Source organism: Pteropus alecto, unplaced genomic scaffold (assembly GCF_000325575.1).
Source record: "Pteropus alecto unplaced genomic scaffold, ASM32557v1 scaffold7, whole genome shotgun sequence".
NCBI classification, from domain to species: domain Eukaryota; kingdom Metazoa; phylum Chordata; class Mammalia; order Chiroptera; family Pteropodidae; genus Pteropus; species Pteropus alecto.
In genome coordinates, this window is record NW_006494614.1 from 37,521,903 (window position 1) to 37,593,991 (window position 72,089).

General features: G+C 35.7%; 3 protein-coding genes, 1 long non-coding RNA gene and 2 pseudogenes across 4 annotated transcripts in view; 2 read left to right on the forward strand and 4 right to left on the reverse strand.

Annotated features, from left to right (window-relative positions):
• Positions 1–14,078, reverse strand: part of CD2AP (CD2 associated protein) — a 106,937-nt gene extending 92,859 nt beyond the window's left edge. The window contains exon 1 of the mRNA XM_006926471.3: positions 13,946–14,078. Coding sequence (XP_006926533.1) covers positions 13,946–13,949 — 4 coding nt within the window. The 5' untranslated portion in view covers positions 13,950–14,078. The remainder of the gene's footprint in view (positions 1–13,945) is intronic.
• LOC112474604 (proline-rich receptor-like protein kinase PERK2) overlaps positions 1–14,369 on the forward strand; it is a 22,544-nt gene extending 8,175 nt beyond the window's left edge. Inside the window, exon 2 of the mRNA XM_025042812.1 lies at positions 13,946–14,369. Coding sequence (XP_024898580.1) covers positions 13,946–14,369 — 424 coding nt within the window. The remainder of the gene's footprint in view (positions 1–13,945) is intronic.
• Positions 14,370–32,356: 17,987 nt separating this feature from the next.
• LOC102893564 lies at positions 32,357–32,862 on the reverse strand (annotated as a pseudogene).
• Positions 32,863–38,634: 5,772 nt separating this feature from the next.
• Positions 38,635–39,499, reverse strand: LOC102893807 (annotated as a pseudogene).
• Positions 39,500–52,284: 12,785 nt separating this feature from the next.
• On the forward strand, positions 52,285–56,243 carry LOC112474595. Its single transcript, XR_003044456.1, has 2 exons — positions 52,285–52,411; positions 56,014–56,243. It is a non-coding gene; the product is annotated as an uncharacterized LOC112474595 (long non-coding RNA).
• A 3,896-nt stretch (positions 56,244–60,139) lies between these two features.
• ATP5ME (ATP synthase membrane subunit e) lies at positions 60,140–60,355 on the reverse strand. The gene has a single exon (XM_006926472.1). The coding sequence runs from the start codon at positions 60,353–60,355 to the stop codon at positions 60,140–60,142; it is 216 nt and encodes a 71-aa protein (XP_006926534.1).
• Positions 60,356–72,089: the final 11,734 nt, after the last annotated feature.

The following is a 72,089-nucleotide window of genomic DNA, read 5'->3' on the forward strand; positions in this document are numbered from 1 at the left end:
ATATAACATATCTGTAATTCAAATGACAGAAAAGGAAAGAGGAGGAAACAGTGGAAGAAATAAGTAATAATGCTAGAAATTCTTCAAAATTAGTAACATACACCAAAGTACATATGAAGGGAGCTCAGAGAACACGAAACAGGATAATTGTGGAAAAGTCCACACCTAAGCAAACCATATTCAAACTGCCAAAATCCAAAGACAGAGAAAATCTTGAAAGGAGCCATAAGATAAAAACACCTTGTCTACAGAGGAACAAAGATAAGAATTCCATCAGGCTTCTTTCTCTTCGGAAACACTTAAACAAGAAAAGTACACTATTTAAAGCATTGAAAGAAAAAAACTACCACTTAGAATTCTATATCCAGTGAAATTATCCTTCAAAAATGGAAAAGAAATATTTTTCTCAAACAAAACCAAGAATTCATTGCCAGACTTTCCTCAAAAGAAATGTTAATATAGTGCTTCAAAAGAACTCAAATCTACATAGAGGAAGTGTGATGGCAAAGAAATAAGTGAAGGTGAAACAAAATCTTTTATTTTTTATTCTTAACTGATTTACAAGATAACTGTTTAAAATAATAATAGTAACCATGTATTGGGTGATTACAGCATTCAGACAGGTAAATGAATTACAGCAATGTCATAAAAGCAAAAGGAGGAACTGGGAACATACTCTATGGTACCTATATTACACATGAAGTGGTTCAGTGTTATTTAAAGGTGAACTTAGTTATAAATGTGTATTAAAATTCCTAGCACAGCTACTACAATAATTTAAGTATAATTGATATGCGAAGAAGACATGAAATGGAATCATATAAAATGTTCAACTGAAACCAGAGAAAACATAAAAATAAGGGGGAAATCAATAGAACCCAAATTGGTCATTTGAAAAGATCAATAAAATTGATAAATCTCTAGAAAAATAATCAAGAACTAAAAAAATTAGAAGATCCAAATTACCAATATCAGGAATAAAAGAGGGGATATAACTAGAGACTTTACATTCATTAAAAAAATTATAATAGGGGAAAACTACAAATAAGATACATGTATAGAAAAACCTCAGAGTTTTGGTAGTTCAGTAGTTTCAGATAATGCGAATAAACTATTTTTAAAATTCAATATGTAGTTACAAACTTTTCAGGGGGAAAAAAAAAATCTCAAGGCCCAGATGGTTTTCCTGGTATATTCTACCAAATATTTAAAGAAGAAATCTGCCAATTCTACACCATAAGATACTACTACTACATATCTATTAGAACGGCTAAAATAAAAAAAATTCTAACAAGGATGTGAATCAGTTGCAACTCACAAAAAGAGTTTGGCAGTTTCATATAAAGTTAAACGTATAAGACCCAGCAATCCTACTTCTAGATATATATATATATATATACTCTGGAGAAGTAAAGTTTACATTCACATAAAAGCCTATACACAACTGTCCCACTAAAAAGCTCTTAGCATGAGGTCTTAACCTCAAGCTTTGTCCCAGAACACATAAGCGTTAGGGCTAAATTAGTAACTCGGTTTCTCTCAGGATACCTAGATTTATAACATATAAATTCAGAACTAATTTACATTATTAGGTCAATGGTTCACAACCAGAATGATTTTGTCCCACAGAGGATACTTGGCAATATTAGTGCAATGGTTCTCAACCAACAAAATTTTGCCCCACAGGGCACACTTGGCAATGTCTGGAGACATTTTTGCTTGCTACAGCTTGAGAAATGCTACTGGCATCTAGTGGTTAGAGGCTAAGAATGCTACTAAGCATCCATCAATGCAATGCACAAGACAGCCTCCCCACAACAAATAATCTGGACCAAATGTCAACACAATATTGCCAAGGTTGAAAAAGACTGTATAAGGGAAACATGCGATATATCTATTTTCATCTCACACCAAATCCCATAATTCTAGTTGAGTAAAAAAGAACTCTTAACACAGAAGCAACGAAGGAAGGAGGGAGGGAGGCAGGAAAGGAGGGAGGGAAGGAAATAAAAGTGAGTATCGAAACTGTGGAAAGAGGAGAAATTTCTAAACTTAAGGCAAACAAAGCAATCGAAATTTCAAAGCAAACAAGGTAGAAACTGGAAATAAATATTTGCAGCAAACACGGCAAAGAATTAAAAGCATATTTAAGAACCAAAGAGAAAAATATAAAAATCTAGATTGACAAACAAGTAAAATAAAGTGATTTAAAATGAAGTATGTTCACTCTAAGAACTTTATTCTCACTTTAAAAATAAAGAAGAAACATTTTTACTTAACAACTTGACTTCACGTGCGGGGTATTGGTGGAATATTTTTTAAAGAGTCTTCTGGTTGTTAAGCGTATTTGTAAAAACACTTATAATTAAGAAAGTAGTGATATTTTAAAAGAATATCTGAAAATCAACCTTAAAAATCTTAAAATCCAGAAAATTCTTAAAAGGTTATGCACAAAAATATTGATGGCAATATTATAAAAATTTTCCGACTGTTCTGCCTTAATAAACATGTATTCTTTTAATAATGAAAAATCACTTCATTAAAAAATTATATAAACAATTTACACAAATTTCAAATAGGTTTGAGTTATATGGGCATTCACTATGGAATGTTTACTTTGGTTTCTGTCAATACAAAATATCACAATGGCATTTAGCTGGATCTGTCAAATCAAACTTATTCAATATAATGCCACTGGTTATATCATACCATTGAGCATTAACCTTTGTCTATTATAGCAAAGGACAAAATACAGAAAGTTATACAAAAATTAACAAAAACAAACTTCACTATAAATTCGAAACAATTATAAGCTTTACTGTCAAAGAAGCAGTAATATGATAAAAACACTTTAATGGTTACATTCCTTATTTTCTACTAAAAAAAGAAAGAAAAATTATTTTTACTTTTGTTTCTAGGATTAAATGTTTATTTTTTACCATAACGCAAAAAATCTTTATTAGAAACTTCATTATTTCTAGGACTACCTTTACCATAAATGGAGAAATGCCATTAACCGATGACCTTTCATTATTTAAGTCCCCTAAAGTTCCCCAGATCCATTAGTCAAAATACTAATAAAAAGGCCAGTATCATCGCTTAAGTCTTTTTTATATTACAATTTCTGTCATTTATTTCCTCCAGTTTGTTTAAATATAGAACTGATAAGCAGCATTTGAGAGATAAGTCAAATCCAATCATTCTTAAGATATAAACAAAACCCACTCCTCTTTTTTTGTATTTCATATAGAGTGCATGTTTGCATAGTACTGTACACTCTTAACACATATTCGAAAAGAATAAAACGTGGTATAAGGAAATTTTTATAGTATTACATTCCTTTTAACATCACTAAATCAGACCAACATGTGATAGATACCCAAAAAAAAACCTTAATCAAAGTTTGAAAAACAAAAAGATTTAATCTCAGACTACTTAATTAGTCCCAAACAAAAAAATTACCATGCACGTGTGATTAATGGCACCTCCCAAAATAAATCCTAAAAACAATACACAAAATCCATCTAAAGAGCATGAAGTTGAAAAATTCAACTGAATATTCTTCATGCATATTTTTATTCCCTCTATTAACTTTGAAAAAAACACTAGAAATTAATTTTAAGTACATTTCAACCCAGATTAAAAATACATAATATTTGTCATAGTTTATAGAAATCAGCAAAAAAATCCTGATACCTACGTAAAAGACAAATGTGTAACAATTAAAATTTAAGTCTTTTAAGAGAAAATAGTTACCCAAATACATGAGCAATGTGTAATACCATCCACCATTTTAGATGATAAATATTTAAATTTCTTTATTTTTAAACCACATTAAGATAGTTATTTCAAATCATATTTCTTGCTCTTTTTAGCTCAACATTCTCCCCTTTCTCAAAGTGTTTTAAGAAATAATGAAAAGGACACGCTTTGAAATCGGACCAATGCAATTTTGATCCTGCCTTCTTGACATCCTGTCTCTGATCTTGCGTAACAATCTAACTTCGATTTCTGATCCTGAAGACTGGAAACAATGATGTTTTACCCCAGAATGCTCTTGTGGGGATTAAGTGCTCAATAAAATGCCTAGCATTTAAGTATTCTTTGAATGTTAATAAACTGCAAAACATCGACTAATAAGAAATTTTAAGCTTACGAAAAATGGGAAGTTGCTATAAAAGACAATTTCACTCGCTTTCTAAGTAGACTTTTATAAACATAACGGAGTTAACTCCAAGAACCTCTAAGAATAATCGGAATAATGAAAAAATCTGAATCATTTGAATTTCTGCATGTTTCCTTGCACCCACCAAAAATGCATAAATACAAAAAGCAATAACTTAAATTCTTAGAATGAAATGTGTTAAATTCAAATTACAAAAAAACAAAATTTATCTGGCTAGGTAGGGTTAAGAGCAAGGGACTATGTTTTACTCATCTTTGTATTCCCAAGCCCCATCACAGTGCCTGACATGTAGTATGTACGCAAGAGCTATTTGTAGCATTAAAAAGATGGTGTATTGTAAATTCTTATTTCAACACAAGTATAATCATACTCAATCTCATTCAGCAAATATTTGAGTGACTGCTACTGAAAGCACTTGTTCTAGGCACTCGGATACATCTAAGGGGAAAAAAGAGCTTTCTGCACTCCTGGAGTTTATATTCTAAAAAGATGAAACAAATAAACGATAAACAGGAAATAAGGAAATTACACAGTAAGTTACAATGTGGACAGAATGGATTAAAAAAAAAAGGTAGAGCAGGATAAGAGAATCATGAATGCCTATTATCTGTTACTCAAATGACACCTCTCAGAGGAAGAGTTAGAAATTAATTCCACATTTTACAGTAGTTAAGAGTGTAAGCACTGAAACAGAATTGCCTGGATTCAGTACTAATTACTATTTCCGTGCTTGTTTCCTAATCCGTAAAATAAGAAAAATTACAGTACCCAAAAATGTGTAATTTGCTGTGAGAATGAGGTAACATCTGTGAAGTGCTTGAAACAATGCCTTAGACAAAAGTACTACCTAGTAAATACTGGCTAAATATTAACACCTATACAATACTGTACTGCAATCTCCCTAATAATTAAGCAAATGGAGTGCAAGGATATTGCTCACCTTTTTATTTTGAATGCTTCTGTCTGTGCTGACTGATGTGTCCAAAGATCTCAAGAAACATCTGCCAAATTTAAGCCAAAGTATTTACTAACAAAATAGAATTGTAATTACTATTTTTCTGGGAAAAAACAATTAGTGTGGAATATGACTGATTAAAAAGAAGTAGAAATGTTAGAATGTGAGAAAGAAATCACATCATAGCTATTTAACAGTCCTTCAGAATTTTTTTCAGATCACAGAGCTCACTGAAAAGCCAATAAAAGACATAGACCCTTCGGCCAGAAAAATTCCATCACAAAGGTCTGTGCAAAATTTTACATTTAAAATTTACAGGTTTCTGAAATGTTTCCCCATGTCATTTCTGAGAACTTATCAGATCCCCAATAATTATGTGTTTTCCTTTTCAGTTTTTGACCAACAACATTCATCTATTGTGAAATACTACTCTTAATCTTACGTATCTCAAAAGGTAAGCACTATAAACTGAAAGAACAGCTCTATTATTACTAAAGCCAAATTATACCTTCAAGTAACAATCCAAATGTCATTCAAAAGCTTCAAATCTAATACAATAGTAGGCCAAGTGCCAAAATCCACATTTTATTTAGAAAACAGAATGAAATAAACTTCAGAGCTATTATATGCAATCCACTAAATTGAACATTTTTTCCATGAGAAAATGTACTTAAGTTTTTAATTATAATAAATCATGACTAAATATCTAATGCAGAATTAATCAAATAAGATCAAAAACAGTTTATCATTAACAAACCCTAAAACAGTACAATTCCTTATAAAAATTTGCAGTTGCATAACACTTTTAAAATAATTTCATAAAGTTAAATTAGATTCAAAACAAACCTAATAAGGTTTATATTCTAAAACTGTACTGTCCAGCTGGTAACCACCAGCCGCAGATGTCTACTAAGCACCTGAATTGTACCTAGTCCAAACTGAGATGTTATATAAACATAAAATACACACCAAATTCAAAAACAGAAAAACAATGTAAACTATCACAATAACTTTTTATATTGAACATATGTTGAAATAATGTATTTTTAACCCAACAAAGCCAACAAATTAAGTTTAATTTCCCATTCTTTTATTTTTTTAACATAGCTTACTAGAAAATTTTAAATTTACATGTAACTGATCAATTCACTATGTTTCAAAGAACATATGCATATCTGCCTCTAAGTACCCACTAAGATGGTATAACTTTACAGTTTAACAAATATTGTTCCATTATTTAAAACAAACTTTTAAGCAAATTAAACCTTTATGCCTAAATTTGTCTAACATGATAAACTAGAGACTCATAAAGAAATGTTTCTCATCTGCAAAACAGGTAACATCAACGTAACATACATAGGGAAGGCAATCAGCAGGCCCATCTGACAAGCTTAATATCCCAGATTAGTGAGTCTCTATTAAAGGGACTTAAGAGCCTCAATGAGTCATACAGAAAGGATTAAAGAGTTTATTTCTAAAATGAAAGTTAGAACTCATCCACCGACTTGAAATAGGAGCTCCATTAGGCAACATTCTGTTGGTCTGGTTTAGGTGGACATATTTCAATATATTTACATTTTGTATTATTCATTAGGCTGGCATCCTCTCCCCAATTACTCCAAATTAAGGTACTATTGAATAACAGACTTAGTGGACACATAGCAGGCTCCCTAGTTTCTGCTAGTCATTAAGGGTGTTAAATTTTTTAAATAGAATAAGTGATGTGGTCTCTGGCATTAATGAGCTCAGGGCAAGTAAGGTCAATATAGATGAAATGAATAACAAGAGTTTTTATTTAGGCTTTAAACTGAGGTTCTAATATAAACTAAATTGGGCTTTATAGAATATAAGAAATTTAGGATATTTTTGTGAGAAAGGGGTTATCTTGAAATTTAAAATAAAGCTTTCACATTTCCACTTAACATTCATTCAGAAAATTCTGAACTCTCAACAGATTTATTTTCATCATTTAAGGTAATTTTTTAAACTGATTCATAAAACATATTTGATAAGAATGATCTAATCAGGAGGTAAGTAAAATCGGAGTCTTTATTTTATATAGCGTGCACAGATGCACGTGTGCAAGCATATGTGCATGTGCATGTGCACGCGCACACACACACACACGCACTCCAAAACAGGCGAAATACTCATCAGAGTGCAACCTGCTGCAGCAGAGCAGTAATTTTAATGGAAGTCTAATACAAAAACTTTGATACTAGCAAATCACATTTCTAAATAAAAATTAAAAAACATAAAGACTATATACATTTGAATGACCAACTTTAAATGTCTCCTTAAAACATTACTCTATTTTAATCAAGACTATAAATGGTCTCAATTTTAAAAATATATGAACTTATATATCTATAATCCAAAACAATTTTGCACCTGATTATTACAATAACCATGATAAATACTCTAGGAATAACACTGTTAATAGTTAATAAAGGCTGTCTAGATGTTGGGTAAAGTTTTGGCCTCCTCAGTACTGGGGCACTGATAGATACTAAGAAGGTTAAAACAGCTTTAATATTTCAGGTAAAAGGATCTTAAAGACATCAGTCCAACTGAAAGTGTGCTTCACTCTAGACTCGGTGCCAGGAGTAGGAAAAAAATATCCTGGCTACTGTCAAGTACTCCCTATGTCACTGGTCAAACTAACGAGAGATGAATAAATCCTTCCAATGTAGAAATCTATATCCTGATCTTCTTTATGCTTCCCCTAGCACATTTTAACATTTCTGATGTTCCCATATATCCTTTTAATGTATTACATTTCCTCTCTTGTTTGAATTTCTAATTATTCACAAGTCTTATTCTTATTACAACACTGTAAACCATCCCAACACATTCATGACACTCATCAACAACTGGAGGGAGGGAGAGGCAGGAGTATTTATATCATAGTTTCCAGGAGTTGTGGAAAATTTTTTAAAAATCCAGATGATTCAATATCCACCCCCCCACACCTTATCCCCACCCCCACTGCCAATACTGCTGTAAACTACATGCAGCACCAAAACTTGTATTTGTCCTAATTCCTCTAGTTCCTAGCACCGCATCAATCACATTGCTCATATTAAAGCAAATTCTTCTTGATTAATAATCTCTCATCTAAAGCTCCTTTCCTTGATGTGACTTTGTGACAGAACCTTTCTCTTAAGTGTTCATGGTAACTGTTACTGTTACCATATTTGAAATATTTTTTTACTAGAAAACTCCTAGTGATTACATGCCATAGTCACTGTCTTTTAATTACCTTGACACTAAATCATTAAAAAGAAACTGAACTAAGTGGCACTAAAATAGGCATTGGAATTTAGGATCCCATGTTTGTCATCTCTGCCTTGCAAATTATTTGAGCAACAAAATGGAGTCATGAAGAGAAGTTTAACAAAGTATACAAAATTTGAAAGATTATGAAATTCAAGTGTACTGGAAAGGACCGATATAGCATAAATAGGTCCAGGAAAGAAAGAGCCCGTAGCACTGCCTTATCTGACTCTAAATCAACATCTTAGGCTAGATGTAAATTTAGAACAATGAATTTTTAAAAAAAGAGTTTTGTCTTAGAGTAAAAGCTCTTTTAAGAGCAAACAACTAGTAAATATGCTTTCAGTTGAATTAGACAGTACAATATCCAGGCACTTGAGACCTTCAGAAACTAACAAACAAAATCCAAAACAAAACTAAAAGGAAGTAATGTCAAATTTAATGCAAAGGAGAGAACATTTAAGAGCCCAGAAAGAAAATGCCTACCTCACTTCGGACTAAAAACCAAGATTATGACTGAAAAAGTATTACATATAGCACAGTCTCAGGTCAGAGAAGCCCTATTAAGATTATGAAGAAAATCCTATCTGCTTAACAGTGGTAATAAATGACTGTGAACTTGTCTGAATATCTAACTTAAATCTAAAAGAAAGCTATGGAGAGTGAGATGGGAGATGGAAGAAGTGTGAGGGAAGACTGAAAAGGACAAGCAAGCACACTACACTAAAAAAAGAAAAGAAAAGAAAGAGAAAAAAAGAAAACGAAATAAAACAAAACAAAAGTTTTTCTAATATCTGCCTAACACCACTTCAGTGAAACCAAGAGGCCAACAATTAGTAGTACTTTCAAGATTCTTATGCCTTACCTGGCCATTTATTATTATGTTGGCAGTTATGAATACTGAACACTCAAGGATTGTATGCTTGTTTCTGAAACTGACGGATATGCTGAAACTTTGTAATTTGCTCTGCACTGAGTCTAAAAAGAGAGGACTCAGGTGAAAGAGATCACAGCAAAGAAAAATCAGACACATTAAATCCCTGAGGCCAAGTAAACAAAGGGAGTGCTAGACTGTGACCAGAGAATATCCTCAAGTATTTAGATAGAGGATCCCATTTCGCCCCAGTTATCCAGGACCATTTATATCACATTTATAGACCCATCTACTAATGTAGATAACTAATATGGTCCCAAGACAAAAAAAAAAAATACACATAAGATCTATAGCGCTGGAGTTCGGCATCATGTCAATTTACTGCTTGGCTCATCTCAAACAATTCCAATAACCAAGCTGATCCTGGAAACAAATGTGTCTACCTTTTCTATTTCATAAGAAACCTGGACCCTGTCTGGTTTTGCTTTCCTGTAGCTATGTCTTCAAGGCCTACAACCAAATCCCATTTCTTCCTCTTTCCCCCAAGATGCCAATCTGAACCTCTACCTAGTGCCTACTACCAACCACCATCCCAACTCCCACACCAAGTTGGCCTGCTCCAACTATCTGTCTACACTGCCTTCTACTATACAAATCTCTCATGCTGACGGGCTGACCGTAGGCATATATGGACGAACCACTATCTAGATTTCCAAGACCGGTTTCTGGCCTCTCCCCAATTTAGAAAGACATATATCTTGCTTGAGGTCAATCTGCCTAGTAGTTGGATACCAAATCCTACAACTAAGCAAGTCACAGTTCAATCGTAATGATCACCCAATTTACCTAAATTTCAATGACATATTAGGTTTTATTCACTCTTTCTTTTCTGAACACAAACTGAAACTCTTCAGATCTCTCACACCGTGCCTTACCAGTTCACCTAGGAAGCAGACCTGCAGTTTCCTATTTTCACCCAAATCAAGAATCACTGCATCTCTTTCTTTGCCTATCTTCAAGCCCTTGACAAGACACCATTTACTTCTATGCACTGAAAAATTAAACATTTATGATACTTAAAATACATTTAATAGAATAGTCCATGATTGAGGAGGGGAGGAAAAAATACCATAAATTTGGATTATATATCAAAAAATTGGAGGTATTTTTGATTGGCAATATGGAATGAACCAAACGCACTTCATATATTATAACTTTTATATTAAATGCCTTATAATTTAGGTCATCTTATTAATGTGCCATTTTATTTTGCAAAACCCTCATTTAGAGAAATACATGGCAAATTTTAGGCTAGTTTCTATAGGAAAATATAAAATATCATGAATGTGAATTTTCACATTGTGATTTTATTGAATTAGAAATATTCGAAATTTGATACTTAGAAAAATCTGACTATGAGTACTTACTAAATAATAAAAATGATCATTAGATTTGCTAGAGACCCAACTTCAAAACAAGTTTCCTAATATTCCTCTTTTATGCTCATAGTTTAATTGAAGTAAATCCTAAGACTGAAAGGTAAACCATTAATGGGCAATTTCCACTTGCCACTACTTATCTGTATGAATCAAGATTTTCTCCAAACGATGCAACGAAGTAAAATAAAGAAATAAATCACTCAAATATATAATTGCATATATCATTTCTAAACCGATTGCATATTTTTCTCCATTAAAACTACCTCATAGTTTAAACATGCTGACTTGTTACATATGTGATCTTATAAAAAATAATTTAAACTAAAAAGTTCATAACCTTATCTAAAATAAAAATTCAGTCCTTAAAATTCACTTACTTTTTCAAAAATAAAAGTTCACATGTAGTGACATTTTGTACCATTTGTTTTCTCTTATTCCACTACAAAATGAAGATCTGTACTTTCCAAGAAAAATAACTATTGCCTCTCTCTCTAAAGCTCTCTCCAAATTCTTTCACACATAATGCCTCAAAGTTCCTCAATGTATTTATAATGTAGAAACTAAAAACAGTGCTTTAGTTTAACATAAAATACATATAAGTCTCTAATAGTACCCATCCTACCAATAATAAACTTTCTCCATAGTATATACTCAAAAATGAAAGTATCTTCCTACATAATTGTTGTAGGGATACAACAAGTAAAATTCAATTTCTGCATTAATAAAAAACCACCTCATCCCACTGATCCTTTAAATACAATATGCTGCTTCTAATCAAGGTCAAAACCTGAGAATTGCTTTTTCAAGTTGGTTCAAGAATTATAAAAATGAAAATAACAGCAACCAGCACTGGAACTATTCTAAGCATTTTACAAGTATTAGCTCATTCAATCTTCCTAACAACCTATGAAGTTGATATTTTTAATCACATTCATAGATTAAAAAACTGAAGCAGAGATTAAGTAACTTAGTCACAACAGCTAGTAGGTGGAAGAGCCAGGATTTGACCTTAAGCTGTCCCAGTCCAGAGCCCACACTCTTAATTCTTTACCCGTACCACCTAAATGTAGGACCCATCACTTCACAGATATCCAAATTATTTCAAAACAAAAAATTAAAGGTTTTTTCATTTTGTGACAAACCAGGAAAAATATCATGTAAATATTTTAAGCTGTTATCTTAAATCATAAGAAATAAAGACTGTTGATAACAAAACCAAGCAAATTAGATTTATATTAAAGAGGAAATTCCCTTTAAATCATTTTGATAATTTTAATATGAAAGATTACATAACCAGTAAATTTAAAGTATACATTCATATGGAAATGTATGACAAATATCTTTCAAAAATTAACTACAAATGCACCTAAGTAACCAACCTTCAAAACACACTGTGGGCAGTCAAGGTGAGAGTATGCAAACAACATACTTTACCAAGATAATCTGGCAACTCACCTAACCAGAACTCAGCAAGAAGTCACTAAGAAAAGCCCCTTGGACAATTAAAATAGTTAATCCAATGTTCAAGTATTGATACTCATTTACTTTTCTCAAGAGGATCTCACACAGTAAGGAAGAGTACGTATTTTTCACTTGTAAGAACTACAAATATGAAACTTCAAAATGCAAAGGAATCTCATCAACAGTCCAATTAACAGATCCTCAAGGCATCAAAGTACCTGACTTCACAAATTATGACTGTAGGTCATCAAGAGGTTTAATTATATTTTGCATCCTATTCAAGACAGAAAAGAATTGCATATTTAATTTTAGTATGATTTTCATCCAAAGCAGTTTAAGTGGTTTTATAATTTGATGCTTAAAGGAATAAACTCTCAATCACCCAGTAAGCTCAACTAATCAATTAGAAAGTAATTCATGTGACAGTTCCAAATACCAAAGGTTTGGGTTCAAGAGCACTTAGTGTACAAAAGTTATCTGAAAGCAAGACGGAGATGGGGGAACAGAAACATAAAAAGCCTAAGACATCACAGAAGAGCAAGGCGAGTGTCTATAAACACTACGCTTAAAGCATTCCCCGCAAAACAATGTGTGGGCAGAAAGTGCCACATCAGCAGTATTCTGTATCTGTCCGGCTTCTAAATCATTTGTTAGTTTCATAAATTATTAATTTTGGTTAATAGTTTGTTGATATAAAGCAGTACCAACTCACAGCTGCAAAAAAGTGATAGTATCCTCCTAATTTATTCTACAAAACCAAAATTAAGATTACTCCCACAGAACATGCTTATGCCTTACGGTGACGCAAATTTATGCTTTAAGGTGGCACACTTTTTTTTTAAGCAGCTCACTTTTAAATTGCTTTTAATTTTCCAAGGATTAAGGGAGATAGTGCCTACCCCACACCGCACTTTGTTATCAAAAGAATTGTTACACTACTCCTCAAAACTCCCTTTCAAACCAGGCTGCGCCACATTCTGCTTTCTCTAGCTCCAAGCAAAGCTTTAAAATACTAAATAACATATAAAGCTTTGTACTTTTCCCTCCTCTAGCAAGGAAGTCTAACTCCAAACAGGAAACTGCTTCTCAAAGGGTTCAACACAGAAATTCTATCAAACCCAAACCCAGTCCTCAGTTAAGAGATTTAATATTTAAATGCCAACATATTTGCACAGGTAGAAACGGAGAAAATACTCAAGCTTCCCTGGCATTGAGGCATCCCTTGCAAGTTTTAGCAGGGCGAAGGAGGGGGAGGGAATTGCCTTGTCTAACAAACAAACAAGGAAAAACGAAAAAAAAAAAAAATTAAGCCAATCTATACAAAGCCTCGTAGAAGATAAAGAAGTTGAAAGTGCTACTTTTATCAAGTTTTTCAATCACCCTCCCCCATGGGGGAGGGAAGAAGAGGCTGGGGAAGAGAGGGAAACTCCAGGCTGAGTTCAGCTGGACAGTGGGCGAGGAGAGGTGACTGGGTACCCCTATCCCCCATCTCCTCACCTTTCCCAAGAGCAGAAAAAGACGCGGGGAGGGGAGCGCGAGAGGAAGCACCCGCAAACCCTCCGACTAATTTTTCCGCCAAAAGAGCAAGGTGGAAGGCAGAACAAGGAGGGGCGGACGGGAGGGTTCGGTGTTGCCGGCAGCGGCAGACGCGCGTCTCCGCGCGCGTCTCTTCCCCGCGGAGACCGAGAAGGGGAACCGCCTTCCCGAAAGGGAGGGTCGGCCGGGCGATGGGAAGCGCCCCCCGAGTCTCTTACCCATGCTGGGGACGCCGGCAGGGAGAAGCCCAGCGCCGCTGCTCCTCCTCCAGCTGCTCGCGCGGCCGCTCTCGCGGCAGGAGGCCGGCCCTCCGCTCCGCTCTTGCCCCTCCAGAGCTCAGGCGGGACGAGGAGGCGCCTCCATCCGCCCGCGGCGCTCCCTGGACAGTCTCGTCAGCGCGGCCGTGAGGAAGAGGCGGCGGCTACTCGCGCTAGTTCTCCGCCGGAGCCGCGACAGCGGGAGGGCTCTCCCCCGCCCGTCCAGATGGCGGCTTTCCCACTCTCGGTCGCACCCGCAGGGGGGTGGGACTTGCCGGTTCGTCTTGGCCGCTGGCTCCCACCCCGAGCGCCGGCCGAGCCTCGGAGCCCGCCCCTCGCCTCTCCTTCACTGCCTGCCGTTCTAGAACGCGACCCCAAAGACTAAGGTGGAAACCGGGACCGAAGCGAGGAAGGTGTCGGAGATGGGCCGGGTGGAGGCAAATCTCGCGAGAATCCCTTGTTCTCCCTGCCCCGCCCCCGCCGCTTCCCGGCTCACCACCCGGCCCCCGGCTGGTGCCAGGTGCGGTGACGTCATGGCCGGGGGTTCGCCTGTCGCCGGCGTCCAGGTGCGGCGAGCGGAAGAGAGAAGAATCCGGAGGAGTAGCAGTTAGTCCTCCGCCGTGAGTTCGGAACAGCTGAAACGGAAGTTTTGTGTGGTTTGTCGCCTTAGATGGATACAAAGAGTTTTCGCTGATAGGAAAAGTGAGCCTGGGTTGCCCCACTTTCCGAGGCGGCGATGTGGTGTTGCTTTCTGCAGAGGGGGACCTAAAAGAAAAGAGGCAGCGAGAGAGAGTGAGCCCTCTTGCTTTCCACCTTCGGAGGCCCAGCTGCTAACCGAATCCCAAAGTTTACCCTGCAAAGTTCCTTACGAATCAGAAGCATGTCTTCGTCGGGGAAAAAAAAAAAAAAAAAAAAACCTTAGGCACAAAATCTATTTTACAGAAATAAATTATTGGTTTCATTTAGTCTGTCAGTTTAAGACAATTTTTAAATCCCTTTTCTCTTTTGGGAATACAATTTGTTACATAATGGGAAGTGGGGGGGGGGGATATTCATGATTTGAAATTCCAGGCATTTTTTTAGCTTCAATATGAAGAAGGGTCTAAGGTTATTGTAATCAAACAGCCTTTTCTTAGAGTTAGAAACAAGTATAATTAATTCAGCCAGCTTTTGTCCCCGCTTATTTACACCCAGTTTCCACAGAGGTGTGTGAGAGCAACATTTGTTAATGCCAGCTACTGTACCTAGTGCTTTTTAAAGAAATTATGTCTTTTAATTCTAACAATTATCCAATACTAAAACCGCCTTGCCCTTTGGAACCGGGCAGACCTAGATTTCTGAAACAGCACAGCATTACTTTTTGTGGTACCTTGGTTAAATTAACTAACCTCAGTGGACTTCAGTTTCTTGAGTCTGTTGAAAAAAACCTTTACAGTGCAAAGCAGTGTCTGACACATTGTAACAGCCTCGTAAATATCCACTCCCACTGTCTCCTATATAGGCCTGTTTTAGCCATCTTTTAATCCTTTTATTATTTTTTTGAAAGGTTGTATAAGGTGCCTTTATAACAATTCAGTCACAGTCAGAAGCCATAAAGGAGAAAAGAAAAATATGGAATATGTACACCTAAACAAGATGTGGCTGTGTTGTATTGTAACTATAGAACACATTTTGCCTTTTTCAATCAAAAAATACTGAGTATTATGTTTATTGTCCGCTACCAAACAAACCAAAAAAAAAAAAGGTGATGTACAGCCCACATCCTCAAAGATTTTGCATTCTAACTAGGAGGTGAGACATTAACACATAGTTTATTAACAGTATGAGTTAATGAGGGTCAAATGCCTGAGAATTTGAAGGAAATAAATTACTGTGGGCAAGGCAAGATTCAGGAAGAAGGTATAAATTGAACACAAACTTGGAGGAAAGCAATAATTTCAGCCTGGTGGAGTCCTAGAAGTAAAGAGTGGAGGTGGATATGCAAACAATATTCCTGAGCCTTAAATCTGTGTGGCTCCAGCAGCATGTAAGAAAGTAAACCATTTAAGATTTAAAGAATGAGGCTGGTGGGAAGCAAAAGACAATTCATGAAAGGAGACAATAATATAATATGTTGGAAGAGAACTAAATTCCTAGGTCTCTAGGATCCTAGACATTTCAAGAAGAAAGTCCAATGAGTAGAACTGAGGAGAGATTTAAGGAAAACAAACACAAAAAAGGAAAAAAGACCACTGGACTTGACAATAAGGTTACCTTTGAAAGTACAATTTCAGAATATATAATATGTAACCATATATATTCAGAATATAACAGAAAAGATAAAAGTTAAGGTTTTTAGTGACTAAATGAGTGATAAGGGGTGGAGGCCACAAGCTGATAAGTTGGCCACATTTTCTTAATCAGAAATCAGGTCACATGATCTGACAAGGTAAAACATTTAAAATCAGTTCCATCCTAGAAATCCTGAAGTCTGTATTATTTTCATAATAAATAATGTATTTTAGAAGTTTGAAAAAAAATAAGCAAAATCACTCTGCAAATTCAGAGAGCAATATCCTGTTGATGTAATGCTGAGATATTGGATCATAATAGAAATTGGAAGGATCAGGGAATAGGACCCATAAGAAAGCTTGAGAAAACTAAAGTAAAGCTAAGAAGTGATCACAATCCTGGAGTTAATGCTCTCTTCTAAAGGTAAAGCCAAAAGAAATCTCAATAGCAGAATGAACTCTAGAAATTTATTTTTTAAACTTACAAAAAAAAGTATGTAAAACTATGTTCCAAACTTTCAAGTATTAAGCAAATTTATTAAATATTCTATAGAGCTCTTCTCATCTTGTAACTCTTACTTCCCCAATAAGAACTTCAAAGTACGACACTCTATTTTATACAATTTTATATTTATATATACTTTATTCAGCTCAAAACATTGATTTCCTCAGCAGTAGCTATTAGTCGGAGGATAGAAAATATGGTGAGAAGATAATATCACACTTTTCAGATATTTAAATTTAACCTCAAATTCCTTTCAGCTAAAAAAAATTCTTTTTTTTTTTTTGCCTTTATTTCCTTTGTTATCTTTTAATGAATTAGGGTTTTTTTCTGTGCATCTGTCTTCACCCTTTGCATTCCCAGGCAAATGGACTAATACCACACTGACCACTCCTTTTTTTTCTGCTGAAAACTGAATGTGTTGATGTGGTATCGAAGAGAACATTACGATCTCTGTGAGAATGACACAGTTTGAGACCAACCTAATTCATACTAAACTGCCATCATTTCTTCTTAATGTTTTCTTAGGAATTTACAAAAGATATGTATATTGAAAAAATCCTCTACCTTCTTCTGGTAAAAACTATTCTAACCAGGAAGATTATTCTGAAGAAAACTCAATTGTGTTATTTTAAAAACACTCATTTAGCTCAAATCTTAACTAAAGAATTAGTTAATTCTTTTCTGCTTCTTTATTCTTGGTTCCACAGTAGTAGATTTCCTGGTCGTTCTCCTTATTGTTATCTTGTTTTGGCTTAGCTAGTTTACAGTATACATAAGCACAAATTACATCAATGTATAATTTGAATTTTAAAATTCACTCTTTAGAAAAGAATTGCAGGAAATAATAATCTCAGACACAATGCCCATACTGTGAGGTCATTAGAGCTGGAAAATTGCCCTGCTCATACTGGTGACCCATCAGCTTATAACAAAATCCTGCTACTCTGCTAGCAAACTGGAGAAGTGCTCAAACATGTAACCACTCTAAGTGCTTTTCATTACTGCACATTAAGAAAATTTTAATTAAAAATATGATGAGCCAAATGACTCGCCACTTTGTCAACTGAAAGGACCTTTTTAATAGTGATATTTGCACTATATTCTGAGGGTAGTGTTATTATAGCACGTTCGTATGATAGGTAAGTCATAGAGCCTTGTAGGCCTTCAAAGAGAGTCTCTTTCAAGAAGTACTACTTTTTCAAAATGTTAAAGATAATCTCTATCGAAGTGTCTGTTATTTTAAGTAATCTCAAATGACAAATACATTTGCACTTTTCAAATATCAAGCAATTCAGTTATAAACACAATATTATATAAAAAAATTTCCAGTCATGAGTACACATACATTCAACTCAACAAACGTTTACTGATCACCCTTTACAGATCAGCACCTGCTCTCAGTCATAAATATAGACATAGAAAATACAGTCCCTGCCCTCAAAAGAGGAAGTATTACAGAGCCTTTGTGGGCATATTGGAGTTGCCTAGGGAATAGTATTCAGACAGCCAGGACATCAGACAGGTGTCCAATTGAAGCCCTAGGATGCCTTTTGGGGAACAGGCTTGGAGAACCAGAGTCGAACAAGAGGGCCCCATGTGTTGTGGGAATGATTTGAGGTGTTATTCTAGAAGTTATAGGTAGTTAATGAAAAATTTTAAGTAGGTAATTGATATCCTCTTTCAGCCATATCTATGGTCACAGAAAAAATTCATACCTCTCAAAAAATTAGATGTAAAACATTTGGTTCAATAAGCATTGATTAAACACCTGTACCCTTGATCAATTAGTAAATGATTTTAATATAAAAAAGCTAATATAATATACGAGGCACTATGTATTCTGAGATGCATAACAGCAAACACAAACTCTGCCTTTAAGGAATGTGATTTCTAGCTAAGAAGTTTAAGGTATGCTTAACTGCTGTAAACTTATGCTTATTTAAGTAAAATTCACCTTACTGCAGAGAATTTGCATTTGGAATTACCATGGCACAGACCAGTAAGCTGGGCACATTCTCATTTTAGTAATGAATTTTCGATATTCTTATTTAGTTCACTTTGCAAATTTTAAGCAGTAAATACAAATGATCTGTTGACCAATAATCAGAATATGATATTCATACATATCACAAACTATTCTACTACAGGGTAGCTTTTTTGAGAACAAAAATATTAGTAATCTCTGTTTTCTTTACTTGTGAGTTCATATAAATGACAAAGAAGAAATTTTTTCAAAAACTTGTAGCCCAAGTGAACTCTTAAGAGAGGATGGCATCTATAATCATTATCCCTTTGACACTACCATTTCTGCATCTGGCCTAATGTGACACTAAAAAGCACTCATCAGATTTTTATATTTCTGTGCTTCTGAAACCAGAAGTGGAAACTCTATTTCAAATCCCTGTAACTTCCTTAACTAAACAGATGACAATGTGGGTTATGCCCCATCTGACACTGGAGCTTTTAAACTGCCTGTTCTGACATTATTTTGACGCCTAGAATGCCTACCAAAGCAAAAGATTTTCATAAACCAAGACGTTCCTTTCTGTATATTCCTAAGACTTCACATTACGTTCTTCTGGTTTCCGGACCATGTCTCACCATTCCCACAACTGCACCACATTCCATATGTGGCTCATAAGCAGATTTCTCACACTGCTTTACCCAGCTCTGCCTTTTCTCACATCTATTAAAATATCTGAGGGGAAATTCAAGTGAAACACTTCAACCACCTTACTCCTGAGACTTATATTAATACTTTCAGTTTATAACCAGGGGAATCGAGTCATTCTAAATGATCTCCTACACCCTCTGCCTACCTCCTGCTTTACAGAGCTGATTCATTTTCAACATGAACTATGTCTTATTTGGACCCTCAAAACTTTATACTTGGACCACTTTTTCTTCACCTTTAATTTCCTAGATTGTATCCTCCTTCTTCTTTCATTCTTCCTTCTCCACCCTTTTTTCTATCTTATGTCATATCTCTCCTAACCCTTTAACAGTCCTTTGATCATCAGTCCAGTTTGCCTGGTCTAGTAAACCCTACATATGCAACCTCTATGATCTCCTAACCCTCTCTTACCATAAATATCTTTCACAGAATAATCCTGGACCTTATTGAGACTATTTTAAGATAACAAAGGTTTTTACACATTAATAACACACAATTTCAATGTATTTCTTAAAATAAATCAGTGAAGTAGGTAATAGTTCTTATTTAATATTAGCAACAACAGCAACATGAAAAACAGCTAACACTATCTGATTGTTTTAAGTCTTGGGCACTGACCTACACATTTCACAGACCTCATTTGATTCGATCCTCATTACAATGCTATGAGTCATAGTATTACCATCCCCATTTTAAAAGAGCAGGGAACTGAGACCAGTAATTACCTTGCCTAAGATCACATACCTATTAAGTGGCAGAGCCTGTGCTTGAACACAGGATTAATTCCATAGCCAATGTTCCGTCCCATCTCATCAATTTGCTACTTGAGCCATGATTTTTTTTCCTTTTATTTAAAGAGAAGGGAGGGGAAAGAAAAGGGTAGCAAAATGTTCTAAAGGAATCCTCCTTCAATGGTTTATTATAAAGGTCAACCAGGAAAGGGCTTGACACAGAGTAAATACCTGATGCTAATTTCTTTTCCCACATTTAAGCGTTCCTTGAGGACCTATTCTATGCCAGGGACTGTAGAAGGTGCTAGTACAGATGGGATGTAGAGAAATGATATAGGAAACATGATCTCTACCTTCATGAAGCTTATGATCTAAGGGAGGAAGTCACATTTCTCAAAAATGCAGTATAAATCATCTATATTACTTCTCACATGCCACCTCTTACATGAATTCTTCTTTCTTAAATGTGTATTCTCTTTCCTCATAAGCCCTGTCCTCTCCTAGGACATGTGGTGTATTTTCTTTTATAATATAGTCATTATCGTACAACTTTCCTATCATGATGGTGATGGCTTTGAGGACTCGGACTGTGTCCTACCTATATTTGCATTTTTCTTTGCCAGCTATTAATACATTAGAGGCTCTCAACAATTATGTACTGAATTTAAGAATAAAAAGACATTAATATTATTTCTTAGTATCCTCAAGATTTGAAATTAAGGAATTATTACTTCAATGCTTAGATTGGAATCTTTTATAAATGCTGTCTTATAAATGAATTATTTACCACTCTGTGGCCGACTCTTCCTGGAGATTAGCCAAGATGTAATTACCTAAGACATATGCTTGACTAAGTGGTTCCTTATCTTTTTTAGTGAAGACAGACCTTGCTAAATAAGTAATAATTTTAAGTTAATATTTACATAGAGGAATTTTCTTAGAAATATCGCAAAAAAAGCTGAAGAAGTATATTCAGAATAAATACATTCCATTTATTGCAAGGTCATAATTTTGTTAAGAATTATGGGTAGAAGAGAGTAGTGGAAAAAAACGCTGATAGTGAGAGAGAAATGCTGGAACAGTCTTGTCTGCCCTACAGTCTGCATCAGACAGAGCAGCCACTCCTGATAGGTGAAGCCTGGGTTTCACCAGCCCCGCCTCTTTGTGGCAGACACACGTTAGTGTTTCTACACATGTGCATGTTTTCTTTCCACTGTAGAACCACCACCTTATTATTCAAATCTTACCTCTCACCTCTAAACAGTATATAATGAACGAAGAAATCCAGGCTCGTACATCACTACAAAGTTATGCTCAAAACATATTAAAGAATCATCACCTAATGGTTAGGAAATTTGTCACCCATCTGTTTGCGGTTTTACCTCAAATCAGGTAAGAAATGAAAACCCAGGATTCAGAGATGAGCTCAATGTTTCAGAATCCAATAAAATAATCAAATAAAACATTTACAAAAGAAAAAGATGTTGTGATCACCATTCAGCAGTTTTCTTAAAAGACTATCAGTTTTCTAAGGCCCACAGAAATGATATTACACCAAGAGAAAAAGCCTTAAAAGAATTCCCATTTCTAATATAAGTTCACATACAGATCTTTCTTTCCCATATGTAAACATTAATTATTAGGTCCATCTGAATATTACTCAAACCAAATGAAAGGGAAAGGAACTTCATGGCAGACACTTTGTAGAGATAGGAATTAAAAGCATATGGGAGCAGTTTCATTTGTGAGGGAAGAACCCTAAGAAAGAGGAACTCTCTAAACAAATTTATTGAGGGAAATGTTAGACTACAAGAGCCTGAGAGAAAAGTCTCTTATTTACTCTTTCATTCATTAATATATTTTGAGAAAGGAATGTTTTAAACATGACTCAGAATGAATTTTTTTATAATGAAGTGATAAACTGAAATTAAATTTATCCAGTGTAAATAAAAAGTTGGCCTATTCTTAAACCCATATATTAATCATATCTACATTTTTATGCTTTTTTCCCCTGACTATGTAAAAACCGCCTGTTGTACTAAATTCAAAGAATATGGAAATGAGTAAAGGAAAACATGAAAGTTCCCAAAGAATCTCACATATCAGAACTATCCCTATTAACAGTTTGGTTCATATTAACCAGAGTTTATATTCATGTTCTTATATGTAAATGGCTAATAATTATACTATACTTATTGCTCTGCTCTTTTTCATCTATCAAAAGACATATTTCCATGCCATTGCATTTATTTCCATATCAAGTCATTGCTTCAAATGATACATTCCACTTATTTTATTTTATTTTTTATTTTTTATGCCTACAGCACCTGGTCTTCCTAGGTGGTCTCCCATCCAAGTACTAACCAGGCTCGACTCTGCTTAGCTTCCGAGATTCATTCCACTTTTTTTTAGTGAACCATGATCAGTGCTATAATTTGAATTATTTCCACGTTGTTGTTTTTTTATGTGTACCATAAACATTGCCCCAGTGAACATATTTGTACGTTTTTGGTTGGGTTTTTTTTTTGGCACCTCTGTGACATTTTTCATAGAATTTGAATTGCTAGATCAAAAGCCATCCAAAAATGTTGTACCAATTATAGGCATACCTCCGAGTATTGCAGGTTTGGTGTCAGACTGCCACAATAGAGCAAGTATCACAATAAAGTAAGTCACAATCTTTTTGCTGATGAAATGTCTTGCCTTCAGTTTAAACAAAAAAACAAAAATCTGTGAAACACAATAAAGTGAACCACAATAAATGAGGCATACCTGTACTGTCACCAAAACAGTATTAACAATCTTTTAAATTTAGTCTGTATGGTAGAAGAAAAGACAATTGCTTCAATTTATATTTATATTAAGGAGGTGGAGAATCTTTGTAAATTGACTATTTTTATTTCTTTGTCTAAAAATTGCCATCCCACATGCCCATATCCTTGGCTCATTTATCTGTTTTTGTTAATTATCGTTTTCTCATTAATTTCTAAGAACTCTTTATTCTAGCGCTATTAGTCATTTTCCTGGATATCCATTTGCAACTAGATTCATTTCTCCTTTTCCACTGGGTGTGTGTGGAGTCGAGGGTAGGCATGGGGTGCTAACCCCTGCTAATTGCTTTCCCAGTCAGCTGGCTTCCAGTCGAGTTGGGACCATGAGAGGCATTGGTGGAAGACTGGAATGTGTGGAAGGCAGAATAATAGCCTCTCAAAGATACCTAGGTTCTCGTCACTAAAACCTATGAACATGTTGTGTTACATGGTAAAAGAGAAATTGAGTTGCAGATAGGATTATGTTTGCAAATCAGCTGACGTTATTTTGAGAGAGCATCCTAGGTTATCCATGAGGGTTCAATGTAGTCACAGAGTCCTTAAAAGTGGAAGAGGGAGCCAAAAACAGGAGAACCAGCAAGATGGTAGTATGGGAACAACTCAACTGGTCATTGCTGGCTTTGAAGATGAAGAAAAGGGCCACAACACAAGGCAGGTAGCATCTGAAAGCTGGAAAAATGAATGAAACAGATTCCCTTCGAGAACCTCCAGAAAGAAATGCAGCCCTATTGACATCTTGGTTTCAGCCCACTGAGGCTTTTCAGACTTCTGAATACCAGAACTGCAAAATAATAAATTTGTTTTGTTTTAAGTCGCATAATTTGTGGTGATTTGTTACAGCAGCAATATGAAACTAATACAAGGGGCCAGAAGAAGGAATAATCCACCCCCACCCCCACTTTAATCAGCATCTCTAGCATCCACTGAGTCTTCCCTGTGGTTTCTGCTATTACCAAAGAGGCCTGCATGTTTTTTGCTTCTGTTTGTTGACACTGGCCCTTGCGCTCTGAAAACACCACATTTTCCCCTTTTTCCCTCCAGTTTAGGGTCTAAGAAAGAGGCCATCAGCTACTGAGAACTTCTAAGATGCTTACCACCTTCTTTTTGGCTTCTCACCCCTTCCATCGCCAATGAGAACAATTCCTATATTAGATTCTATGTTTCAGATATTTAGAGATATCTTTTCCTGGTTGGATCCTGTTAAGAGTCTGTCTAAAGTATTACAAATATGTTTTCCCAATTTGATGGGGTTTTTTTTGCCATTAAGAAGGTTTAAACTTGCATTTGGTTAAACTTATCAAACTTTTTGTAATGACTTTTGAGTTTTATATTACAGTCAAAAGTTCTTTTGCCCTCCAGAATAATAAAAATAACCTATCATTTTATAAATTTTTATTGATAAATAATATTTAATCACAAAAGTATGTGTCATAGGTGTACAACTTGCTGAATTTTTATAAACTATACATTTCTAGTCATTATAATTTTACATTTTAGATTTTAAGTGATCTATCTGGATTTAACTTAGGGTGGATAGAGTAAGATTAGAATTCAGGTTTATTTTCTCTTTAATGACAAGCCATTCATAATGTTTGAGAACAGTAATCCATATTCCCCCTATGGATTTGAAATGTCACCTTTATCATATACTTAATTTGCATATACTTGATCAATTCTGGGCACTAATCTATCTATACTTATGTTCGTTTTTTACCATTTCTTAATGTTTTAACATAAAATTGAGCTAAATACCCACCCACTCTAATCATAGGGCCTCAGAATACAAACTGTTCCAAACGTTTACAAAAGGGCCTTGCCCTTGCAAGAAAGAGTGAGTCAATGTTAAAAACAAGGTCTAGGCCAGGTAACATAGTTAATAAATTGTCTTGTGTAACTCTGTGCGGTCTTTCTTCTGCCAGTTTAGCCAGAATTTGGCACATGTAATTATTCAGTAAATCAGTGGTACTTGAACCTAGCTGAGCATGAAAAGTATACCACACACACATTTTAACTAGATTCCAACTCATTATTAAAATAAATCTTCATCTGAACTCATGACCAGAGCTAGATATCACCATCATAGATTGAAATTCTGGCATACAAAAACAAATCTGAATTTTTCATTAAAAATTATTATTCCAATTTTATTTAAAATTTTAGAAGCCAGATTTTTAATTCTGGCATTGCAGAGCGGGAACAATAATTGATTGGTGCTCTTGCCAGCTCAGTTCCTCCTGTGGTCATTGTTATGTATATTTTGTGATGCTAAATGCATGCTTATTTTAACAGTAGTCAGCGGGTAGACAAAATACTTTTCACCAGCCACTAAGTTTTCAAGTCGCCCTCCTTCTCCAATGGTGATGACTAGGGCAATATCTCCATAGGTTTGAAAGTATATGGAATTATCTTCACAGAGCATTTTTGAAAATCGTGTCTTATTTTTTGATTAGTGGTAAAATCGTATCTGGTGTTTTTCATTTTTTTCTCTTTCTTAAAAAATTTTTTGAAGTCCTTACTATGTCTGAATGAATTTATAAGAATATTGTTCTATGTGATTTTAAAGTTCTTCCTCTCCATGGAACATTTAAATGGTAGGATTGACATCCTGCCTTTAATTTCTCATCACACAATGGAAAGAATTCCAAAAGGAGAATTATTCTTGAAAGATTAATGGTTTAATTGTAAATAAATAACTAAAAATTAAATATACTTCATAAACATTATTTTCTTTAATGCTATGAATGCTAACATTCCCAATACTTCTACAGAAATTGGTTAGAAAAGACAACCTCTATTTTTCTTTCTCATGTTGTTATTTAAAATTTTATAAACATTTATGGCCTAAAAAAATACACTGTTCTTCCAAAACTCTTTCTTAATATTTATTTTTTACTCTCAGTGGAGTTCATTGCATTTTTCAGCTTCTAGAAGCCTCCTACATTTCCTGACTAGTGACTTCTTTCTCTATTCTAAAGCCAGCAACTTTGCATCTCTCTGATCATTCTTCAGTAGTTATATCTCCCTCTGACTTACCCTTCTGCCTCTCTCTACCACTTTTAAGGATCTTCATAATTACATTAGGCCCACTGAATAATTTAGGATAATCACCCTACTATAAAATGAGTAGATTGGCAACATTAATTCTATCTCATTCTTTTTGGCTACATAATATACCATATTCACAGGTTCCAAGGATTAGGACATGGACATTTTGGAAGGGCCATTATTCTGCCTCCTGCAGTACATGAATTTGTATACATTTTATAAATCAAGATTCAGTTGCAGACTGAACAATCTTCTCTAGCTAGTTTAAGCAGAAAAGAACCTATTTCAATGGTATTTGAACTGTTGGTTGAATAACTAACTAGACTTCAGCTAAACTTCTAGGAGTCATTTCCAAAGAACACAGAGCAGAACTAGGCCACCAGAGAACCGAAAATACTGATATAACCAGGTATGTGTCTATGGAATCTGGAAGCTGTGGGTAAGGTTGCTGTTTATAAGCTATCACGTCCACTACAATCAGAAAGCTGCCTCTGCTTAATTGAGAATCTAGTATTACACTGATAAATCTTGCAGCCTGTGCCGTGATCCACACCAGCAAAATGGATGCCTCTTGCCCTTTCTCCTCAATTAGCTCAGTTGCAAAATCAAGTGCCATACAAGTACATCTGTTTAGAGGAAACTAAAATCATTCAGAAACTCTGGTTACAGTGGAGTCTGGGATATGTTATTTTTAGCTTTCTAGCCTCTGCAATACAGGAAGTCATAGTAGAAAGAGGTTTCAAATGGAGATTAAACAAATTAACCAAGATATCTGCTAGAAACACGCAAGGTATGTTTTTGGAAGAAAAAACAAGAAAATGTAATAGTGGTTGCTACTGGGGAGGGGAGATGAGTAGTTGCAAGATGAGATAGGAGACACACTTTATGTTTATTGTACATCCTTTGAAATTGATACTTTGCATATATGTTGGTTATTCACAGCTAAATAATTTTTAAGTGGTAGAGGGCAAAATAAAACCAAGTAAACAAGTACAAATAAAAAGATCTCCAATAATTCTGAAACAGCTGGTCCAAAGATCAGGTTTATCATGTCACTGAATACTTGCTGAAATAAACATATTTTCTATTTGGTCTTGTTGGGAAAGACCATGGTTAGGTGAAGCAGTAATTGATAATTATTGGAATTCAGTTTTATGTTACTTTTATTATTTTTAACATTATATGGATGAAAAATAATCTTTACTCTTAGATATTCTCTTTACTTTGCATTTTGTTCTCATTTGTTACTTTCTCGTTTCTTAGTGTGACTAGTTAACTAATGTATACACAAAAAACTGACTTTCAATTATCCATCACTTGGATAATGCTAACCATTTGAACTGAACTCCATAGCCAAGAATCGCAATTTCGCTCTTAGTACCTGAAAGGATTATAGGCATGATGCCAAAAAGGGAACAGTTCTATAAAATAATCTTACAAAAATAAAACCTATTAAACTATGAAAATATTTTGAGGAGTAAATTAAATATAATGCTGAGCTTGAAAGACTAGAAAAATGAGTTATTTAAAGAAAAGGGGACAGAAATGGGGAATCCAGAGGAAGTGGTATTTTGTCTGGGGAAGATGAGTTGATATATGCAGCATTTGGGTTAATAGTTGGAGATGATCTTTCAAATAGAGTCTGAGCAATCAGCTGAAATGAGGAACTGAAATTTAAGAAAGGGTAAGTCTGGTAGACATATACATTTAATAACCATCAAAACCATTTAAAAGATCTTAACGAAATCTGCTTTATCACAGGCTCAAAACATGTTTCCAACATACATAGTGATATGTGCTCACTCTTAGAAATATAAAATGAACACTAGGAATAGGAATGAGTAGAAATGGTAACCTGAGGCTTCCTCTTTCAAAAATGTGCTATAGGGGTATAACCGCAATCAGGCTGTTGATCCAGCCCTCTGGGCATATCTCTCTGAATACAGACTGAAGAAGTAAGTGTAGTCAGCCCCTAGAGGACTAAAATGCAGCATTGGGGAGAAGGTATGCTGATTTCTCTTCTACGGCAATTGAGAAATTTCTGAGAAAAAAGGACTTTATTCTCTCCCCCTCCCTCAGCTTTACTGAGGTATAATTGGTATATAAAAAAAAAACTGCACGTAATAAATGTATACAATTTAGTGAGTTTGGATGTATGTATACATTTGTGTTACTATCACCACAATCTGGGTAATAAACATCCGTCGCCTCCCCAAATTTCCTTATGTCCCCTCGCCTCCATTTTCTCTTGCGATAGCATGAGACCTACGCTCTCAACACATTTTTAAGTACATAATACCTTATTGTCAGCTGTAGGCACTGTGTTGTACGGATCTCTAGAACTCACCCACATTGCTACCAACTCAGTGATAGTCACAACCCTTTGGAATTGGGCCATTGATTGATCAGGAAAAGGCGCATGTAACTTTGTGTAGAAACACTTAAAACAGGTCCTCCATGTCCTACACACACACACACACACACACACACACACACACACACACACACACACACTTATACTAGCTGTAAAAGAGTTGCCTTCAAAAGTTAATCACTGACTAGAACCAGGAAGACAATTCTCAGCTGTTCTCATTACTACTAATATAGGCCTGTAAAAATCTGCATATACTGCCATTATCTTCTGGAGAATTCACTGGGTGTGGAGGAAGAAACTGCTTCAGGCAGTAATCTGACCCATGACCAGAAATCTGACTTGCCATAGGACAAAGTTGCAGATATTCTGTCAGATGCAATCTCAAACATTTAGCAGCAACTGTGGGAAACAAAAGGGCCACCTGCCTGGGGTCCAGGAGTCCAGGCCCCCAAATGACTCAGGCCTTTTCTAAGAAAAACTAGAGGAATGCCCCTATGGGACTCTGCACAGGGGGCTGGTAACACTACTGTTCCTGTGATGCTTGGTCTAAAAGTTTTGCTTTGTCAATAATTTCTGAAACCAGGATTCTGGGAAATGTGGCTGTTGGCACCATGCATCAAATAGAATAATCCTGTCACTGAGATGTTCACCTCCCTCTATGATGTGCTTTCACATTGCTGAGAGGCTCAAAGCATCTGCTCCAAATTATTTCTGGACCTCGTCCTGAAGTTTTTCAAACACAGAGGTGTTCTGCCCAGTTCTGTGAGCCTCTAGGTGCTTCTTTACAGGAGAGATGGAGTATGGAATGTGTTCGACGGTCATCAGGGGATGGGGAAAAGAGCCAGAAAGTTCATTAGAGCAATGGTTCAATTTATTATTATTTTAAGCAGAGAGGTCTCCCAAATAAAATTTTTATGTGCAACCCTAACATAGAAAACTTGCTTTTGTGTTTGAGGCTGGATGGTTGGAATTAGGTCCCTCCTGCTGGACCCCAAAAGATGACTCTCCTAAATTTTGAAAACTATTACAATTGAGATTAATTTCTTTAAAATCTCAAGTGTTCTCCCTTAAAATACAAAAACCTGTGCAACAATGACTATGTTAAACCAGAATTTATTCACGATTTTAATACCCCTTGGTATAAATATGTTTAAATCAGATTTCTGTTTTTCTTAGTAACTGGCTAAAATAAATGCACCAGAGAATGTTAATTTTAATGAAATAGAAAATAAAATTAGTTATGCAATAGGTATTGTGCGATAGGATAGACATAATGGAGTGTCTCAGGAGGAGGTTTGGGCACTGGTTTTAACTAGAAGAAACAAAAGGTAGGATACTATGACCTTGAGGAGTGACTTAATACCACGTTATGTGGCACTTAAGCCACTTATTGCCTGTGTGACCTTCGTCAAATCACTTGACCTCTCTGTGCCTCACTTTCCTCATTAATAACATGGCCATAATAATAATGTATATCTTATAGTATTGTTTTGAGAATCAAATAGTTGATATTCTTTGAGCCTTAGGACACTGACACATAGTAAGCACTCCGTAAGTGTGCAAAGCAACCATTTTTTGACTCAGGATTTATAATGATAAAAGGTATCTCTGCCTTAAAGCTTTCACACATTAATTATAGAAAGGTTATTTTCTTGACAATAGCATGTAGTTTTACCTCACTCAGAAGTAATGTTATAAAAGTTGGTCTCTATCTTAACCACTAACAGGCTAAAAAAATCAATAACTTTTGATATCAAAGGCTATGTTACTGTAATGTACATAATAATATGAGAATTTTCGAAAGCAAAAAGTGTAAAAAATTTTGCATCTGCAAAATAAAAGCAAAAGAGTTTGTCACCAAAACATATCCAAGTGCAAAGAATTTTCAAGTGCGAATACTTGCCATTATGAAGTAAAAATTTGATTCAGATATTTTGGACATAGAAATCAATTTAACAGATAAGAAACTTCAGATTACTATGCAGGTAATTAAGAAATTTACCTAAAATTTAGAGATGCTATGTAAACCTACAACTTCTATTTATTCTAATTATTTTAACTACTCTGTCCCTGTAATTCTGAAACAGAAATGTGGAAGTACAGTTTCACTGCCGAAAAAGGCCATAAAAGGCTTTTAGTCCAACCACTTATCTGGTACTTAAAACTATCATTGCCAAATGGAATTCAGACTCTGCTTCAACCCTCCCTTTCATTGGGAATTAGCTACTTCTTGAGGCAAAGAAACCTTCTTCAAATACCTCTGAATGTGAGAGTTCCTCACATTATTTTGTTGTACTCTGCCCTCAGAGGGCCTGACAGAAGAAGTCTTATCTTCCTTTCTCATTGGCCACTTTACAAATATGAGGATAAATGTCTTACTCCTGAGTCTTCCCTTTTCCAATCTTAACATCTCCAGTTCACACTTTCCAGCTGATATTTTCAAAAAATCTTCCACCTCATTGTTGACAGTCTCTATTCCAGGTTTTTCAACAAACCTTTAAAATGCATCAGACTCCCCGACAAATACAGAAGAGAGAACTAGTACCTACTATTCTAGATCCTCTACTTCTATAAATGAAGCAATGAGCTCTTTAGGTAACTGCATCTCACCCGTCTTTTCCTGTGGTATGGTGGGATTTTGGATTTCCAGTGTGATTTATTTTGTCCCTGTAAAAAGTTAAATTCAACTTTTAGTGACCTTTTTTTCTTTTGGATTATAATCTAATGCCATTCAACCTACCTGACTCTGTTATTGGTTTCATGTCATCTGGAAATTTGACAAGTGGGTCATCTTTAGTGTAAAAATTTCTTAAACAGTCAAGGACAAAGAGCTGTGTTCCATACTATCTCCTTCCATGCTTACACTGACACCATTGATATCCTCGATCACTTCTAACTATTAGAAACATTGGCAGCTACACTGGAATTAAAAGTTGATAAAGTAGACGGTGGTTTCAAAGGCAGCATCAGATTTTTCTAACCTATCAAAATATATCTCCAATTTATTCTCAATATCTCACGTTTCGAAAGCATCTGAGATTTTTTCTTGTATTAAAATGAGCCAATGGTTATAACACTAAATCCTTCAGTCTTATCTGGATGTAAATTGTCAGCAAATTCCCTGACAGCAGATTTTCACAGGGAGTACAGTAGAAACAGGAGGAAAAATCTGGAAAGTAAGAGAATTTGAAAGAAGATTGAAGATAGCCTAGCAAATTCCTCTTACTTCAGCCTATCCAATATTTTGGGACCTCAAACTCTTTCCATAGTCATATATGATAATCTCATACTTTGTCATTGGTATTCTTTTGTTTCTGAGTTATTAACTAACAACCCATTATGAATATAAATACAATAATATATGAATAACAAAATGTTATAAAGCTATATATTGACCCAAATCTTCATTGTGGATAGTAGGTCTCAGCTAAGTGTTAAACCAAGTAACAGAGTAATGAACAAGCTCCATTAAACGCAATCCTATAAATTTTTTAAGAGGTGGGAGTTCCCACCTCCACCTTTAACAACCTGATCTCCTGTATCACTGGCTGGAAAACATTTCATAGTTTTGCACAGAATTGAGAGGTTCAAAGAATAATAAAACATAAGTATTTTTTTTTTTTACTGCAATGAAAATTTTATTTTATATATCACTAGCCATGAATTTTTGTTTTTAGTTATTATATAAATGCTGCCTGGTGCCATTATCCACGTAGCATGACCATTTTATGTCTACAATTCATTTCTATATTTACATAAATATATCTATCAGTGAAGATTTAACATTGAAATGTAATCTAACATCTATACTATCTGCTGTTTTTCAGACAGCAATGTAGAAGAGATGTATTTTTAATTGCCTATTCATTTGAGTCACCTTATGTAAAAAATAAATCAATAGTTTAAATGCTCTAAGTCTCTAAAGGAGATTTTCAAATGCACTTATAGAAATGGTTGCAGACAGTAAGATTTTTCAGAAACATCTTCCATGTCCACATCTTGTTGTAATTTCTGTACCATTTTGTTTTCCAGCTGCTTTCCTTTGTATGCAAAAGGGGCCTGGGTGAGAAGTTTTGCTTGAGTTTTTTGATGTCTTGAACTTTCTATAGTTCTTCAAACTGTTCCTTGTAAACTTAGTTTGGCATTTGTTTGATCTCTTCGTCTCTCTTAATTGCATCAATAGTTTTATTCCACAGCTCTTGCTAGTATTTGACAGGGTCATTTTTATGTTTTTTAAATTCAAATGAATTACCCTCTGTCATCTCTTTATCAGCTGCTTTATGGAATGCTTTGGTCCACTTGACCTTGCAAGGATTATGCTTCTTTTTAAAGTTTTTATGACACCTGGATTTATAGAACCTGTATATCTTACAATCGTTACAGATGGACATGATGCTGTGGCCAGTGTACATGGGCCCCAAGCTGAAATAACACTTGTTGATGAGCATGTTGAACCCATATGGGGATTTACAGCCCAAACATCGAGCTTGAGAAAGAAAACATAAATGTCTTGAAGAAAAAAAATACCTCTGTCTACTCTCATTCCAGTAAACCTAATGCTTCCAAAAGTCACATTGCACACCACCAAGAAGATGTAGTAAACTTATTCTGAATGTTGTAGTTGTGAATACAGTCTCAATTAAATTAAAAGACATCTGGAGATAGTCAGTGATCCTAGTCAACTGGTGAGTGAAAGAGTTAAATGTTCCTGAAATGAACTGTGCACTGGGAATGTTATTGAAATGCAGATTATGAGTCAGCAGTTAAGGAGGAGGCAGATGAGATTCTGGGTTTCTTAGTGTCCAGGTGATGCTGATGTGCCTGGCTCACCCATAAGGGAGTCCAAGACCCTCTACAGAGCTGGCAGGAGAATGCGAAATAACAATATTAACTTTGTTCAATGAGGTAAAGTATAATGGAAAACTATAAAGCTCCAGACACAGGCCACATATTGTATTAATATTTCCTTGTTTCATTTTAGTCCCTGGACTGTGTATCTATCTACCTGGCAGGCATGACACTCCACAGACAACAATGAAAAACAAAGGCTCATTCTTACCCCAAATCCACCTGTCTCCTATCTAAAAACATACCACCCACTGAAACATTATTTGAGATTTGTGAAGCTGTAAAAGCTGTGGTTATATGTAAACAAACACTAATGAAGAAAAATGGGTATATGAATGGCAGGTGATGAGAAAAAGCTAGCAGAAAAGAATCAAAGATCATTTGCACTAATGAGGAAAAATCCTGTATGGTAACCTATTTATCTTTGTTTTCAGGCTGGTATACTCTGTTCAGGAAGTGTTCGTATATTCTCTACATTAGTAAATAAAAGAGCCATATATTTGATGAAAAGATGATATGAATAAATGAATTCAATATACTGTAAACTACCTTTTATTGTTGCGGTTGGAACGGGGATTAAGGCAGATAATGTCTCCAAGCCATTACTGAACACCTACTACATAAAACTGATTTACATGGATCATATCATTTAACATCCACTCAACCTTGAGTAGACAGTACAGGATTAAAGTATGCATTTCACAGTTGATGAATCTGAGGCTCAGAGAGGTTGTAGAACTTGTTTAAATTTATACATTGGCAGAGGCAGACTTTCAAATCCATTTTTCATTATAAGATTTCAGAGTACCAGTCTGATACGTCAAAAACTATAGATAAATGTTTTGATGCTGGGTAAGTATTTTGAGTACTTAGAAGAACTATAACCACTAGCAAGTGGGTTTTGGCTGGGAAAGGCCACACTGAGGACAAATGCTTTTCAAGTTAATTTTTAAAAATAAAAACATCTATGTAAACACGGAAAATTGAAAACAATGTCTAAAAGTTACAAAATGAAAAGTAGAATCTCTTTGGCCTCTCTTCTAGAAATGGCATTGTTGGGTCAATGATTCAGAATCTCTGGGGATGGAGTCCAGCACCAAAATACGGAGTCCAGGTGGAGGCACGAAGACAGTAAGAACTGAAACCTATTTGGATGATCTCTAAGAGCAAATCCTTCATACTGAGGCTGTTGTCACACAACTTATTCAATTTGAAGGTTTGTTCTCTCCTTTTTCAAAGTTACTTTGAATCTACCAGCTTTTGTTGAAAAAATGCAAATGAAAGTATTTTCCGCTAACTAGTGGGTGATATATTTGAAATCTCAGAATAAAGTTGGTGAACAGGTCGAGTCTGTATCCACCTGTCTATGCTCCCAAGCAGAAGTATCATGTGTCTGTGAATCACAAGACCTGGCTGGCTGCTTCTGGCATGTCCACTGAATCCTAAATCTGCAGCCAGTAAAGAGGATACAAATAAAAAGTTGTTTTTCTTTTTAACGCTCTTAGATAGAAATTTCTTTTCAAGTGTTCTTTCCTAGAACCTTAGGAAAATTGATATGCACTTTCAAGGATTTCTAATGGCTTCCTGTTGGGTGCCAAAATGTCATTGACACTATCCTAGTCTCATTTAACTTCTTTGAGCTCAGCAATTGGAAATGACAATAGTGGTTTGAACAGAAAACCATTGCCTGGAAAAGCAAATGGAAATATATAATAATTTGTCAAAATCTCCTTGATGGCCTAAAACCGAAGATAATTTGTTTACCATATAATTTAATAAGAGAACGTATCAATGGCTATAGTTCTTAGAATAGCAAAGATCAGAAAGAGCTCCCCCTCACCCACCCCACCCAGAGTTGCAGTTAGTAAAACTTGGCTAAGAGATTAAATTCACCTTGTTATGTGAACACTGAGTATGAAGGAAAAAAATTATAGCTGATCTGCTGCCAGGTGGCACACTTTTTAATCTTTGCTGGCTTCACTTAAAAAATAGGATACTTTTTTAAAAATCAGCCTTGTCTTCAAATCTCTGTGCTATAGTGACCCTGGATACACAAAATTAAGGAAAAAAGGCCAAGTTAAGGCAGTTTCTGGCATGAAGAAAGAAGACATAGAGTATATTAAAATATAAAATCAACTTGTGTATCAGTGACTACTCATGGCTTACTTCAATGAAAGGTCAGTGTTCTGGATATGTAGGATTTTAAGTCAAGAATGCAGAAATTCTGGACTGTAGTTTCTAGAATACACATACCCAATTCCTAGATTACAGTTTCTTGAAAAGTATGAAAAAAAATAGAAAAGTACGATTGGTCAAGTAGATTGACACTAATGACAATTTTCTCATTTCAGGTTCCTGCCTGTAATAGGAGGATGGCCATACATTTAGATATAAAGCTAATCGTACCTTGAGGTAATAAGAAACTTAAACTCCAAACAATTCAAAGTTTGAAATCATTAAAACAAAAACAACAAAAAAAAGTTACCTATGAGAAGACTATAAACTATGAAAACTAAAACAGCAGCAAGATTCTGACTAAACCTAATTTATTAAAAACAAACAAAATTTTAAATATTTTTCTAGTATAGAGCTGTACAGGTCTTTCAACTTCTGTTTTCATTAAACACTCAATAGTGTGGCCCTGCAGCAAACATTCAGAAGACAAAGGTAGGATACTCTATCCATGCCACAACTATAAAAACCCAGATTGGTTTTATTGAAGTGAGCCACAGCATAGAAAAGGGTGACAAGAAAGTGATGTACCCATATGAAAGAAGACAATGTAGCAATTTAGAGGAACGATAACACCGATTGCTCCTCCCACTTCCAGGGAGAAAAGGATACTTTCTATGATTCCTTGCATGATGGTCTCCCAACAAGCCAAGGCTTTCCGTGATATCTAACTCTGTCATCTAACTGGCAGGTTCAAATAATAACATCGCATGTCTAGCCCACCAACTTGATAGCACAGCTTATCATTTCCTATCATATATATTGATTTGAAATCTTGAAGATTTGATATTAAACTGATTTGAGAGATGATTTTTTAAAATATAATTATTGAACAACTGGAAATGCAAAAATATATCACAAAGTTGTGTTAGAAATCATTCATTTGGATGAAGGAGGTAAAAACAAAAACCAAAACCCTGAAAAATAAACAAAAAGAAATCATTCATTCAGATATTTATTCCACAAATATTTATTTATCATGTACTACATGCCAGGCACAGTTATAAGCCCTGAGGAAATATTCTTGCTCTCAGTATAGCTCTAGGATGCTTTTTAAAAATAAAATTTTAATTTAATCGATAATCCTTGTTCATCATTTAGCTTGCCAAGATTTAAAAGAAAGAATTCATTCACAAAAGCATGGCCTAGAATGCATATAATGAGAATATCTCGGTGTGACATTTTCCACTTTCTGGAACCAAAATGTTAATGTCAGTGAAATAGAGTGGTTTGAAGATGTCAAGTTGAAAGTGGCCAAATAGGGTAATATTCCCACTTCTCCAAATGGTTGATATAGAAGATCAGCATGGTCTACATGCTCATAAAACATGTACTTTAACCACTTAAAAATTATGGAAGCTACTTTGAAAATGTAATTATGCTTTACAGATCATGGGAGAGAGTATAAATACAGGAGTCCAGGTATTCAAAACTGGGTTGGGGTGCAGGGCGCTACTATCAGGTAGAAAAATATTTGGAGCGGCACAGAAATCTTGAGACCCATAAGCAGGAGGGTAGTGAAAGAAGTAAAGGGGATGAATGTTGGGTAGGGCAGAGTCCCTACGAAAGAGACTAAAGATGAGGCTAGAGGGGAAGACATGAGAGTTGTCTTATTGACACAAAAAGCTGGCTTGCAGATCCCTTTTCTCCTTTTCCAATGTTTCCAATCTCTTTGGCTTCCCAGATGGATCAGATAAGAGTGACTATTTTCTTCATCCTGTTCTTAAAACCCTTGTATTCTTCTTAATGTTCCTATCAATTATGTGTGTTCCCTCAATATTTAATCTGGCTGTGGTAAGGAAAGGAAATTGTTTTGAGTTATTTAATTTATGTCCTGATACAACAGACAAGTCACTTCAATTTGAAGAGGACTCAGCCTCTCTCTGTAAAATGAAATGTTGGGTAACATACCAAATACAATAGAGCCTGTAAGTAACAGAAAATCTGGCCATAACTGGCTTAAATAGCCCAGATTTTTTGGCTCATGTAACTGGAAGTCCAGAGATTGAGCAGGCTTTGTGGTTAGTTTAATTAAGTAACCCCACCTCCTGTTTTCACAATTCTTCTGGCTATGTGCGTCTCTGAGTATTGGCTCATCCTCAAGGTAACATTCTTCTTGATGACAAGATGGCTGCAGAATTTATAAGCTTCACATCCCCATCTCACAAGGTCAAATAAAAAAAAAAGAGTGTCTTTTCTGCTGCTTTTTTAAAAAAAAAAAAAACAAAAAAACAAGGAATATTCTTTTTCTAGAGGTTTCCAAAAAACATCCTTCCTTGTTGGCTCAAATTGGTCCCTTTCCAAAGCCCAGTTCCATTGTATTCCTTTGCTAGGGCAGCTATAACAAAGTACCACAGGTTAGGTGGCTTAAATAGCAGAAACTTACTTTCTCACAATTCTGGAGGCTAAAAGTCCAAGATCAAGGTGTCAGCAGGGTTGATTTATTCCAAGGCCTCTCTCTTTGGCTTGTTGTTTTCTCTCGGTACATGTCTGTGTCCAAACATTTTCTCCTAAAAACACCAGTCATATTGGAATAGGACCTACCCTAATGACCTGATTTTAACTTAACACTTTAAGGACCCTATCTCCAAATACAATCATCTTCTGTGATATCAGAAGTTAAGACTTCAACATATGAATTTGGGGAGGACACAATTCAGCCCATAACACCCACCTGATGTCAAAGATCTGGTTGAGCAGATTGGCTTAGGCTGAGATTCTGAACCAATGAGAACATCCCCACTGCCAAGTTAAGTCTATCACCAAAACACATTAGTAGCATCAGAGAGAGTGTAAGACGAGATGAAAATTCAGCTGACAGAGGGAGTCGGCAACCAACAATGCTCACTATAGGAGAATTGTGCTATGTGATTGCCCAACTTCTAGCTCTAAAGATATCGTCTGGATATCTTCTAGCTCTGAAACTCAATGATTCAAAATTCCAACTATTTTTCCTCATAAGGTGCTATAAAAGTTAATTCAATACAAAGCTTTGATGACAGTAGACCAGAAATAGGGGATCAAAAGTTATATTGCCAGAGAAGCCAGCAGGATGACATTCTCTTAGAGGTATGGGTCTATTACATCTCTTTTTTAGAAACCTTATTTCCATTTTGTTTAAGAGTTTGTGGAAGATCAGCTTAAATCCACTCAGTGGTTTTTCCTACCCATTCAGTGGCCTGAGCAGTGGGGGCTACAGACCAGTCTTCAGTGGCAGGCTGAGTACTCCAGTATTCAGTAGGAAACTGCTGAATAGGCAGGCAAAGGGCACATGTATGCCTTCAGATCAGTCTGCGACTTTAGGCTGAGCACCAGTGAACTCAGGAGCTGGAGCAGTCCATTTACCCTGAAATTCCTCCTTGTTTACAGCATTTTCAACACCGGCCTGCTCTTCTTTTTCAACCTCTTCGGGATCTCTGTAGAAGTAGAGATCAGGCATGACCTCCCACAGGCGTTCACGGGAGATGATGCCACACATGTGTAGAACTTCCCAGGCCAGCATCCACATCCACCAGCAGCCCCACTGAGGAGGCTCCCTTGTTGTTGCAAGGGATGGCAATGTCCACATAACTCAGAGGAGAGTCTGTGTTACATACGGCGGCGATGTGCAAGTTACCATAAGACACCTCTGTGAGAGGCTGGTGGTAGGCCCAGAAGTCTCGGTTCTCTGCCTGGATCTAGTTAGTGAAGGTCCCAGGAGTGAAGCGGCCAGCAATAGGAGTGGCTCCAATGGCAGCAGCAAACTTCAGCTCACTGGTCATTATTTCTGGATGATGTGACACTGACATCAGCTGGGTTTTCAATGGTAACAAAAGCACGAGCTGCCAGCAGAAGCTTCTCCCAGGTTCTCTTCAAATTTATGTTGTAGGTGCCGTCACTTTTCCTTTTGTAGACGTACTGTTCCATTTGGAAGTCAAGATTGGTGTCACCTAAATAGGTTCCTGCTGCAAGGAATTTGAGGACATCTTCCTCCTTCGTTTGCAGGACATCAAGGGCTCCGGACATTGTGACAGTTTCCCTTTAAGTTATGTAGAAATCAAGAACACCGCCGTATGGACCTTTCTGAGTAGCATGGAAAAGCTCTATTACATCTTGATAGGGGCAAAGGAAAACAAGACCATGAGCTCCAGTAGCTGTATATGGGGAGAGGAAAAGATGTCTCAGTATATCCTATATTTAATCATATTGAATATGGTAAGAGTTCTGTAAATATCAAAAGGTACTGATAAATATAATTGACAGAAAAGCTCTTCAACCCTTGACTCAATCTTTGATTATTAGGTTAAGCTGGGAGAAACTGATGTTTAAAATATAGGCAATTTCATGGTTCAACTAATAAAGACCTTTCCCAGTAGACCCTAAAAATGTGCATTTTAAAACAAAGCAACAAATATAAAGGACTTATGAAAGAAAAGATGTCTCAGAGCATAAATTCACTTTCAGCCTGATGGCCCCATAGACTCCATTTATAATATAATATAAAATGATGATAATGAAAATCTTGACTGATAGAGAAAAGGCTTAATTATATTTCACACAGTTTGACTTCTACAGCTAGAGAATATATAATAAATCTAAAAACATTCAAATGAACTAACAAAAATTGTAGCCTTTTTTTTTTTTAGTCTTGGTTTTCTTAGATATTTTTCCCTATTTATACTAACAGAATCCCAAACTATACAGGGGAAATATGATTTTCTGAGTTTTATATAAATAGTAGAAAAATGATTATGCTCCCTTACCTTACTTTCCACCTTCTCAATCTTCTAATTTTATTGGCACTGAAATCCTAAGACTAATTTGATGGGCCACTTGTTTTGTTTGGACCTCAGTTTAGAATTAAAAAAACGAACAAAAAAACACTTTAAGCTATATATTCAATGTCCCAGGTAGGCCTTAATGTTAAAGAAAAATTGGCCCAGACCACATGAATACCACAAACTTCTTATAATATTATTGTTGGTTTAGGCTTTAGTCTAATTTTCTTTCCCCCAAGTGTGGTCAGAGATTTAAAAATGTCAGATTTTTTTCTTTACTAAAGTTATTTTACTTTTACAGAAATTTTGTGTTGAAAAAGTTTCTGTTTATTTTAATACCTTTCCTTTTAAAATTGCATTAGATAGAATTTTCAATGATAAGGGAAAATTAGAAGACTCCCTAAAATATTTCGTACACATTTCCAATAATAAAAACATCACTTATGGCTCCTCTGTAGAGAAGTTATTCAGATGAATCTCGGTGAAAGGTTTTAAGTTTAGGTTGCTTTGTTTATTTTACATGTCCTTGAAGAAAAATATAATTTTATCTGCACAGAATCTAGAAAACTTTAATTTCTTATATTTATGCCATAGAGCAAGACTATTAGTTGCTAATCAAGTTTGGGGGCAGTGCTGTTGGTGGAACAATAATTAAAACACAAGACAATTCTTTCTATTTAAGAAAGTAAAGGAATGTCCTCTTTTTTTTTTTTTTAACATTTTTATTAAGGTGATCTCTAAAAAAATTCCTATTATTCAATTACTAAGTTTGTTGAAGTTTAATTACTTCTGTGGTTATGATTGTTAGAGGCAAAATGCGAACATCATCTTTTTTTCCTCCACGTAGACACAGATGCTGGCCAGCACTGCAGATCACTGTGGGAGGGTTCATTTTGCAATTAAATAAGAGTAAGGAGAATGTTATGAAGTAATTGCTAGTTCCCCTCTCATCATTCTCCCCCCATACCTTTTAAAAAATTATTAAAGCTAAGAATGAAAGTGATTTCGGTAGAGTAAAATTCTGGGCTTAAATAAATTAGCTGAAGCATAACAGAGATAAACGTTTGCACTTAGCTTCAAGTATGAAATGGACATGTAACCTGGAGGTAAGTTGCTCTAAAAAAAAATCTGAAGATTTTATTTAATCACAAGCTTCAAATTAGTCAAAGAATGATATGGCTACCTTGTACTATAAAAACAGAAGTACAGTTGCAAAATCATGCCAAGTAATATTCTCACCGATCTACGAACTGGTCAGGTCACACCTGAGGTATCTTAATAGTGAAAATTTTAGGAGTAATATTGATAAACTGAAGTGGATGAGCAAATCAGAGCACTGAGTAGTGTGATGAACAAGACGTAGAATTAGAGATTCTAAGACTGAAGAAGACTAAAGGTGAGAAAATCACTGGCATTCAGTTAGCATCCCATTATGCCAGAAATTGTATTAGGTGCCTTCTAGAACCTGGCTTAATTCTCAGAATAATGCTATGCTGTAAGAATTATTATCTCCATGTTCCCAGTGGCTCTGTGTGGAAAGATTCTTTGGTAGTCAGCTAGAGAGTGTGACTCTAACTCCTGGTTGTCTGATATCAAAGCCTGTACTTTTCTTACCACACCTCAGGCTACCATCATCTGTGTTAGGTTCTTCAGAAATGATGTGTCAAGACTTGCTTCGTTCAACCCTCTGTTCAGTACTATTTTGGGCATCTGTAATATATGAAGCCCTGTGCCAAGAATTCTGCCCAAAGAAAGCTTATGACTTCTTAGAAGAAATAAAAATATGTGCCTAAATAGCTGCAATGCAAGATAGAAGGTACAGTTAATATGCTTCAAGGGAGGAAATATCGCTACTGAAGAAAAATTGTGGCCTTTGAACTGGACTTTGAAAGACAGGAATCTAGATGTACTAGAAGGGCATGCCAGACAGAAAGAACAGTATGCTCATAGGAAAGTGAGATGCATGTGTAGGAAATATCAAAGAGCTTAATGTGACTCTAGTGTACAGTAGGAGAGATTAACAGAAAATAAGTTGGAGAGATGAACTGACCTAGATGTGGGAGAGTCAGAAATGCCAAGCTAATGAATTCCATGTTGTTCTGTAGGCGATGGGGAGCCACAGTTGATTGCTTTTTTAAAATAGAGCAGTGACAATGGCCTCCAATGTGTTTTTGTTTGCTTAATTGTTTGTTTGTTTTTTGGTATAAAGGACTTTCTGCAGAGCACAAAACGAGGAGGAAGTTAGAAGGCTTTTGTGTTTCCAAGGGTGAGATAAAGAGAGTCTGAGTTACAGTATTGCCCAGCCTTCTTTTTCTTTTTAGGACCACCCAACCCTCATACATCGCACCCAACTGCTGGCCCGTCAGAAGGAGTCTTGACCTACCTCTTTGCCTTTTTCATTCTCCTTTGCCTCACTTTTCATTAAGCAAGATTCCTAGCTTCCTCACTTATACTTTCCTGGCCTCATATATTTGAGTTTCATTCTTACTTTTCTGGCATTTGGACACTAGTTTTCTCCTGTGTACTCTTCTCTGACCCACTTTCCATCCTTGAATTATTCCGTCATCTCAGGTAGGCTCATGATGCCTCTGTCCCGGCCTTATTCCTGTAGAGCACACTCCAGCATGTATTGGTCAGGATTTGCTGAGGAGAACAGAAACTACTCTAGCTAGTTTGCTCAGGAAAACACAATTTTAATTTAACGAAGGAGGTTCAATATCTCCTGGAATCACCAAGGGGGCTAGAGAGTCAGGCAGAGAGGCTCCGCAGCCAGGATCCACACCCACATCATATTGCGAGGGCTGCTGGAAGGGAGAAAGCACTGGGGCTACTGAGCTCAGACATTACAACCCAAACTGATGGATCTGGGGACTCAACTAGAGAAATTTCACCAAGGAGGTTCTGGATGAGTGATGCCTTTTCCGTGTCAATGAGTTTGTTGTCATTCTTGTAAAGTGTAAGCTTATAAGGGCTCCTACCTCTTACAGTTAGTGGTTCATTTCTAGAATGAAATCTTTGTGATTATCTGATTGGTGAAGCCTAAGTCCTTGCAGAGATGGATGCACCATGGAGCGAATAAAGGTCGAGCTTCAGGCCCCCTCAATGGCACAGACCCCTTCTGCAGCCCTGGAAGAGTCCTAGAAATGTCATAGGTTTTGGAAAATTTGCAAAAGAAAGATACCATAGCTACAACCCTGCCTTCCCCTGTCCCACTTGCTGAATTTAACACATTATCAACCATGAGCTGTGAAGCTTAAAGAAACTTTTCTGAACTATCAATGAAAGAAATATATTGACTCATCCTGTTAAAGGAAAGACTAAATTATCTCATAATATTTTTATTAAAAAAATCGAGAAATCATTGTCACGGGAAGAAGCAAAAAATATGTAGCTAAAATAATAATGAAAAAATATTAAAGAGGTGCATTAGGCAATTAATTTTAAAATTACATTTTTTCTGGGTTTGTGATGGTTGTGATAATGGCCAGCTTTTTAAAATTTGTATTTTTTTCTCAATCTAAATAAGTACTTAATTTTTAACCTAATTTTAGTTCATAATTTTGTTGTTTTTTGTCTATTCTGGAATATAAAGCTTTTTAAAATTAAAGTATAGTTTACATATGACATTATATTAGTTTCAGATGCACAGCATAGTGATTTGACATTTATATGCCTTATGAAATGATCATCACAATAAGTCTAGTAATCACCTGTCACTGTACAAAGTTACTACTATATTGACTGTATTCTCTCTGCTGTATATTACATCCTCGTGACTTATTAATGTTATAGTGATAAGTTTGTACTCTTAATCCCTTTCACCATTTTTGCCCTTCCCCCCACTGCATAACCCTCTGGCAACTATCTGTTTGTTCTCTGTATCTATGAGTCTGTTTGTTTTGTTTGTTCATTTATTTAGTCTTTTTAGATTCCACATATAAGTGAAATCATGTGGTATTTGTCTTTCTCTGACTTATTCCACTTAGTAAGCCCTTCTAGGTCCATTCATGTTGTCACAAATGGCAAGATTTCATTCATTTTATGGCTGAGTTGTTGCTTTTTTTCTTAAAGAAGGCCCTCAAATTGTATTAGCTTCAAGTGCTACAAAGCTAGAAAAGCCACTGGCTGAATCCCTGAACCTTGACTAAAGAGGCTAAGAGAGCTGTGGGAAATTCCCTAAACATTGGAATGATGTTTAAACATGCTGGGTGGCCCCAAACATGATGAATGTTCCTCCCATTGTGTTTGAGCACATGTCTCACATGTGAGAACAGCACCTCTCTTGAGGAAATTGGATTGGTATTGGAAAAGGAGTGGAGAGGCAGGAATATAGAACAGAAATATTGCATAGATATGGTGAGATATTGGACGGTGCATAAGAAGAGATGATCCTGATGATCAGCATAGATCATTATCAGGATGATAATGCTACTAACCAGGATAGAGATTTCAGAGATGGTACAGGCTAAGGGAGGAAGACAGAGAGTTTGCTTTTGAACTTTCTAGGACTCAAATTGAATAAGTCTCCGTAAAGGCTAAAGTTAGCAGACCTACTACTATTAATTCACTATCTCATAGTGCTGGATGAAGGATAGTAAAAATGACACTTATAAAATGTAACTTAACAGCCAAAGGAGGAAAATAAAGTAACCGATTTAAAAGAATTTCAACAAATGTAACTGAAGAGCATGTGTAGCTAAAAGGCATATTAAGACAAATGCCACTCTAACTAAATACCAGAGGTACTGCTGATGTTAACCAAACTTTAACCTTTTACTCTCAAAAATAGCAACAGTAGAAAAAAATCACCAAAACGAAACATAGCTGGCTTACAGAAACAGTTATAATAAGAGCAACTATTTATCAAGGGCTTACTATATGCTAAGTATTGTAAAAAATAATTTATATGTATTACTTTCATTATTCCTTATAACAACCAGTATGATAGTGTCATTATTACTATTTTACAAAGGGATAAACTGAGTCTTTTTTAAAATTAAATTTGTTGGAATGACAGTGGTTAATAGCATTATATAAGTTTCAAGTGTATAATTCTTTAATACATCATCTGTGTATTGCACTGTGTGCTCAATACTCAAAGTCTGGTCTCCTTCAGTCACCATATATTTGATCCCCTTTACCTTTTTCTTCCTCCCTATCCCCCTCTTCTTCTCAGGTAACCTTCATACTGTTATCTGTGTCTATGAGTTTGTTTTGTTGGTTGGTTTGTTGCTTTCTGTTTTATATCCCACAAATGAGTGAAATCATACGATTCTTGTCCTTTTCTGTTTGACTTATTCTTGTCCTTTTCTGTCTGACTTATTTTATAGTATGATACTCTCAAGATCCATCCACGTTGTCATACTTGGCAGTATTTCATCCTTTCTTATGTCTGAGTAGTATTCCATTGTATATATGCACCATTTCTTTATCCAATCAGTCCTCGAAGGACAATTAATTTGTTTCCATGTCTTGGCTTATGTGACTAATGCTTCGGTGAACATAGGGTAAACTGAGTCTTAGAGTGGTTAAGTTTTCTGCCAATTTGAAAACAGTTGTCTGAACTCTAAAATCTGTACCAAAGCATGTAACTAGAGCATTATATTGCTTTTTAGAATTCAGGTATTCTGCATTCATTAATTTGCTGGAACACACCCATTGGAGAGAGCATTTATGCAAATATATAAGTTAAGTTCTACCATAGACAATGGCCCATTCAGAGTTGCACAGAAATAAAGGACTAAGTAGACTGAATTCCTTGAAGAGCTTGTTTAAGGGAAGCAGCACAACTTAACATGAATTCGTCTGAAAAACAGAAAAAGAGAAATTATTTTTATGTTATGGATTATATTCAGTCCTTTTTCTTTCAAGTTTCAGATGAAAGACTTAAGCAGCTGGACTCTAGGGAAGATGGGACCAGGAAGCTACGGGCATCCTTACCCAGTGCTTGTCTGTAGGAAAATAGTTGCATAGGGATAATGGCACAATCTTATATTCTCAGTCCAATTGAGGTAGAGAAAAAAAATTGAGATAATAGAGGCTGCAGGTTAACGCTTTCCTTTTCTCATTCAGTCAGTACAAGCAATGGGATATCTCTACGCAAATTAACCATACTCTAATTTTTAGCCCTTTTAATTTCCTTCATTTTGTTTACCACAATTATTTTTTTTATTTCTTCGCTGATTATCTGTTTCCCCTAAAGCATGCATTTTTTTGCAGAAATAACATCACCCTGAACAGGATAACATTTGATTTTTGGAGAGGGAAAAAAATCTTAATTTTTGTAGTTATAAAGTACAGACATAGTGCTTAAACAGGGACTCAATATGTCTATGGTATTAACATTTCACAGTGGACGTGGTTAGGGAAAAAAAAATCTTAAAAATTTCCTTGGAAGAGGTGATAATGAAAAAAAAAGGTAGAGAAAGACTATTACAGGAGTTGAGCTTTAGAAGAGCAGGACCTGTAGATTCCTTATAGATTTAGCCCCAATGTCTACAACATCTTGCACAGAGAAAGGGCATAATAAATTTTTGAGGAATTGAACTTTCATATGTCTTATTAATGACTAATCACATTTCACATAGTGTTGTCGCTCTTTTAAAGGAGAGGGAAGAAGAGTTGAGAAAAGGGAATTATGTAGAGGAAGTTTTTTTTTCCTGAGGGAAGCTAGGCCGGTGGGGCAAGAGTACAGATATAAATTATCAAAGTTTCAACTCAGAAGTGAAGTTATCTTCTCCATTTTTCAGAAAGCTGCTCTGTCATAGCTAGCTAGTGTTGACTTTTACTATCTCTATGCAAAGTACCTAATTTTAAAACTGGCACACATCATTTAAATCAGAATTTTCTTGTTATTCTCATGCTTTACCCGATGTCATTCCTGAATATTATTATATCTTCCACATGAGCTCAGACTTGAATCTGAGTTGCTCAGAGCCCTGACTGCCACTTGTGAGTGGGTTTAAAATGTGGGAGAAGAGAGGTTCATTGGATTCCAGCCATTTCATAGTATCCATTCTTGGCCAGACAGGCTCCATGCCCTGCCTCCTAACAGATTAATATTGGGGTCTGATTAGGTCAGGGTTGGTAACCAGGCCCGACCCTGCTTAGCTTCCGAGATCAGCCGGGATTGCGTTCGTTCAGGGTAGCATGGCTGTAGACCCAAGACTTCTTTATACAGCTTCCTCTCATAAAGTAAAGGTCACAACCTCATGATTCTGCAGAAAAAGAAGAAATGCAGTGTTCAGTCCCTGGTGCTGATTTGTCCTCAGCCTTATGCTTTAAGAACCCATGGTCTCACAAGGGAACTTTCAATACGGGGATCTTTAAGGACATTCTGTTCTTTAGTGTTGGCTTTGTACACCTCAGTCTTCTGTTCTATATACCTCAAATGGCACAAGATTCCCATGTGTTGGTTATGTAGATGGAAATACTCTTAAAGGCATATTATACCTAAATAGAATTTCCACATATTAATTAGAATAGTTTCCAAGTAAAGCAATAAAAATCACAAGGAATAGAAAATAAGACTCTTAAAAGAAGATAAAATTGTTTGTTTATTCCAAAAGAGGCAGCTGAAGAATGATTTAACAAATGTCTAGACATTTATGGAATTATATCCTTATATTTCTTCATTCATTGTAAGATGATCTAAATGATCATAGAAATTATTACAGAAGAATAAATTGTTTTGGAGCATAGAAAAATGTGTTCCACTGGACATAGGGAGGAGATTTTGACTGCAAGAAGTTCATAGAATTCAGAACACAGGAGAATTATTAGCATCCAAGAAGGGTCTATGTTTCCTCTGAGACTTTTGGCAAAAGGAAAAGATGATGGATATAGTGAAATATTGAGGTGGAAAGTAGCCAGAGTTTCCATGACAGGTGTCTCTTGATCTATCTCAAAAAGAATATTCTCAAGTAGAGCCCGTATTTAAAATTATTTTCCAAGGGCAAGTGAATGCTTCCATAGAGCTACTATTTCATTCTGTTGTGTATCATCCATTTTACGAAATCATTGAGCCCCTTGTAAGAGTGATAGAGCTGGCATGTCGCTTTCGGTCAATAAGGATCTTAACCATACTGGCACTACATAAGCGATTCCCCTGCAGGAGGGTACATAGAGGTCATCAACTTTCAATGAATGCAGTGAAGAGGAACTGAGAAATTTGAGCAGGGAAAGAACTGAAATAGCCCATGTAGGAAGTATATCAGAAAGTTTATATGCACTAAAAATGTCTTATTGATTTTTAGAAATCAGAAGATAAAGGACATTGACACTGAATTTTTTTAATCTAGAGGTTTCAAACAATCAGAATGTGTTTTTTAAAGAAAGAGTGGAATTATGAAAGTACGGTAGAGACTCTCTTAACAGACCTCCACTTAAACAAATCTCCAGACTAAGCGGATCCTCTCCATTTTCACTGTAACGTTCTGGCAGATGCATATAGCATACTGTGTGCAAAATACCCATGGCATGTTCGCTACTTTCTAACTCTCTTCTACTCCCATTGGTTGAATTGTTTGTACTGACTATTTGTTATTGTAATTATACATTTAAAAATTGTGTATTAAAATGGACTTTTTAAGTGTATAGTTGTATATATGACATTTTGTATAGATTAGTATAACCAACACCACGATCAGGATACAGAAAAGTTTCATCACCCCCTAAAAGTCCCTCTTGCTCTTCTTTTATAGTCACACTCTCTCCCCATCCCTACTCTGGCAATCACTGATCTGTTCTTCAGGCTTATAGTTTTGTTCTTTTGAGAATGATATAAATGAATTTGCATCATCCATAAGCTTTTGAAATTGGCTACTTTCATCCGGTATAATGCCTTTGAGATTCATCCAAATTGTCCTGTGTTTCACTAGTTTATTTTTTTATATTGCTGTGTAGTATTTTATTGTGTGGATGTACCACTGCTCGGTTAGCCATTCACCCATTGAAGGACATTTGGGTTGTGTCCAGTGTGTGGCTATTATGAATAGAGCTACTAAAAACATTCATGTAAAGATTTTTCTCTGAACATAAGCATTCATTTTTCTAGGGTTTATACAGCAGAAGTGGATTATTGTGTCATAAGATAAGGGTATTTTAACTTTATAAGTAACTATCAAATTGTTTTCCAGAATAGTTGTTTCACTTTTTTATTCCCATCAGCAATGTAGGAGAATTCTAATTACACTGTATTCTTATCAGCACTTGGTACTGTCGGTATTTTTTAAAATCATTTTAATATGTTGAGGTGAATTAAAATTCATCATGGTTTTAATTTGTGTTTCAATACAATGGCTAAAGATAACGAATATCTTTTTATGTGCTCATTTTTTATCTATTTTTTTTTTTTTTTTTTGGTTAAGTGTCAACCATTTTTCAAACATATTTTTAGCACTACACTCTTACTTCTTTCCTTCTGGGACTCCAGTGTATCAAAGGTTAAACCTTTTGTTATAATCTCACAGGTTCCAAAGCTCAGTTCTTTTTTTATTTTTTTCATTTTTTTTTTTCTCTCTGTTGTCCAACCTCAATAATTTTGATTGACCTATCTTTGAGTCCATTGATTCTTGCTTTATTATCTCCATTTTGCTACTGGGCCCAGAAATGAGTTTTGTTTATTTCAGTTATTGTACTTTTTAGTTCTAAAATTTCCAATTGGTTCTTCTTTATACCTTCTCTTTTATTACAGAGGCTTTCTAATTTTCTATTTTATTCAGGTGTTTGTGAGTGCTTGTTGGAGCATTTTGTAAGAGCTGCTTTAAAATCTACCCTAGGTAATTCTAATATCTGTGTTATTTCAGCTTTGACATCTGTTAATTATCTTTTCCTATTCAAATTGAGATTTTTCCTGGTTCTTTGATACCAAATGATTTTGAATTATATCCTGGACCTTTTGAATATTATGTTATGAGACTCGGATCTTATTTAAATCCTATGGAAAATGTTGCTGCTTGTGTTTTAGCAGGTGATTAGTCTGCTTAGGTTCAGGTCATAATTTCCAAGCCACCATCAGTGGATGGTGGTTCTAACATCAGTTCAGTATTTATGCCTTTGCAGTGTTGTTAGGATCTGCCCCAAGTGTGCACCATCCAGTGGCCAATCTGAGACATGGGCAGGTAGGTAGTCAGTCTATCTGGTGAGTTTAAATGCTGACTTGAGTCAGATCCATGTATGGGCAGCTATGAGGTGAGCTCAGGATTCATAAATAACTTTATGGGGGTCACTTTCCTGAGTTCTTCTCTTTTCTAGATCTCTTTGTACTTTTTAGTACTTTTTAAACTCCTCTTTTTTGGTTCTCTGGCCTGAAAGGTGGGGCTTTATTTATACCATTCTGCCGTAAACTTTTGCAGCTGTGCCGACCTGTAGGGCTAAGCCTTAAAAGGGCCAAGGTTGGGGGTAGGGAGAGTGGGGAACTCAATGCTCCTTCAAACAGTGATACTTCACATTCTGGCTTTTTCCTTTAGTTGGTCTGCTATAATTTACTTTTTAGACAAATAGCTGTTCCATGCGTTCTGTTCAAATTTTACAGCTGCAGTCAATAGGAGAGACAAGGAGAAGTGTTTTTATTCTTATCTGGAACCTGACCTCTATAGATTTTAATTCAACATTAGGTAAACCAATATAATATGAGTGCGGAAACAAAGTGGTTAAAATTTTTTGTAGCAATGGAATGTTTTGGAGGAACTCCATAGAAGTGAGTTGGTAAAAAAAAATATTAAATCTGTAAACAACAGTAAAAGATTAGGGAAAAGTCCTTGAAATCTAGATGGGTTCTATACCTGTTTCACAACTGTATATAAGCACTTATCTAGATGGGTTCTATACCTGTTTCACAACTGTATATAAGCACAACTGTATATAAGCACTTTACACAAATCACAGATGATGCATCAGGATGTTTGTGCTAGAAGGAAGACTCAGAACCTTAATTAGCAGATCTATTTTCAAGTAAGAGGTCTTGGCTCTCTATTAAAAGTCTAGCAAATGAATTATGTTTTATATGTTTGAAGATAAAATAAGATGTGTATTTTTAAAATGATTCTATACAAACTGATTATTTTTTTTGGTTCTCTTCTAAGTGGATTAGGATTTTTATGTAATGGTTAGGAAAGTGATCAAAATGTGTTGGTTTGAAAAAGAGAGAAGTAGAAGCAGGGAAACCAGTAAGGAGTTGACTATGATCGTCAAAATGAGAGCCTGCCAAGGAAATGGAAAAGACAGATAAAAGAGGCATGAAAAAGGAAGAACCAGCTAGACTTGTGAAAAAAAAAAAAAGATGTGATGGAGAAATTGTCAAGATTACTATGAGGCCTGGGGCCTGAATGATTGAACAGTGCCAGTAACAAAAATAGAAAAGTCAGACAAGGCATTTGTAGAGTCAAAAAGTACTTATAGAAGGTCAAGAATGAAATAGTAAAGCTTACACCTGTTGAGTTTGATGGGATGATTATATAGCCACATGATAATATCAAGTATGGAAGAGTGATTCTATTTCCAATCTCGCAATACTATTGTAGAGTCTGACATCTACTAAACCAAAGGGATATAGAAAGTAGCCTTTACACTGTAGCTTCAGGCTGGAAAGGCAACTGATACGTTTTAGCATAATAAAGAACCACAGAAATGCTAGAAAGGGGAGATGTTTGAGTACTTTTTGGATGTTCTGTCCTGGGCCAGATCACCTCAAGGGCTCTTTTTTTTTTCAGCTCTTGAGCAGAAACAGCCCTTATTCTCAAACACATATACTCAACCCAACCAATTGCAGTTGCAGACATGTCTAAGAATGATTGACAACTCATGCAGAGAAGAAAGGGGCGGTAAGACTTTGGAGATGGAATCTGTGGCAGGGAAACACTCAGCACCCATTCTAACCCCCTTCTACCTAGTCTTTTCTTTACCAAAAATCTTGCCTTCTCAGATTCCCTTGTAGTTAAGGTTGACCATGTGACTTAGATTGGCCAATGAGATGTAAATAAATAGCAATCATCAGCTTCCTGCTTCTTCCTGCAGCTTCCTGCTGTAGTACCTGGAATGCATATAATGCTTGGTACTGCAGCAGTCAGTGCTAACGCATGGAGAAGCAGAAGAATAAAAGATGCCTACTTCATTACAGCAAGCCTCAAATTGCTTACCCCTTGGATTCTAATTGCTTTAGGTAAGTAACTTAACATATGGATAAACCACTCTAGTTGGGTTTTTGTTTAATACTTTTGAGCACATCCCTTAACTATATAGGAGCTCAAAGATTAAAAAGAACTCCAAGACTATTTGTGAGAAGGAAAAAATGCACATGAAAATATGAAGAACTGAAATTTAAAGGTGCTGTCTCTTGAGACGGAGTATACCACTCCGAGATTCTAGAACTCAAACCTCACATTTGTAGACAGAACAGGGGAGAATGATTAGAACAATAAGCTAAAGAAGTAAAACTCAAATCTCCAGGGTTAGAATAGAAGACCTGAACCTGAAGTGCTAACTGGCCATTCTCTGGGATTCTATGAGGAACGCCTAACCAGCTAACAGTTACGCTGATTCATGGCAAACTGACTTTAAGGAGACTTCCTTCCACAATAAAGTGATATGGAAGAGGGGAAAATGTCTCCTCTTTCCCCCGTTAGTGCTTCTGGCTGGTCTAATAATCAAATTGGCATGAGACAAATTAACCTGAGAAAATAACCAAATTTAATTATGTATGTACATATGGGAGTTCCATGAGAATGTGGGGCCCTGAAGTAAAATTGAGCAGTTCAGGTTTATAAGCCATCTTGAGCTAAGAAGAAAGTGGGGGAGGGGAAGTTTGTAGTTTGGGACTTCAAAGGGGTGAAAGGTCATTAGCATGGGGATGGAAAAGCAAATGTTTGGTAAACAAATGTTTGCTGGGCCATCTTTAACAATGGGACATAGAGGGGACTTTGGTCAAAAGGGCCTTGCTAGGTTCCTCCCTATCTATCACACTAGTTCATATTAAAGTATAGTTACCTATAACCATAGCTTCCTTCCTGGAGCATGTCTTTTATCTGAATTCTTTTAGGTAATTAGGGGAAAGTTCAAAAGTTTTTTTCTGAATCTTTTGTTTCTTAAAAATAAACAGCTTAAAATAATCAATTTCCCAAGAAAGACATATTTAAGGGTGGCAAACTCTGCTCCCCCTCAGTGGCATGGTGCTTAGGTTATACCAATGTATAGTAAGAAATGACAAGAATAGAGTTGGAAAGAGAGGGTATTTATTTGGAATTATCATAGTGATATTTCTAGTTAATTATTCGATATCTAGCAAATGAATATCACATCATAGGCACTAAGTACTTATATGACAGTTAATAAGATATGAAATATTGAAAGGCAAATTTACTGTCTCTTTCAAATCGAATAATCTGTTATTCCTTGCATGCTCTCGCCTACCTCAGAGTCATAACACATGCCATTCTTCTGCCCCAGAACTCTCATACTTCTATCCTAACCATGTCCCTCCCTCACTTTAAAACTCACTCAGCTCAAAAAGATTTTTCTCTCGGTCACTCCAACCTGTGTCAGTTGCTCTAATAACCACACACAGCCATGTTGTAATTTTATGTAATGCCACTACTAAGCTTTGCTGTGAATTTTAAAAAATTAGATAAAATAAAAGTATTTCTCTCTCTTTCTCCTATAAAATTGAAAGCTATCCAGAAGGGATATATATTTTTTATTTCGATTCTATTTCCTCATACTCCTACCTTTGAGACGTGTAGTTATTTTTCCACTCAGTAAATATATTAGAGTGACTCATGCTGAGACACAGTTCATGCATTTTCGTTTAACAAGAAATAGAAATGACCAGCCAGATCTAATTCTGTAGTCACTAAATAAAGAACAGGGAATGATTATCTGAGCAGTGTATTTCCAAATAAAAACATAACATTTAACATTGGACTTGGAATCTTACTGCAGATTCGGACTGTAACTCTGACTTTCAGAAGCCCAAAGAAAGATATTTAACATCTGGGTCTGGGTTTTTGTTTTATTTTATAAGAAACAAGCTGTTCCATGAGTTACTTAATGTATATAAAGCCATCTCTAATGACCCTGGGTAAGATTGTTGGGGTGTGGGAAATAAAAAACTTCTGAAAGGGAGAAATCTCATTAGGAGTAAATATGTAAAGTGAACCTTGTGGCTATAAGGTCTTAAAATATTACAGAGAGTAAAAAACTCAGCTCTCTCATGTGATGGATATGGGAACTTAAAACTAAAAAAGTTTTGCTTCTCTTTTCAAGGTGAGGTTATTTTACATTCAGTTCTCAAAACGAGTTTCTAAGTTGTGCAGGTACCCTCTCTCTAGTAATGTCCTTGCTCACATCCTGGAGAAAGTGCTATTGGTGAAACTGAGTTACATGTATTGAAGTCTTTCAACAAGGAGAACTTTGTACAGAACATACGATGGATGGACAGATTTTCATCAGACTCAAACCTGCCTTGTAGTAAATGCCAGAGTAGTTTAACAGCAAAGACAATAAGAAGGATTTTCACCAGGCTGCTACTGTGCAGACTTAAAAAGAAAACCATGCGCAAAGCTAATCAGACCTGCTATCGAATGCAAAGAAATGCTATCTTATTGACAAAGGATGTTCAGTTATCAGGAAACAAACAAACAAACAAACAAACAAACAAAAAACCCAGCCATGGAGAATAGTAAATGCCTCTTGGAGTGTTTGGTTTTATTTTACTTTGGGTAATAAGTTACCTCGATTGGTATATGCTAAGAAGCAAATTAAAAGAAGAAAATATACTCCAGTCCTGGTTCTGGTATTGATTATCTGTATAATTTCATTGATCTGTTAACATATTCATGCGCTTTTTTTTCCCTTTAAATACATCTTAGGACTGAGATAGTAATGCCAAACTAAGAGTAATAACCAGTGAAAGTATTTAAGTGTATATACTTATTTTTAAATTGTCAGGTAATGAACTCAATGGAGGAAGCAATTTTAACATAATGATATATAATGTAAATACTTTGTTTTTAATACAATTTTTACTCTTGATGTTATTTTACTCACCCATATTAACATTACAATGCATTTTATTCCTTGAGCACAAGTTAAATTATGCCACAGAGAGACAGTCCAGAAATGAAATGGTAGAGGGATGATATCATAAGGGCAAAATGGCTATGGAAAGTTCAGAGTAGATTTATGCATATAAATAATGGAATATTAGATATCAGTGCCAGCTGCCGGCATTACAATTCCCTACTAAACATATCTTACAATTTGCAGTACAGCTTGACAGGTTGAAAAAAACTCTTAAGTTAGAACTTAGCTACATCTTTCTTACGACAGAATGGCTGGACTACAGAAGCACGTGCCTCTCTTTAAAGCTTCCTGGTGGTTCACAGTTCTTAGCAAATATGGTTGATTCTTCCCCACTGAGAAATGTTTGTTTCCAGGAGGGCAAGCCCAAGGGCCAATGCAATGAAATGCCTGCTTTGTTCAAGATAATTTCCAGAGGTTGGATAGATTGAGTGGGTGTGAACGTATTTATACTGGATTCCATTCCAGCAAGATGACTCAGAATTCAGAAGGTTGGTGCTTCAGCCACCCACAGCTCTTTTCCAGGCAATTCTAAATATTTTAATCCTGATGCTCTGATTAACTGAGACTCTGATGCAGTACCTGAAAGCCATACTGCTTCCTAACTGCTCACCAGCTTTGGAGCTGGTGGAGGCTAAGGGTGGGAGAAGAAGGGGTCCAGAATCTCACCTGCTTGCTCTTTAACAGGACGGAGAATAACAGGCAAAACGCGAAGGAAAAAGATGAAGGCTGGAGGCAGAGGATGCTGTTTATCTTTCTCAGCATGTTGATAAAATATTTGCCAAGATCAAAAGTAGGAGATATTGAACCTGAGCTCTACTAGAGGAAGCTTTGAGCCAAATACAGCTAACGACATATAAAGTTTCGGCAATATTGCTAAGCATGTAATCAGTTTTGTATCTAATAAATGTGTTGGTTTATAGTTGCCTTTTATTTTGTTCTCCTCCTGCCTTTCATCAATTTGTTATTAATTTGGGGCATAGTATCTCTAAGGGAAGTTTATTGTTTAAAAATGCGATACCTAATTGTACAATCGTTTGGGCTATTTCTGGAGAAAAATGAAGAAAACCAAAGTTATCCAGTTCTAAAAAATCAGAAGAAATTAAGTTTGCTTTTTAATTGCCTCCTTCCTTTTTTCCTCTTGTTGTGTTTCTGGGAAGGGAGAGTCCACGTAATCTAATCGTAAATTATTGGGATCTGATATTCTAGTTAATGATTATCTACTGGGGAGGAGGGTTTGCCAGGCTGATTCAGACTCAGAGAATTTCTGGACAAGGAGTAATAACCACAGCCAAGGAGCCTGACAATTGGGGAAATTTCCTCTTCTTTAACTGGATGCAAAGCCTAATAATATTTAATGTAGGAAGGACATTTACAAAGTGGATTGCCCCTGTGTACCTGTCGCATTGTTTATTTCCTTTGTAGGAAACATTGTTTTTAAACTTTAGAATGTAGATAAAAACTTTAGAATGCAGTTTAACCTGGAGACAACTCTGGTTAAACTAGAAACCTGTGGTTCTGAAATGTTTATTTCTGACCTTCTACCTTTTTTTTTCCTCCCTCTTAGTGACTCATTGTAATACTAACTTTTCATAAGCTACTTTCGGGCTTAAGAAATACATTTTAGCATCTCCTATAAAAGTTGAAAGGCAGAGTTTTCTAAGCTCTTTTTGTTTCTTCTTTAAGATTTTAAAAATCAGACTAGTTTGCTAAAGCTCCTTCCCCAAAGTTCTAAAAAAATTAAATGAGTTTTATAGGTTTTTCACAAAACTTAGGAATGATTTGAAGTTTAAAAACAATGGCTTGAGATTTGTTGCTAACTAGACCTCAGAGTAAGACTGGCCTACGTCATTAAAAAAAATTTTTTTTCCAATTTTGCTTATATTTTTTTGTAATATACATACATATGTGTGTGTGTGTGTGTGTGTGTGTAATATACATACATATATATATACATATGTGTAGTAAAGACATTTAGGTATTTGAAAAAGGTTTTGTTGGTAGCCAGAAATAGTTGTATTTGGGATGAAATTGGGTGCATTTTTGTGTGTAATGGGATGAAACAGATGTCGTCTATGGATGTTTATGTTTTAATTGATCTCAAGCCATTGTTAAGTCTGTTTTAAGTCTGTTTTCAACTGAGAATGAATGCCATCTTATTTGTGGCTTCTTCCTATCCTTTGTGAAGGATATTCTTATCTTTTAAATATTACAGTCACTTTACCCCTTTAAAGTCAGGGAAAAGATAATGAAGTGAAAAACACTCATCTGTGTACTAGTCAGATCTTATTCAGATTCCACAGAGTTCAGAATTATCATTCTATCCATGTCATTGAATTAGCTATCTCATAATGGTGTGGGTAAGTAATTGACCAGAAATCTGCATTGTAAATAAGAATTTAGGAGGACTATTAAAAGCAATTCTTTGTTTTTTTTTAGCAAAACTGTCTATATTAGGTGATAATAATTGAGACTTTATTTATTTTAAAAATTATTTATTTACCACATTATTTACAAAATAAAAAATTAAGTTGGACCCTTACCTTATTACCACATTAAAAGTTAACTAAAAAGGATCAAAAACCTAAACATAAGACCTAAAACCATAACACTCTTAGAAGAAAACAGGGGGAGGCTTTATGGCATTGGATTTGACCATGATTTCTTGTATATGACACCAAAAGCACAAGCAACAAAAGAAAAATAGATAAGTTGGACTTTGTAACAATTAAAAAACTTTCATGGATAAGAGAGAAGAGGCAACTGAAAAATGCAAAGAAAAGTGCTTGCAGAAATGACCGATTCAGTCTGTTAAAGCCCATTGCTAACTGCCCTCTCTCTCTCCCTTTCAAGACTCTCCAGCTCTCATCTGTTGATTCATTGTTTGCCAACCAACTAATGTCCTTTATTATCTCTGTAGCTGTGTAGGAATAACAAGACTGTATAAAACTGCTTGTTATGTTACAATTGGGGCTCAGCCTTTGGATAGGAATCCGCTGAGCAGGTGCTGGCTTTAATAAGTGTTGTTTCCTACTTATAGCCTCAGCGTCCTGTCTCTCTGTTCAAGAATCCTATAACAGTGCTGATAATGCCAAGGTCGCAAGACAAACGACCTGTAAGACCAGTGGTCTGAAAATTCCTCTCCCCTTACAGCTCCCCCACCGGAAGCTCCCCCTCCCATCCTGAGTCATGAGGCACACGTGAAACCTCAGACAAAGGAATCACGTGCCCCTTTGCATGGACACTGCAAGAGTATATGAGCTGTAAGAAATCTAACCAAGGGGAGCTCTCCACCGGCATTAAATTCTCCTTCCTCTAACAAAGTTGTCTGAGCATCCAATCTTCTCCATCGGGTGTTGCTTCCTGCAACATGGATTAAAAGGCATTATCAAGAAAGTGAAAAGGTGACTGACAGAATGGTAGAGAATATTTACAAATCATATATCTGATAAGGGATTAATATCCAGAATATATAAAGAACTCACTCCTACAACAACAAAAAATTCTTGATTAAAAAATGGAAAGGACTTTTCTCCAAAGATATTCAAATGGCCAATCAGTACATTAAAAAAATGCTCAAAATCACCAATCATTAGGGAAATGCAAAACAAAACTCAATGAGATATCACTTCACACCCATTAGTTTGGATATATAAATATGTATAAATATATATCAACACAAAAATAACAAATGTTGACAAGGAGGTAGAAAAATTGGAGCCCTGTGCACAGCTGGTGGGAATGTAAAATGGTGCAGTCACTGTGGAAAACAGTGGTTCCTCAAAAGAATTAAACATAGAATTATCATGTGATTCAGCAATTCCACTTCTGGGTATTTACGGTTCCAGTTTTGGACATTTAGATACAAGAGTTGATGATAACAAGGAGCATTTGAGACCTGTTCCTTGGCACTTGTTAGTTTGGCTCAAATAAACTCTTATAAAAATTCTATAAGAAAAAAAAAATTGATAGCAGAGACTTAAACAGATACTTGTACACCAGTGTTTATAGTAGCATTATTCACAATAGCCAAAAGTTGGAAATGAATGTCCATCAGTGGATGAATGGATAAACAAAGTATGGTATATACATGAAATATTTTCAGCTTTAAAAAGACATGAAATTCTGATACATGCTACCACATTGTTGAACCTTGAAGACATTATAAGTGAAATAAACCAGATATGAAAGGGCACATATCGTAATTTCCATTTGTATGAGATACCTAGAACAGTCAAATTTATAGCGAACAAGGTAGAATCGTGGTTCCAGGGGCTGGGAAGTGGAGAGGTACAGATGATGGGGAGTTATTGTCTAATGGGTCCTGAGTTTTAGTCTGGGATGATGAAAAAGTTCTGGAGATGAATTATAGTGATGATTGCACAACGACGTAATGCCAATGACGTAAAGCATAAACTGTACGCTTCAAAGTGGTTGACATGATAAATTTTGTTACGTGTATTTTCTCACAATAAAAAAATCCATTTTTTTTTTTTATTCTTAATTTGGTCTTCCCTAAAAGGTGACCCATGAGAAAAGATTTAAAAGTAAGTGGTTTATTTGTGATCCTAAGAAATATTGTTGAGCAGAGAAGAGAGGCAAGAAAGAGAAGGCAGTCCAAATGGTCTGTGTTATCAAGCGAGTTACCGCTTTGAAATACTGAGACTTCATCTGGCTGGGTACTCTGGGGTCCAGTATAATATCCACCTCAGAACTGACTCCCTCATGGGAATTTCCATCAGTCATTTGTTTTTTTTTTCATCACACAACACAGAAAACTTTTTCGTCCACACTGCTGCGGAGAAAGGTAGGCTCACTTCAGTATGCTGTCATCTCGGGCTTCTGCCAATTCCCTCTCAATCCATTTCAGTTCATCCTGCTCCTTCTTCTCCTCGATGGCTATCCTCCTCTCCTCTTCTGTTGGACGTTTCAGGCAGCTGTAGCTCTTGGCTCCCAAGGACACGCCCAGGAACAGGGAGGAATAGCGGCGGAGCTTGATGAGCAGAGAGACCTGCACTAGCGGCACCATCTTGTCCGTGACCTTCGCACTGGAAGAACAATTAGGGCAGAATAGGATGCTACAAGGCCTCAGAAAGTCGTGGAGTCGCCTCATCAGTCATTTTTTTAAGGACTGCTCCTCAGATGTCTAAGTCCCTTGAACCAGGTGCAGCAGAGTAAATTCCAGTGTCTGGTGAAAGTTCTTGGGCAAAGGGACCCCAGTGCTGGCAGCTGGTAAAGGTTGAGGCACTGATAGCATCTTCCTCAAAATATTTAATTTAGACTTTTTTGGTTTTTCTAATTCAAACCAGATGACACAAATTAATTTAAATTGGAAGAGATGTCGATTAGGCAGATACTGAATAATATACTATAGGACTTACTGGGTGTGAAGCTTGTATTAGGCACCACATCACCCCCTTCCTGTGACCGTCTATCTTTGACAGACAATGCTAGTCTGTAGCATCCTTAGCATCAGTCCAAGTCTTCACTTCTCAATTTGCTTCTCATCTCCTGCTCTAGTAAGAAAAACCACACAGGAGCTTTTCTTTCTGAAGAAAAACTTGGCTGAAAAATCTTAGTTATCTTCTGAATGTTATGGAATCTCATTTAGTTATTTTGTATTCCATATATACATACACACAACGTTTCCTGTAACTATTAAATAGAAGAAGGAAATGGGGAGGAAAGGGAGGCGAAGATGGTGGAAAAGTCACTTGGAGGATAGGAACTGGGCAGGACTCTCAAGAACAAAGCTGTGGCTGTAGAGTAGTGAGAATGATCAAGGCTTAATTTCACTTGTATTTTGATGAATACCAGGGACAACTCTCATTGTGAGACTATTTATGGTATAATTGTTTGAAACTTTACAACTTTCTCTTTGCTTGGTGCTTTCACCCTTTTCCTGTTTCCTGTTATATTCAAAAGTAAAACCAAACCTATCCAAACAAAAAGTCCTTGAAAAACCTTAAAAAGGTTATGTGGTTTCAAGGCAGACATGATGTCACATAAATTTTTTTCGATGTGTGGGACACTAAGAGGACTAAAATCCTCATGGAAACACCGTTGAAAATGGAAGCTGATGATCCCACCCTGATGAAATGGAAATTAAAAAGGAGTCCATCACACCTTTTATCCTTGACACCCACTATAAGTTGCCACTCTGGCTTAAAGCTGAAGAAATCCCCACTCTCTCAGTGAGTGAGAAGACAAGAAGGTAGTCTCATGGAATACTAGGTTGAAATCAAAACCTTTCCCCCGGAAATATTTGAAAATGTGATGCTTAGGTTCCAACATGCTGACAGTAAAATTACAGTTTAAATAGGTTTTGTGACCTAATGACTCACTTTTTCTCACTTTTGGGACTAAACATATTTTATGTTAGGAAATTCCTCAGCTGGAAGATTTAGTGAGAGGAAAAGTTAATGTTAGCCATTGAGGAGATTTTGCTTTTCAGTTACCTGCCTGGGTTGTATTTTTAAATGCATACATGTATAAATTTATATGTGTCCTTTCTGAGGTTTGAATATTTGACTTAAAAGTGTACCACATGCGTTCTCAAGGAATGAAAAGACACGGAGGAAACTTAAATGCATATTTCTAAGTGAAAGAAGCCAGTCTGAAAAGGCTACATACTGCACGATTCCAACTGTGACATTCTGGAAAAGGTAGAACTATGGAGACAGTAGGAAGATTAGCGGTTGCCAGGGGTTGGGAGGAGGGAGGAATGAATAGGCTGAACACATGATTTTGAGGGCAGTGAGACTACTGTGTATACTATAATGGTGAAGACGTGTCATTATACACTTGTCCAAACCCATAGAATGTTCAACACCAAGAGTGAAACCTAATGTAAAATAAGGACTTTGGGTGATAATGATGTTTCACTGTGGATTCATCAATTTTAACAAATGTACCACTATGGTGGGGGATGTTGGTAATGGGAGAGGCTGTGCATGTGTAGGGGCACTGGATATATGGGAAATCTCTCTACCTTCTGCTCAATATTGCTGTAAAACTAAAGCTGCTCTAAAAATAAATATCTTTTTAAAAAGTGTGTACTTAGCCATTGTGTAAGTACTTATACTGCACAGCTGCTTCCTCCTTTTTCAGAAGAGCAGAAGCATCTTGGGTCTATGTTGCCACCTGGTGGCCAATATTGGAAACTGTCAAATGCAAGATTTCTGCTTTCTTTTTCTTTTTTTCTCCTTTAATGAATTTTACTTTATTTTATTTTTTAAGATTTTTATTTTCAAATTAGAGTTAACATTCAATATTATTTTATATTAGTTTCATGTGTATAGCATAGTGGTTAGACATTTATATAATTTACGAAGTTATCTTCCTTATTAGTATAGTGCCCACTTGGCATCATACATAGTTATTACAGTATTACAGATTACATTTATTATGCTGTACTTCACATCCCCGTGACTATTTTATAACTATCAATTTGCACTTCCTAAAGCCTTCATCTTTTTCATCCGGCCTTCCAACCTCCTCCCATCTGGCACTCACCACTTTGTTCTCTGTATCTATGAGTCTGTATCCATTTTGTTAATTCGTTTATTTTGTTCTCTAGATTCCACATATAAGTGAAATCATATGATATTTGCCTGTCTCTCTCTGACTTATTTCACTTAGCATAATACCTCTAGGTCTATCCATGTTGTTGCAAATGTAAGAATTCTTCCTTTTTATCTATATCCTGGCTAGTTTAAGTAATGCTGCAGTGAACATAGAGGTGAATGTATCTTTCTGAATTAGTGTTTTGGATTTCTTTAGATAAATACCCAGAAGTGGAATTGTTGAGTCATAAGTTCTATTTTAAAATTTTCAGAAACTCCAAACTTTTTCATAATGGCTGTATCAATTTGCAATCCCATCAACAGAGTACTGGTGTTTCTTTTTCTTTACATCCTCGTCAACACTTGTTTTTTGATTTTTTAATGATAGCCAATCTGACAGACATGAGGTAATATCTCATTGTGCATTAATTTGCATTTCTCTGATGACTAGAGATGTTGAGCCTCTTTTTGTATGTGTATTGGCCACCTGGATGTCCTCTTTGGAGAAATGCCTATTCAGGTCATCTGTCCATTTTTTAATTCGATTATGGGGGCGTTTTTTGTTGTTGTTTTTCTGAGTTGTATGAGTTCTTTATAAATTTTGGGTATTAACCCCTTGTCAGATGTATCACTGGCAAATACTTTCATTCAGTAGGCTGTCTTTTCATTTTGTTGATGGTTTCCTTTGCTGTGTAAAAACTTTTTAGTTTGATGTAGTTTCATTTGTTTATTTTTTCTTTTGCTTTCCTTGCAAGAGAAGATTCATCAGAAAAATTATTACTAAGATCAATGTCAGAGAGTTTATTCCCTATGTTTTCTTCTAGGGATTTCATAGTTTCAGTTCTAACATTTAAAGCTTTAATCCATTTTGAGTTTATTCTTTTATATGGTGTAAGAAGGTGGCCCAGTTTAATTTTTTTCTTCCTTTTCAAAGTCATGATAAATTTGTAATATACCAGATTTTCTTCACATATTCATTACTCACAGCTTGGCAAATTCCACTACAGAATCAATCTCTCTCTGTCTCTGTCTCTGTCTCTGTCTCTGTCTCTGTCTCTGTCTCTCTCTCTCTCTCTCTCTCTCATCCCTCCCTCCCTCTCTCCTCTCTCTCTCTCTCCTTTCCCTGCCAACTGTTAATTGTTTCTGTTCTCTTACAAGGCAGTTTTGTCATTTTCACCCCTTCCTGTTTTTTTCTTAATTTGTGAACCCCTCACTCAAGTCATTGAGGGTCATGTGTTTCGAGGAGTTACTAGGCACACTGAAACCAATGTTACAAACTCTAAAACTTGTGGTGTTTGAAACCAATGTTACAAACTCTAAAACTTGTGGAGTTACTAGGCACACTGAAACCAATGTTACAAACTCTAAAACTTCAGAATTCCCATAAGTTTTAAAAGGGGGTTTCTCTTCACCTCACAATTAGATGTTTTCCTCAATTACCAGTATTTAAGGCAACATTTTAAAATCACTTAAAATATTACTTAATCCATATGTATTTCTAATATTTGTCAAAGGAAAATGACTAAGGTAAACCAAGAACTAACAAAAATCATTTCTTGTAGGGGATGGGATAGAAGAGACTTCTCTGATTATAATTTTTTTTTTTTAAGGGCAGGAAATTGAAGAGACTTCTCTGATTATAATGAAAAAAAAAAAACAAAACAGTTTTGTTGAAGTATAATTTATGTAAATAAAATTCACTCCTTTAAGTGTACAATTCAATGATTTTTAGTAAATTTACAAAGTTATGCAACCATCACTATGATCTAATTTTAGAACATTTCAGTCAACCCCCAAAGAAACTTTGTCCTCATTTGAAGTAATTCCCCATTCCCACCCCACCCCAAAGTTTCACAAAGTCCATCATAAGAAGCCCAGCTGTTTTACCTCTGACCTTAAGCAGGATGATCTATTGTATAACTTCAAAGGACAACATTCATTGTAACCCATGTAAATAGTGCCTTGTGGAGTTGTGCTACAGACTAGTGCTGCAGCATAATCTCTATTCAGGAAATAGAGATCATAATAATAGCCAATAGCAGAATATCATAATATACTTAGAATAGAAACACATTATAACAACATTTTCTACTGTTCAAAGCTGTTCATATTAACGAGCAACACTATTTTAGTAGCTGAAGATTATTAATCTCTATCATCTAGTTAAAAAAACAAGATTATTTGCAGTTTTTAAAACAGACTAGTTTTTAGAGCAGTTTCAGGTTCACAGCAAAACTGAGTGGAAAGTACAGAGATTTCCTACATACCACTTCCCACACTTATATATAGCCTTCCTCCATTATCAACATTCCCCGGTTTGCAGTTTTTAAGTTATTTTTATTTGGTATCTGATTCTGGCAAGAATAAGTTATGGGTTTATTCTTTCATTCATCTAACAAATACCTGCTAACTATTTACGATATGCCAGGCATTATTTTAGATGATAGAAATAAACAGTGAACAATACGAAACATGGCCTTTACTCACATAGCTTATGTCTGGAGAAGTCAATCATTAATAAGATAACCACACACACAACTGTGGCAAGTGCTAGGAGACAGGCGCTCACAGTCTAGAAGAAGATATAATCAAAGAGTTTTACATGAGGCTTCTCATCCAGAGGGACAGATGACAAGTCATCTACTTCTAGTTTCCCCCACATCATTCCTCAAGCTTTGGGTATTCAAAACTCTACTTTTCTCTTTCAACCAATCCCAACTCTCCTCTTCCTAGAAACCCACACAAAGCAGATGAGAGAAGTAATCGATCACCAACTCTCCATTGCCACCAACTGCTATAATCTGAATACAACTCTGTGAAATGAGAACATTTAGAATTCTGAACTTCAAGCAGCTTTCTTCTGAAAAATCTTTATAAAACACTATGATTTTAGATCAGGCTGAAATTCTTCTCATCAATGAAAAAGTGAAATTAATTCAATAACTATTAATTTATATATCATAATTGAAAGAACTATGTTACCTTGATTGAGTACATAACAACACAAGAATATGAATTCTTAAGGTCTATAAGATGCTAACAATATAATACTAGCAAGAAAAATAATACAAATTTTAGATTTGATGTATTTAGTGATTAAAATGTTTCCTGGAATTTTTCTAAGAAAGCTAAAATAACTCATCAAATATTAAAAAGATATAATCAGAGATTTTTCATCAGATAAAAATATTAACCAATAAAATTTGAATAGTTCGAAGCAGAATTTTAGTCTATAGAAGGCCTCTACTAATTTATACTTACACATTTCAGCTCTCTACTTGAATAAACAAAAAACCCAGAAAACAAACAAAAAAAAAACAACAAAAATTATAGCTCTATAAACAAGAAATAAAGAGAAAGAATGGATTTGAGCAGGCAAAAATAATACCTGCCACAACAACTGTATGAATCAGGATTGTAAAACTATAAGAAAGAGTCAAATTGAAGTTTTAGAAATAAAAAATATGATATCAGAGATAAAGAATTTCTTTGACAAGCTTATCGATAGACCTGACAGAGTAAAAAAATCAGTGAATTTGAACATAGCTCAATAGAAATGATCCAAACCGAAATATAAAGAGAAAAAAAAAAGAACAGAAAGGAAGACTCAAGAGCTGTGGGACAGTATAATATGCATATAATTGGAATCTCAGAGGAGGAGAAAGAGAAAGAGGAGGAGGAAGGAGAGGGAGAGAGAAGTGGCTGAAAACTTTCCCAAAATAATGAAAACTATCAAACTACAGATAAGAAGTTGAGATAACTCCAAACTGGATAAATATAAAATAATAAAACAGAACAAATAAAAAGTGAAAAATAAACAAACTAACAAAACCTAATCTAAATGAAACATAGTTAAACTACTAAAAGCTAAAGATGATGAGAAACACTTGAAGACAGTAAGAAGATTCATTACCTGAAGAGGAACAGTGATGAAACTTACAGCTGTCATCTCCTCAAAAACTAAGCAAACTTGAGGATAATGGAATAACATCTTTAGTATACTAAAAGAGAAAAACTGTCAACTTAGAATTATATACTCAGTAAAAACATCTTTCAAAAATGAAAGTGAAATAGTCTTTTCAGACAAACAAAAGCTGAGAGAATTAATTACTAGCTTACTTGTACTATAGAAATGTTTGAGGGATTCTTCAGGCAGAAGGAGTGTAATTTCAAATGGAAACTTGAATCTATGCAAAGAAATAGAGAGTACCAGAAATGGTAAAAATAGAGGTGACAAAGAAGTCTTTTTTCCTTATTTTTAGTTATTCTAAAGATAATTAACTGTTTAAAGCAAAAATGCCGACAATGTATATATAATAAAGTTTATACTCTATGTAAAAGTAAAACATATGGGAACAAGAGCACGACTGATGGGAAAGGAATTGGGAGGAATGTGTTGTAAGGTTCTTACACTGTACATCAAGTGGTAATGTATTATTTTAAGGTAGACTGTGATTTTAAAAGCTGTATAGGGTAACTACTAAAAAAAGTTTAAAAAGCAATGTAACTAATAAGCCAATAGTGGAAATAAGATGGAATCACTATAAAAATAGATAGTAGTTATAATTCTTTCAGAGTCCATCAATCAGACATCTCCATAGTATCTCTGTGGACATTCTCCGTCCATAAACTGCCGCCACCATGTTGCAAGTGTTAGTGTATTTCCCTTCAGCAGGCATAACTGTCCTACCTCCAAATCAAACCTCTTGTAGTTCTTTTTATAGACCTCATCCTCCACTCCCATGAAAAACGTCTTTAGAGCTGCAACTCCACCCTCAATGAAGACCACCATATTACTCTGTAGAGCAGTTTAACAACCCTGCTCCATCATCCAGACCTGGACTTTTGCTATATTGTGTATACCCAAAAGCTCTAATAACCACTTTGCTCAAAATGTTCAAGAAGCAGGACACTTTGGAAGCTTTCCGCCATATAACTAGGATGGTTTCAAAACATTAATATCCAGTGCCTGCATTTTTAACAAGCTCTAAAGGTGATTCTGATGACCTCTAAGCCTGGGTTATACCAATATATGGCATCCACAGGCCTTAGAAGTTGAAGGGAAGATGTGTCTATGGAGCATGAAGGAATAGTTTTCCGCAGGAATTGGAACTTTGTAATAAGCTCTCCAAATGATTCTGATGTCCCTGTTCTGTGGACCACTGAGGAACTTTTGTCTCTAGAGTGATAGAGACTAAGCACATGAATATTAGGAGACAGATTCTAAATATTAATGTTATTACCTATGCAACCTTTGGAAAAATGATTGACCTCTGTGTCTCAGTTTCCTCTTCTGCAAAATGGGGCTGATGATAGATACTGCTCATTTCATAGATTTGTTGTGAGGACTGGGTGAGTCGATAAATGTAAAATGCTTAAAATATAATAAACACTCAATACTACGGAGAACAGATTGGTAGTTTCCAGAGGTGGGGGGTGAGGGGTGAACAACATGAGTACAGGGGGTCAAAACGTACAAACTTCTAGTTACAAAATAAATAAGTCATGGAGATGTAATGCATAGCATGGCGACTATAGTTAATATTAATAATACTGTATTGCATGTTTGAAAGTTGCTAAGAGTGATCTTAAAAGTTCTCATTACAAGAAAAAAATTTTTTGTAACTGTGGTGAGGGATGTTAACTAGATTTATTGTAATGATCAATTTGCAATATATACAAATATCAAATCATTATATTGTACACCTGAAGCTAATATAATGTTACATGTCAATTATACCTCAATAAAAATAGTCAGTTAAAAAATAGAGTCTCATTTTAGTTAGAACACTCCACCACGAAGGAAGTTAAAAGTGATGGATTTTTATTTACAAAATCATCTTGGGCCAATGTATAATATCCAGTTTCCTGTTTAAAGTTCAAAGAGTTCAAAACTTTGAGAGGTTTTTTTAGCAGGGCATATAATTCCATTTTGGGTACCCTGTTATCTGCCACTAATCCACATGTCTATTTTTACCAAGAGGTCTAATCTTAGGCATTCATTATATCCTCAGAACTTAGTGCCTGCAAAAAGTTAAGTTTTAAAAACATGAAGTTTGTAGCAGATGCATGATTAGGAAAATAACTAAATCTCTCAAGATAACAATTTTTGGATGGTTCTACATCCCCCGGAATCTCTTATCTGAGTTAAGCTCCTTAGTAAATCAAAATATTTGTTCTAAGGTTGACAACAAGCTTGGAAGGTTTCAACAGATGGGATCTTAAATAGCTCTGGTATACTTCAGATTATGTGAAACAACACAAAACAAAGTAAAAAATAACTATAATCTTCCCAGGGTTTTATGAAATTATGAAATAAACTATTATTTGCTTAGTTATGGATTTCTGCCTAACATGTTTACAGAAATACTTCTGAGACCAGCGTTTATGATACCATCATATGTTTACAGTCCTCCCTCCGTATCCATGGCGATTCGGTTCCAGGACCCTCAATGGACACCAAAATCTGTGGACACTCAAGTCCCTAACATAAAATGGCATAATATTTGCATACGTCCTACACACATCCTACTGTATACTTTATTTTTTTAAAGTTTTTAATTATTTTTATTTTTCAATTACAGTTGACATTCAATATTATTTTATATTAGTTTTGGGTGTACAGCATAGTGATTAGACATCCATATAATTTGTGAAGTGATGTCTTTGATTAGTTTAGTATCCACCTGGCATCATACATAGTTATTACAATATTAGTGAGTATATTCCCTGTGTTGTACCTTACATCTCCCATGACTATTTTGTAACTATCAATTTGTACTTCTTAATCCTTTCACCTTTTTGACCAATGCCCCAACCTCCCCCCCCACCTGGCAACCATCACTTTGCTCTTTGTATCTATGAGTCTGTATCCATTTTGTTTGTTCACTTATTTTGTTCTTTAGATTCCACATACAAGTGAAGTTATATGGTATTTGCTTTTGTTTGACTTAGTTCACTTAGCATAATACCCTCTGGGTCCATCCATGTCATTGCAAATGGTAAGATTTATTTATTTTTTATGGCTGAGCAATATTCTATATGTACCACCTCTTCTTTATCCAATAGTCTATTGATAGACAACTTAAGCTGCTTCTATATCTTGGCTATTGTAAATAGTGCTGCAACAAACATAGGGGTGCATACATTTTTTCGAATTAGGGTTTTGGATTTCTTTGGCTAAATATCCAGAAGTGGAAATTACTGGGTCACAAGGTAAGTTCTATTTTTAATGTTTTGAGGAACCTCCCAACTGTTTTCCAGAGTTCCCAAATACTTGAAATCATCTAGATTACTTATAATACCTAATACAATGTAAATGCTATTTACATTTAGGGAATGATGACAAGAAAATAAAGTCTGTACATGTTCAATACAGCAACCATTTTAGGTCTAACTACACATCAATACAGTACACATCAGCAACAAAGTAGCATTTTTTTTTTCCTAATACTTTTGATCTGCAGTTGGTTGAATCTGTGGAGGCCCAACCTGTGGATACAGAGGGCCAACTATATGACTCACGTATTATGCCGAAAGCTCTTGATTACAGTTTATCAGGGATACAAATGCTGTTTTGACTGTGGCACTTTGCATACGTCACTCTCACGATAGCATCACAGCTGCCATCTTCTCTATCTGCTCCTCCTCTTTGATTAAGTTATGTCTGTGATTCTGGAATTTGATAAAAGGAGAGAATTGTGTTGCTTCTGCTTTTACCCCCACTCTCTCAGTTACGGCTTAGTGACAAACACAAGGGATTTCCATCCTAGATGAATTTTCATGATATTGTAACTTCTGTCTGTAGCGCTCGATGCAATCTATAAAAACATTCTTGCATTAAGCTCAGGAACATGCCTTAGCTTTCACATATTTCACGATAATATTTCCTCTTCTCTACACCCATATGACCAAGCAATATTTGCAAATCTTTTTGACTGAGTAATTGATAATTTATGTGTGATACCCTTAAGTGTCTAAGGCCTGGCTTCATCCTCCACAGAGCACCAGGTTGAGACCACAGTGGAAAAGGCCTCGTCAGGCCCTTTATGACCTAGAGCAAACCTGGTCTTTAGCAACAGAGAATGAGCAGGTGACATGAATTAGCAAGCAAAGTATTTGAATGACCTTAAAGACTGCTATTTCCCAGGATTCCTCATCCCTTTTCTCCTTTCCAGGATATTCATTCTAATACCTTCAGCTTCTAGCTACATATTGATGGCTATCAATTCTATATAATTTCAACTCAAATCTCTTTCCTGAGATCCAGATCCATATAATCAGCTGGATATTGGGCACCTCATCTTGGCTGTCCCTTGGCTACCCTATAGAATTCAATATTACCGCCCCCTCCCCCCGCAAAGTGCTACTGCTCTAAGAAGTGTTTATTATCTCAGTGAATGACCCGTCATCCACCCAATTTCTCCAAGAAATATCAGATTTGACTTCTCCTTTCCTTTATTACCCTACAACATGCATGAATATATACCTTCCTCTCTGTCTTCCTCAATATTTCCAAAATTCATCTTATTCTCTTTATATTTGCTGCCACTATCTTTATCTTTACTGTCACTTTAAAAGCCTTCCTACACTTCTAGGCCCTGATCTTGTCCCTCTCCAATTTTCTAACTACAACTATAGAGATCTTTCTGAAACATAATTTGGATCACATTGTTCCCCTGCCTGAACTCTTTCCAGAGTCCTTTATTGTACTTAGAATTAACACCAACTCAGTGCTTTCAGTGACATCTACCTTCCTCCCCACTTTTGCCTAGCTAACTCTTATTTAATTTTTAGGTGGAGTTTGTTTGCTATTTCCTCTGGGAAACTTTTCCTGAATTCTTCAGACCAGGTCTGCTGCTCCTCTTTTGCCACGGCTCCTTGTGCTTGCCCTTCACAGCACATATTTTATAGTTACTTGTCAGTCTTCTTCATTACACTCTAAGTTCTTTGACGGAGGAAACTGTGTCTAGTTCAGCATTATAATACCAGGGCCAAGTTGGTGTTCTGTAAGAATTTATTGCATGAATTAATGAATTGATCCATCTCAAGCAAAATCGTCATCACCGATAAGTAGTTAGTGTATGTGGCCTACAGCAACAGAATAAAACATAAAATGGGAAATTCTTACGTTTAAGATTCTGTAGTTCTGAAGAACAAAATCGCGAGCCATTAATGTCAACGTTTGATTCTTGCTAT

What these genes read in the sequence shown, in the direction of transcription:
- ATP5ME (XM_006926472.1), bottom strand. Translation starts at nt 60,355, where the DNA reads ATGGTGCCGCTAGTGCAGGTCTCTCTGCTCATCAAGCTCCGCCGCTAT.